The sequence below is a fragment of the Narcine bancroftii genome, chromosome 9, assembly GCF_036971445.1.
Source record: "Narcine bancroftii isolate sNarBan1 chromosome 9, sNarBan1.hap1, whole genome shotgun sequence".
Lineage (NCBI taxonomy): Eukaryota > Metazoa > Chordata > Chondrichthyes > Torpediniformes > Narcinidae > Narcine > Narcine bancroftii.
In genome coordinates this window covers 69234856-69306944 of record NC_091477.1, presented here as the reverse complement: position 1 = coordinate 69306944, position 72089 = coordinate 69234856, and the positions used below count along the sequence as shown (strand labels likewise).

Below are 72089 nucleotides of genomic sequence, written 5' to 3'. Positions count from 1 at the left end.
CTTCCTGATCAATACATATCACATATGCCAATAACAGAGCCTCACCTCCTGTACGGTAGATTCATCCAGTTGTATTGAGAACTTTTGTGATTTCAACTTCTCAATAAGTTGTTTTCAACATCTTGACTCACGTTGTCTATTCTGTGGCAGACAGTACTATTACTCAATGGCATTGCTCGGACCTCTTTGTCATCGTTTTGCAGAACTGTTTTGAGAAACAATGATATTGCAGGTTTAATCTCTTCTTCCCCAATTGTATGATTCTTCCCATGTTTTGCTATCAGGAGAGAAATTTCATGGCCAGCTTCAAGGGTACAATTCAGGGCTGGAGTTTGCACAGTGAATAATGAAGTGATTTTTGATCTATTTTCAAACTTCTCTTTCAGTGATTTTAAAATATTCCAATTTCAAATTGACATGGTTAGGATATTTTACCCTCAAATTAGTTTCAAAGCGACCTGTTTTCATTGGTTCATTTGTCAAAGTCTGTTGGCATAATAGGCAAAAAGGTGCACGTTCATCATGTACAGCAGGTATAAACCCAAACTTCGAGAACTCCACTGAACATTGATGAACCTTTTGCTAGCTTGGTCTGCTCATTTTGAAAATACAACAACGTGAGCTCCTTGAAACAGATTAATCAATATTTTATGTCTTAGAATTGAAAAATGTAATAAAAGTAATGATCGAATCAAAGGAAGAATACTAACCCTAAAAAAAATTTTTAAAACATACACTAGCATGGTTTCTGACATTTTTTCTTGCAGATAGTGTATCAAAACTGTGCTAGCCTCGTGCTTTACTTTCTGGGGTCCCTATTATTTTTTTGATATTTGGCATCCCCCTCAGACTGGCACATGGGACAGGACCCCCCCCCCCCCCCACCGCTGCTGTGTCCTCCCCAATTAATGCGTAAGGGCACAAAGATACATACAGATGCAGGTCTCATTCACTACTGAACCGAAACCGTAAAGGGGTATGGACGGAGACGTGATTGTTGATGTAATTTGGAATCCTCATCGCCAATGAGATAATCTGGAATGGACGATATAAGACCGGTCAGAAAAAATATAATTATAACGTTAACCAAGGTTAGCAACAGTTTGAAATAAGATAAACATCGGAAGAGCAAAAACACGTTATGAAAATAAAAAGAACAAGGTGATTTTACTTGGAAATTAGCATGATTGTGATCCACTGTCAGTGTTGCCAAGTCACATCTTTCACACCAACATAAAGAGTTTATTTTTCGAACTAACTTTTTAATTATTTCCCAAAATATTTCTATGCCCCACTAAAATATTCCCTCACCCCACCTTGAGAATCCACAGGACCATAAAGGCTCACAAAATAAGGGAGCATTCCTATATCCCTGCACGCAGCATCTTCCAGCTCCTCCTGTCGGAGGGAAAAATACCAAAGGATCAGAGCCAGAATCATCAGGTTGAGAAATAGCTTCATCCCATGGGCAGATGGACTGTTGAATGACTGGTATAACAACTCTCTATGACTGTACTATTTATTAATATTTATTTTAATATGTGTACCTATGTACTGTGTATGTTATTTGTAACGTGTTTTGCACTATTGCTGCTCTGAAGACAGGAGAACACTGTTTCGTCGGGTTGTACTGGTACAATTGGATGACAAATAAACTTGAACTTGAACTGGAATGGTTGTTGGAGGCCGAAGAAGTTTGTATCACCTACCAGCCTTTATCCTACCACTACTGCTGAACTACTATTTATTGGCAATCTTTCCTCTTCCCTCTCAATCCTGGAGCAGTATTGTGCCCGAAAATATGGCTTACATCTTTGACCACAAAGTTATTCCAGCTTTCTTTTTTTTTGCTCCAGGTCATTGTGTTTTTTACTTTGGAGCACTGAAGTATCTCTTCACTTGTGAAGCACCAAAATTGATTGTGCATTGTGAGTATTGATTTTCCAATTGCATTAGGGACTATGAGAGATCTTACTGTACGACAGATCCTTGTGCTTTATGGAGTGCTGAATTGGCACATTGAGTTGCTCGTGCATTGTTAAGCACTGACATTCCATATGCAATGAGGAACACTGAAATTCCTGGTGCACGTGAAGAACAGAAGTTGCAGGTAGGGATATTAAGTTCTTCACACTTCGGAGCACTAGAATTCATGGTGCTTGAATATTTTGAAAAGTATAGTAGAAAACCTAGTCCAAAAATCTATTTGTACAATTGTAACATTACCTTTTATTGCAATAGTAACTATTTGTCTACCCTTTTATGTCTTTTTGTTTCTCTTGTGGTAATTTAATTTATTGTTTGCAAGTGAATACTTGTGTAACAAGTTGAACTACTGTAGCTGCAGTAAGCAAGAAGACTATCACCACATTGTACATTCTGCTTATGTATATGGTGCAGTGGCACTTTGGTGGCACTACAACTCCCAAGGAGGCATCGAACCGGCCATGTGATGTCAGTGCGTGATGACGTCAGCGTGTGTCAGGCGCATGATTCTGGCTTTTAAAAGGTTGCGCCGGTGACGAAGAGTAAATCCATTTGATTCACGCTAGAAAAGCCTTGTGTGGTTATTTTGTTGTCCACTGCGATTCCATTGGCCACAATGGGAATAATCCATCATCTCATCTCAAAAAGTCCTGAAATATGTTAACTGTTGAATACTGAAACCTCAAATGAAGAGTGGGACACTGAAATTTTGAGTGTATTGCAGGATATTTAAACTCCTAATGCCTTGAAATGCTAAGTTTATTTTGTTATGAGATGGATAAAGCATTGTATAGTCATGGAATTCTGAGTGCAAGTTGAAGTTACAGGTTTGTTGTCATGTGCATGAAGATGCAGTGATGGGTTGTTTTTGCGAGCAGTCCAGCTAGACATCTCGTAGGTAGCACCACACAGTAAGACACAGTGCAAGTGTTCAGAGTTACAGAAAGTGATCAGATGGCGCAGAGCAGAGTCGGCAAAAATTGCCTTCTGAGTGTCAAGCATCTTCCAAAGCCTTGCCATGCTTCATTGCCAATTTCTGTAGGTTGCCCTGAAATTCCTGGTGCATTATGGTGCACTGAGATTCTTATGTATAATGATGTCATCAAGTGCTCTTTAAAAAAGCAACTTCCTCTAGGAGTTCTGAACAAGTGCAAGGTGGATTTCTCATGAGTGTTGAGGCACTGGCACTTTTTTGTGCATTATGGAATATTTAATACCCAAAACCTTGTGGAATTTTGAAATTCCTTATGCATTGTGAGGCATTAAAATTCCTCATGCATTCTGGAGCACTGAAATTCCTTGTGAAACTCTTTTGGCATTCCAAACTATTAATATTCCTCATGTGCAGTCTATTGACATTCTAGTCCCTTGTGAAGTCATACAAATCTTTTGCACAATGTGTTGCATTTAACTCCTGCTTAGTTGCAGAGTATTAAAAATGCTAATGTGAACTGAAACTGCATGGTGAAGTAGTAAAATTCCAAGTTCTGAAATCCCTACTAAACCACCTTGTGCATAGTGTGATACTCTGAGAAGTGTAATTCTTGGTGCACAGGAAAGTATGGAATTTCTGAGAGGATTGTTGAGTAGTCAAGTTCCCAATGCTTCTGGAGTACCAAAATTCTTCCTGTTTTGTGCATTGCCCTGGAGTTTTGGAGTTTCAAGCACTGGATAGTGATCTGAAATTCCTCACGCATCGTGAAATTTAAAGATGCCTGGGAATGCTGAAAAGTCAAGAGCACTGCGTTCTGAAATTCTTTGAACATTGCGGATTTTCCTTGTGTTTTGTTTAATAGAGTAGTCAATTGTGCCCAATGGGTTTTGGTACATGTATACTGTGTGTGTTCTGTAATGACTAAGTATCTGCTCCATTGTAAACCAAAGCACATGAGCATGATGCATACATTTGTGCATGGTGAATTGATGCCTTATTACACGGAGAAGTACTTGGGGCATATTTGATTAACATAGAAAATTACAACTCAAATTGTGGTGATATGATCAGACTATAGCCACTCTCCTACTGCAGGGGACAACCATTGTACCTGCAGGTAGGTAACCTGGGAGGCTGGCCCCACCTTGCCTACTGTCAATCACCAGCTCATATAAAGACGCGAGCTGGCCCTTTCCTAAACCAGTCGGGCTACACACATATCCATTGCCTTCTACTTTAAGCCGATTTAAAGCCTGTTGTACTTTCGCGTTTTGTGTTGTTTGCTGCACCACCCAAGTACAGGCCCTTTGGCCAACAAAGTTGTGCTAACCTATGTAAACTTACTCTACAACAATCTGTTGTAAAAGGGTAGACAAATATCGACTCTTTTGGGGGGGGGGAAAAAGTGATATTGCTTCAAATCTTTGTTTTGAGAATCACTACTCTAAGGCAATCAGTTTTCAATACTCCACAAGTTAGAAAGGATTTTCACTGCATTTTGAAACAATTTGATTTTTACTATTGAGCACAATTCTTTCACTGAAATCACTAATGAGAATGAATTAAACTTTATTGTCCACTCTGGAGATGCACCTAAATCCTTATTTGCTGCATACACACACACTGGTCATCTTTTGGTTCAAAGAAAATGCGTTGTTGTGCAGTTCATCTGTGAACACGAAGGTGACTTTGCAGCCCCAATCTGGAAGCACAAAGTCTAGCATAATGGGGGCATTGGAAGTCTATTGTTGTAATAACTGTGGACACATGGATACGTAAGATACACATACAAGCTACTGTAGTATAAATTTAAAACCCACAATAGGGCATGAGACAAAAAAAGAGACAATAAATACAAAAGGATAGATAAATAAATATTGAAAGATGCAAAAAAAAATTTAATCGGGCAGACTTTTATGAATGCAAGGGGTGTCGGAATTCCAAGTTCATTGTAGAGGTGAAATTCCACATGTATTGTTTTGTGAAAATTTTCAATCAACATGCAGTCAAAATGAAGAATAATCAAAAGGAAAAATATTGATAATATTAACAAAATAGTACAAATCTTGGTCCGCGTGCCGATGTTAAGGAAAGTGAGAAAATAAAAGAAAAGAGTCAACGTGATTCAATTATTACAAAGGAAGAAAAATTCCAATAATACAACAAAAATGCAATTTCAACATCCGTGTTGAACCAAAGGGAGAAAAAGAGAATAGAGAGATAATAGAGAGAACAAAATAAGAGGAACCCTCCTAACCCCCCAAAAAAACACGAAGAAAGAATAAAAAGTACGAAAAGAGAAAGAAGAAAACATTGACATCACCCCGGATAAACCCCACTCCCATCAAGGGACAAATAACCTGACTTAGGGGTTTTTGGTGCTGTGAGCACTGGGAGGCAGGGTGGGGGGGGGGGGTAAGAGACAGGGGGGGGGGGAGAATCCTTAAAGATTTACTCCAATGTACCTTGGGTATGAATTCCATATTCTGAAAAATACATCCTACCTGTTTCTGAGGTGAGAAGTGATTTTTTTTCTCTCCAGGAGAACACAATGATGCATTTCTCTCTTCCAGCGGGCTAAACCGAGTTGGGAATCAGATTTCCAAGGAACTGTTACGCATTTCCTGGCTACTGCTAAAGCGATCTTAACAAACTTTAATTGCTATTTCGACAGCCTCATTTTAGGTTTTACGTTTTCTAAATTTTCCAATAAAAATAATTCGGGTCCCTGAGGGTATCGAATTACAGTCATTTTTTTTCCAGGAGATTACGCAAATCTTCCCAGAAAGGTCTCACTTTAGGGCATGACCAGGTAGAATGCAAGAAAGAACCTATTTCTTCACCACATCGAAAACATTGGTCTGATATTTCTGATTTGAATTTGTGTAACTTTTGTGGAATAAGGTAGAGCTGATGTAAGAAGTTATATTGCACCAGCCGATACCTTACAGCAATTGTGTTAATCATGTTGTCTTGACAGATGTCGGAGCAGTGAAATGGATCAGTTTCTGTACCCAAATCTGATTCCTGCCTTTGTCTTGATTTATCAAGCCCTTGTCCACCTGTATTGTTGAGGTCAAAAATCCCTGGAGCACTGTTCCTTTGGATGCAGCGGCCACACACCAGCTTTACTTCATTGCCTGCCCAGAGCCAGACTTGCTTCCATTTGGATCTGCAAATTGCTTCCTGTCCTGTGGAGGGCGCTTGCTTACCACCAGGATGAAAAGTTTGAGGCACACGTTTTTCTCTTTCTCCCCCCCCCCACCCCCCCACCGCCCCTCCTTCCCTCCCATTGCCTTTTCCTCTGCTTGGATTATCTGTTGTTATTACGGACAACCAGAAGTGGTGGAGCCTGCACATGCAGGCCGTTTTGTCTGTGAGAGAGCTAGTGCCTGCCGTGTGAGTGTGCGGTTTAATTTTGCAGCTGTCCTATTTTTGCCTGGCTATTCTTGCGCCATTACCCCAGGCGTGCTCTATCTGAATCATCACAGGCCTTGGGAATCATGGGAAGCCAAAGCCACCACATTTTTTCTTTGACTGAATGAAAGAACATTATATTTTAGTATCTGCTATTTCGTTCCTATCTTCCATATGACTCTTTAATCCATCGGAGTGTGTGAAAGATAATGTTTTGGGGGAAATAACATGAGAGAGAAGATAGACTCCCTTGGACCAATATCTTCATTGCTTGCTGGATAAACGGATTATGCCAGCCATTTTTTGCTGCTGACAGCTTTTCTTATTAACCGATTTTTTTTTTAATCTGCTAAGGAAGAAATGCGGTTTTATGTCACAATAAAACGTTGGTCACATCTAATTCTGCCCTCAAACAAACAGATTTTTGAAAGCTTTCACTGAGGAATTTGAAATAACTTTAAAGAGGTTTTTTTTGGATGAAGTCTTTATCCAGCAACATATTTGGCTGAGCAGAGGAAAAAAAAACGCCATTCCTTCCCCCCACCCCTCCACCCCACCACACGTTGTTGTTTTTTTTCTGCTGATCTGTTGAAAATAAAGTTAATGTACAGGTAGGCTTCCTAAAGTGCATGACTATATCTGATTTACAGTTCAAACGCAAAGCTCCTGTGGCTGTGTGCTGCTTGAAAGAGCCACGGTGGCAGTAATTGCAAAGTTGGAGGTAACATTTGGAAAAGCGGGCTTTGGAAGTCACAGAAAGGACTGCTGTTAAAAAAACTGTAAGAGAAAGATTTCCTCTGCAAAATCGTTTATCGATACCTCTTTGTAACTTCAGAATGCACGAAGGAGATGTCAGTGCTTCATCTGCCAAATCTATGTGGATAATTTAGGCTGAGAGTTGAGTGTAGGAATAATGCAGATGTATAATTTTTTTTTAAAAATGTAGACATATAGCATGAGAACAGCCCATTTCAGCCCAGAGGTCTGTGCCACCCAATTTGCACCCATTGACCTAGATCCCTTACCGGTACTTTTTGAATGGTGGGAGGAAACTGGAGCCCCCAGGAAAAACCAAGCGGACACTGGGAGAACGTACAAACTCCTTACAGGCAGCACGGGAACCCCAATCTGGTCCTGATTGCTGGTGCTGTAAAGCCTTTGTGCCAACCATGCCGCCCTGTGTATACATGATATACAGTACAAACATGACATCACATACAACCTGAGATTCCCTCTCCTGCGGGCGCAGCAGAACCACCATTGATTGGTGGGGCAAATAAAGCTGCACACAGCGTACACATTAAACAAAGAAGGACTGGCAAACAGACAACAAATGTAAACAAACGGATTGTGCAATACAGAGAGAACAAAAAAGAAAAAGATTACAGATGGTGCAGGATTCGAACCCCTGACCCGATCACTGGCGTGGTAAAGGCGTTGTGCTAACTGCTACACCAAACGTGCTGTCCCAATGTGGAATTACAACCATTTGTGGCCTGGAGGTTGAGCACCAACACAATTGGATTGGGCAGTAATCCTTACTTCATTCAGTGAAAAGGGTTTCTGCTTCTCTCTCCTCGAGTGTGAGATGACCGGCTGGCTGCTGAGGGCAGGGACGCAAATACCAGTGGTGAAGGACTGAGATTGGAGGCCGTGAGTTTCACAACCTGGAGATGCCTCAAGTCACTTTTTGGACAAGAAATATTTTTGATAGGAGAGGCATAAAGTTTAAAAGGTTATTCTGGAAAAAGTACATAAAGAACAATAAATCAATAAATCTCCCAAGTCCACTGGCTCAGTCTGACTGCTGGACTGTTACATCTTTGGTATTGCACTGATAAGTGTTGCACCCCTGAAACTCTGATCTTGCCTTTAATAATAAGGGGTTGGTGAGAAGGAATGCTCGTCCAGTTCTTCCACAGTTAAAGAGGATGAACTGCATTGGTGTGTGGTACCTGAACCAAGAGAGGTGAATGAAAAGCTGGGGAAAAAAGATGCTTTCATCTCTAATGCTTTTGTGGCCACTTACAAGTTGAACAAGAAGCATAAAAAGCGTTTGGGATATGAAAAGACCATTGAACACAGAATCTCCCTGTTACGAATATTATGTTCATATTGCTCCCGTTGCAATTGAGAATTTAATTGCTGCCTCTTTGGACTGAAATGATAAAACTAAAATGAAGTAAAAGAAATATCTCCTGGGCAGACTTAATCTCATCCCTACAAGTGAGTTGTCTCCTCCTCCTCCGTAGCCAGCTATTAAGAATTGTGGGAAGGGAAGTGGCTGATTCTGTGCTGACCTTACGCCGCACGCATGAAAGAAAGTCGGGCTACGTAGTCCTGTGTTTAGATTTGTGTTTGCTGGAGTCCTTGTCAGAGAAAGAGTCTTCTGGGTCCACACCAGCCATCCTGTAGTAAAATCGGTAAGTCTGCAGACACTGTGGTTGAAGTGAAAATGCAACACTGGAGAAACTCAGCAGGTCAAACCGTGTTCTTTATATAGCAAAGATAAAGATACAAAACCAATGTTTTGAGCTTGAGCCCTTCATCAAGTTCTGGGAAAATGTTGGCAGGGAGGAGCCTCCATCCAGTGCCCATCATTAGTAAGCCTACACCCATTGCATATTATTCTTCCCACATTCCCTGTAACTCCCCCAGTTTCTGCCTCTCACCTGCACACAAAGGACATTTAGAGTGGCCAATGACCCTAGCAACATGCATGTAAAATGGGAGGAAACCGAAGCACAAGAGGAAATGCATGCAGTCACAGGGCTGTTAATGCTCCATATTGTCAGTGCCAAAAGTCAGGATTGAACTAGCTTCTCTGGTGCTGTGAGGTGAGGGTCAGGGTTACTGGGCCTTGTCCATTGAGTCCTGAGGAGCTTCCTTAATCCTGGGGCCTCACCCAGCAATAAAGGGAGGCTGTGAGAGGTCCCCAGAACATTTAGGGTCATGGCTGACCACTAACTCCGGCAACCGAGGCATGATCCACCCCTCTCCAATGTCCTGTTGCACTCATGTGTGACCACTCTTAAGTCATCTCCTTCCTTTGCATCCATCATGCCACAGCAGAGGGCTGAGGAAACTATTGGAAGGATTGTCAAGCAACAGGAAAGAAGACGTGTCTCTCTTAACGCTTGTCCTGTAGCATTTTGCATCATTTCTGGCATGTGAGATATTTGTGAAGCTTTGGCAGGTGCAGACTGCCCATCGGGAAATAACTTAAAACCAGTTAGATGACAGGTGAGATGCCAGTTCACTTTAGAATACTCCCAATCATCAGGCAATCCAGTACCCACTGATATTAAATGCATTATCCGAACACAAAAATAGATATTACCCCCACCCCTCACCTCTCACTTGGATTACTTCATATCGTTTTTAACTTGGTCAAAAAAAAATGATCTGTCATCTTTTCATTCTTTTCATCACTATTTTCTGTAATTTTTTTGGCACCACACGATTTTCTTTATTATTCCCACTGGTTTAATTTGCTTCACCTCGATATTGGAAACTGCTTGTTTCACTCTTTTCCTTGTGCATGAAATTAATCCTACAAACCCAAACATGTTATAATTTGCAATGCTCTTTTGCAAGATGTAGATTTTTTTTGCAAGTGCCCCGGTTATTTTCTTTATTTTAATTCTTCATTCCTGTGAAGTTTTAATCTCCGGTATTTTCTCCCTGATAACTACTGATAGTCATGGCTGGCTTGGTTGATGTAGGGTTACCGCAACGTCATTACAGTGCCAGCGATTGGGTCTGGGGTTCGAATCCAGCGCTGTCTGTAAGGAGTCCTCCCTGTGTCTGTGTGGGTTTTCCCGGGACCTCTGGTTTCCTTCCACTATTTGAAATGTACAGGGGGTTGTAGGTTAATCAGGTGTAATTGGGCTTGTGGGCCGAAATGGCCTGTTACTGTGCTGTATGTCTTTAAAAAAAATGTTTTTTAAATCTTAAATGTGATCATAATGAGCTCACTAATCCTGGGAGAGATCCCAGGCAGTGGGTGATGGTAGCCTGTTTGTTTGTACTTGGCAGTTCTGGGTTGTGGGTCTCCTCAGTGGGGGCCTGTAATATGCTGTCTCACAGAACAATCTCGCTACTGATATAGATTCAGCTTCTATAAAGCAGTCCCAGATTGGTCGTGCATTGTTAGAAGACAGATAATATTATGACAAAGCCTTAACCCCTTCTCTAGCCCAATAGCTCAGTCATCTTGTAAACCAGGGATCATGAGTTCATTCCTCGCTGGGGCTTCATTTCGGTGAGGGGCACTGGACAAATTTGTTTTCCTTACAGTAGACAAAATTAAAGAATTTCATGTACATTACATTCTAAATTACATATTATGTGTCAATAATGGAACCTTTACCTTTATACTGAAGACAATGGACTTTTCCCATGGTCTTCCACTAATTCTTGTATCTTACTTCCTCCTTGTCGAAGAATATTTGAGCCTAGAATATTCTCAGCATCTGAACCTCTACAACCTTCCAGGATAAAGTCACCTCACCACACGTAAAGAAATTTCTCCTCTTTCTGTCCTCAGTGACTTTTGGAACCCTGCCTTCTAATTCGGCACCCTTGGGTCCACCTCATCAAACTTTGGTTTGAGTGACATCTGGCTGCTCTTCCAGCCCACTTGAAACTGATTAGATACTCAGGAGGCATAACAGAGTAGATGCTGAGATTTTTTTTCACCAATCTTCTCCAGGATGGTCCCCTGAAATATGGACTCCCAGCAACATGAAGGATCTGATTTTCTCCACCTCCAGAAAATGCAAGAAGAAAACAAAGGTTGATTTTTGTACAGCACCTTCTGGATGTCCAAAAAGATGTTAATTGAAGTACTTTTAAAGTGTTCTGTGGTTGCAATGCAAGCTATATTTATAGCTTGTGCACAGTGTAGCCTCCTGCAGACTTAATGTGAGAATAAGCAGATAACCTGTTCTATTAGAGATGGTTGAAGGGGGCAGGGTAAGGAGATAAATTATGCCCTGGCACTATTTTGATGAACTCTCACCTTCTTTGAGCAGGTGTCACTTCCAAAACACATCTCCTGCTCACTGCTGTAATGGAAAAAAATTGCTTGCTTTTCTGACTGCCTCTCCTTAGAACAATGTACAGGGATGAGGACTTTGTTCTTACCAGGACTTCAACAAGGAGCCCAGGCCAAAAATAAATCAACGTGGGCTTTGTTTCTCATCTTGGCAATTTCACCGACTCCAGCTTCTTGCCATCACACTGTGAAACTGGGATTCTTCCAGAATATCTTGTGGGACAGAAGATGCTATGCATCAGCCCCTTGAACTCTGGAGAATCATTGACCCATGGCCCCTCGTGATGGAGAAGGGCTCACACTGAGGAGATGCACACGAGGAGCCTGATAAATTTCCCAACTATTCCCACCACCTCGCTCATTGGAGTATGAGAGTTTATTGTCACATACACAAGTACCAATGTACTTGCTGCAGTCACACAGGCATGCAAACTACACCAGCAACAATAGTATAATTACGTTACTGTAACATAATTTGTGGAAGAGTTTGTTTATTTGACATTGTTGTCTCACAACCTGGAAGGGAAGCAAATCCTTCTCGAACTTTGAGAAAGAGGCTAATCTTAGAGTTATACACCACAGGAACAGGCCCTTCAGCCCCACCATGTCCATGCTGACCATAGAACCACAGAACAACACAGAAACAGGCCTCTCTCGTCAATGTCAAACTATTATTCTGCCTGGTCCCTCCCATCCAGCCACCTTTCCAAATTTTTCTTCAGTGGTGAAATTAAGCCCACATTCACCACTACAGCTGGCAGAGGAGTGAGAATCTACTCCATATGAGCCTTCACCATTGCAAAAGGCCTGTGATTCTCCAGAGTTAGAGGGGTGATACACTGGATTTTCTCTCCCACAAGCTGTTCAGGAAGAATCCCACCGTTTTACAGTGCGATGGCAACTTCACCACTCTCTGCATGAAGAGCTTCCCCCTAAATATTCCTTTTGAACATTTCACCTTTCACCCTGAACCCAAATCTTGCCTTACCCAACCCAATAGGGAATAACCTGCTTGTTTTTACTTGATCTATACCCCTCATAATTTTATATAGCCACACTCTAGGGAATAAAGTTCTAAAGTGTTTAACCTTTTCCTTTCACTCAGTTCCTCAAGTCATAGTAAATCTTCTCTGCACTCTTTCAATCTTATTGATAGCTTTCCTGTCGTGTGGTGATACAACCACTGGACTGTCAGTGACTGCCTGCGTCTGTCCGCATAACTACCTGCCTACTGCAGGGGGCAACCCATTGCACCTGCAGGGAGGTAACCCAGGAGACTGGCTCCACCTACTCCCTGCCAATCACCGGCCCCACATAAAGAGTCATGCCGGCCTTTGGGCAGGAGAAGAGCACACGGAGCCAGAAGGGATACAGAACCTTGTGTGCAAGTTTTAAGCTAATTATAGCCTGTAGTAGAGCTTTTCGTTATTTGTGCTTGGTTTGTTCGCACTGCAGCACACCAAAACTGCAAATATGACCTCTTTACCCTTCTGCCCATCCATCATCCATACTAACCCCCTTTGGTCCTTGGTGATTCGTGTTTACTCCAGATTATTCTTCGCCCTTAAAGCATGTTATCCACAACCTTCTATTCTTATAATTAAAAAAATAAATTATCTGGAAATCCAGCTGAATTCAATTTTGCAGAGAGGGGAAAGGAAACAAAAACCTTTCTGAATCAGAATTTGGTTTTCTCATCTATTTTTTCCTGCTGCATTCTCATCAAGAATAAGCCTTGGCTCTACTCCCCCACCCCCAACGCCACCTTCCCCCCCCCCCACCCCCGGCTGCCCCAACCCCACCAATTTATTTTTATCCCTTTCAGTTTATGTATGAAACACAGAAAGTAAATTGAAAGCTTTCCGGAGGCATTCAGGGAGAGAAGAAAAGAAATCCTCTGAGTTTTATTACATATGAAGATTCTACAATAAAAATCAATTTCTGCCTCTTTATGCGGTTTGAATGACAAAGGGTCCAGCCATTCATGGGGCCTTTGTATGATGCAAAGTCTTTCAGTGGCATTGCAGAGAAAAAGACCCCAGTGTACTTTCTGACCTGCCAGCGTAGATTCTAATATGATACAGACCATCTGAGATAATGACAGCCACTTCATATTGTCTATGGAAAAAAAAGTTATCTCATATCACAGAGGTTAAAAGGATTTTTGTGGACAGCAGCTGAAATTGTATAGGTTTAGAAATTGCAAAAATTCTCTCTTCTCCGGTGAGAGAAAGAAAGAGCTCAAATTGGACAATTCTATTTGTTTCCTTATGGAGCTTTTTATTAAAAAAAATACAGACAATAACTGATGGGTTGTGAAGAAAAAGCGTTTTTTATTTTTCTTCCCATTATTGGAATGAGAGTCAGCAAGAAGCGCCTGATATCCTTCGATGGAAGTGAAATGGGTAGAGAGGAGGAGAGGGGCTGTGGTTGGCGGCGGAGACTGCAAAATGGGACCCGGGTTGGAGTGGAGCAAATGGATTTATGGTACTGGTCGGCCATGGTCTATAAATTGAGGAATGGGCCAAATTGCCCGATTCTTTGTCCGAAGAGGTAAGGGCTGACGCGCCAGTACTGTTTTCCAGATGAGATGATTAACCAAAGTCCAACCTTCATTGAATTCACTTAATATTTTGAAGAGCAGGATGGATTTCCCCAGTGACCAGAATAATTTTATTTTGATTAAAATGGAAAAAGTCCACTCTAAGCTTAGATGCATAGAGATCAACTCTGAGAGTGCTTGTGTTTTACTTTAGTCACGTGTGGACATCTCTAGCAAGGCCAGTGTTTATCCATTGTTGATTGCTCTTGAGAAGGTGGAGGTGGGTTGTGTGATTGGACAACTGGGGAGTTTGTGGTGAATGGTTCTGAGTAGCACGCTCCAGTGATTCGGTCCATAGCCAATAATGTGCCAAGGGAAGATAGTGTGACTTTTTAGGGATAATCCCAGGTGATGGGACGATCATGTGTCTTTTGCCCTGGCCCTGCTTGGGGGTGGAGATCCAAAGCTCGGGAAGTGCTGTGGAGGAATCTAGGCAGTGAAGCAGATGGTAGAATCACACAGCCAGTGACCTGTTTCCATCCAGACCTCTGTCACTGTCTGTGTGGAGGCTGCGTGCACTCCCTGTCTGTGTTTTCCCCCCATGTGCTTTGGTTTCCTCCCATATCTGAAGGATGGGCAGATTGCATGTTGTCCCCATGCGTTGGTGAGTGGAAGAATCTTGGAGATGTTGATGGGAATGTGGGAAGAATTGAATGAAATGAGTGCAGGGTAAATGCATAGAGATGGTTGTTGGTCAGTGCAGATTCAGTCGGCCAAAGGATTTGTTTCTGCACTGTTTCCCTTGAGAATTCTACAACTTCTTTAACACGTACCATTTCCTCGACTTAACATCATTACATTGAGACAATTGGTTCTTAGAATAAGTGAATTTTCCTCTGAATAGGAATTTGGTAAGATTAGTCCAGAAAAATGAAGAGGCAGCAGCGAATGTGTTGTGTGGGAAGGGAAAAGTTCAGTGGGTTCAAAGAGCAACGACAAAGGAAAGATCTTTATTAAATCACACGCAAAGGGATCGTAACATGGATAACACACACTAGTTCTCTCAATCACACAACACATTGAAACACTGCCGATACTAGCAACTGTGTACAGGCTTGTAGAATAACAAACAAGGATTACAATACACTACCTGCCATTCCCTGCCTAACATGGGCTCAGCTTCAATGCTATCTAACTGCCCTGATCCCTGTGTTGAACACCTTCCAAAAATTCCTCCAGTGTTGTCCACAGTTCGAGACCTGGAGTGGAACAAGGTTTGTCTCAGGACAGAAGAGCAAAAGAGGAAGAGCTACTCTGCATGGTGAATTCTATAGTTCAGTCAGCTAGAGGGTCCGGCCCAGGTATCACTAGGTGATTAAAGGACCAGGGGTGCATCAATGGGTGGGCGGAGTCCAACCTTAATGGACAGGTAATGCAACTTCTGACTAGGTTCCAGACAGAGAGGTCATGTGACCCTCCACAATCCACATTCCCGACAGAGGGGGTCACATGACCTTCCACAATCCACGTTCCCACCTTTCCAGACAGAGGGGTCACATGATCCTCCACAATGTACACAACCCTCCACAATCCATATTCCCACCAGGTTTCAGACAGAGAGGTCACATGACCCTCCACAATGCATATTCCCACCAGGTACCAGACGGAGAGGTCACATGACCCTCCACAATGCACATTCCCACCAGGTTCCAGACAGAGAGGTCACGTGACCTTCCACAATGCACATTCCCACTTGGTTCCAGACGGAGAGGTCACATGACCTTCCACAATGCACATTCCCACCAGGTACCAGACGGATAGGTCACATGACCCTCCACAATCCACATTTCCACCAGGTATCAGATGGAGAGGTCACATGACCATCCAGACCACTCGCCAATCATGACAAAACAAGTAAAAACCTTATTACCAAAAGAAATGAATACATTGTTAAAAAAGATGAATATATTTCTCCAGAAGGTTACAGTGCATGTGCCTGGTGAATAAACGGACAGGCATAACAGACAGGTGAAGGTGCTGATGGAGAAAATGAAAGTAGCCTACCAACACCCCCCATACTGAAAGGGTCATTGTTCTCCCCATGGAAAGTTGTGCTGTGGGAACTGGCCCCCTATCTCTTTGTTTTTGTCAGTCAATGACTCTCATATGTGGTCTTGCCAACTTGCAGCGCGTCTCACCAACAGTAGAACCAGTACCACCTTCAACAGTGAACAGGTAGTGCAAGGTCATCCGGCTTTCCCTTAATCCAAAGTCCCACAGGCTTTTCTTTGGCCAATGTTTCCACCATAGTGGCTATTCATCCAGTGCTTCAGGGCGTACCGGTGATTCTCGTAGGAACACCCTATTGCTGAGGTGTGGACTGTCGGCCGTCTCGTGCCAGGATACCGTTCCTGCTCACGTTCTCGCTGATTGCTTGGATCGGTGCTGACTAAGCTCGGTGCATCACATTGCCAAGGCGTGCTCCCTTTGTAGACTCACTAGGAGAGTCGGGGCTGTTTGCGTGTGGAATTGTATGGAGGGGGGGAAATAAACAGTTCCTGAAACACCTACCCCAGCAAGGATTATTGGAAGTGAGGTGGTTCAGTGGTGAGGGGAATGGAAGAACGACGTCATTACCAAAACATTTTGATTAAAGAGTCCACACGAGCAGCTCCTGTAGCTGACGATGAGCGGGGTCGTCATAGGTGGAAGACCCTCAGCTGCGTGTACCCGAGCTGTGATGCAGGTGCCATAGTCTGGTGTGGTGGTGCTGCATGTGTATTCGTGCTGTAGGGTCCCACAGTGCCGATCTGCGTAGGCTAGAAGAGGAGCAGCTTGAAGGGTAATCTTCTTCTGCACATTAACCGGTATATGTATGGATAGGGCCTGAGGTTTCTCGGAGGATGAGTGGCTCCAGCTGACTGGATCTCCCACTCCTCTTAACCGTGGTGGGATGTAGTGTCGCTGTCTTCCATGGCTGCTTGCTGCTCTTCCATCAGCTGGACCCATCTGTGAACCAGGCCTGCTGCTGGTCTGGATTGAGTGTGTTGATAGGCTGGTCCCAAGCTATCTGGGAGTGGTGTACTGCAGGGACCTCAGGAGGGGGGTGGGGGCCATCGCTTTTGAGGAGGGACATGATCTGCTTGTGCAGTCGGCTCACCCCCTCCGAGCTGGCCTCGGCACAGTCCGCGATGTAGCACTTCCACTTTTCTGTGGAGGACCACTGGGCATGGCCTTCTTTGCGGGTGGCATCGGCAGAGCTGACCCATGGCATGATTGGGGAGGTGAGGCCAGAGTGTGATGATCTCAGCTGCCATTTGGTGTTCAGCGAAGATGAGCAGCATGCAAACAGTGGGCACTCGAATGAGCTGTAGCATGAGGCAGCCTCAGGGAAGATCTCGGTCCAGAAGCTGAATGGGACTCTGTGACCATTCATCTTTTGCCAGAAAATCCCCTTAGCCATTATAGTGGGGGCAGCATCCTATGGTTCAAAGAGGACCCCTGTCTGGCAGAGGACTGGGGTGGTGCTCTGCCAATATTTTGCTGTGTTGAAAGTCATTTGATGATAGATTGTATTCTTGTTTGAGATTTGGTGCCTCCATACCAGACTGTGATGCAACCCGCCAGAATGCTCTCCACCTATTCTACACCTGTAGAAGTTTATGAGAGCCTTTGGTGACACACTGAACCGCCTCAGACACCTCACGGTATAGCTACTGGTGAGCCTTCTTTGTAATTGCCTCAATTTGGAGGCTCTAAGACAGATTCTTGGAGATGTTGACACCCAGGAACTTTGTTCTTGGCCCTCTCCACTACTGAGCCCTCAATGAGGACTGGGTTGCATTTCCCTGACTTCCTCCTGAAGTACACAATCGTCTCCTTGGTTTTGCTGATGTTGAGCTCAAGGTTGTCATCACTACACCATTCCACAAGCTGATCTATCTCCCTCCTGTATACTTCCTCATTCTTGTTTGTGATTCTGCCGAAAACTGTGGAGTCATCGGCAAACTTGTAGATAGCATTGGAAATGTGCCTGGCCACACAGTCATGGGTGTACAATGAGTAGAGCAGTGGGCTAAGCAAGCATCCTTGGGGTGCGCCTGTGTTGATGATCAGTGAGGAAATATTATTTCCAATTTGTACTGACCATGGTCTTCCAATGAGAAAATTAAGGATCCTGTTGTTGAAGAGGGTACAGAGGCCTAGAGTTTGTAGCTTCTTGGCCAGCACTGAGGAAGTAATGGTATTAAAGGCCTAGCCGTAGATGATGAAGACCAGCCATATGTATGAATTGCTGCTTTCGAGGTAATCCAGAGCTGAGTGGAGATGCAGCAATATTGTATCTGCCATGGAGAGATCTTGTAGCAATTTCTTTATTGCCCCTCCAGCACCTGGTACTGTCAGATGCTGACTCCCTTGGTGGTGGGGTGGGGGGGGGGGGGTTGGGGGAATGACAATCAGTGCCAATTTAGCAGCTTTGACTACAATGGATGCCTAGACTGCACTCGGGGAGGCTGTGACTAAAATGTGCCAGGTTGGGATGGTTCACTGCCTTTGGAGAGGCAGAGAGTAACCTTTCTGTGGGAATAATGGACCCTACTAACCCCTCAACTGAGACCTAAGGCCCTTTCCAACCTGCGGGATTACCGGAGATGATGATGTGGTTAGTCCTGGTGTCTATCAGTGCCATCCAGTGCTGGGAATTGCCCTTCTCCCAGTGTATGGCCACTGGGATATATGGCCTTGGGTCACCCAGGAGGGACAGGAGTCCTGAATGGACCAGGCCTCCATCCTATAAGAGGAGAGTGGAGGTTTGCCACCTCAAGGGAAATGTCTCCTGCTGCCAGATATGGGTTGGTGCCATGGCGGTTGGGGGGGGTGGGGGGCATCCACGGGCCACTGTGACAGTATATAGATATGTTTTGGGGAGATAAATTGGGGCAGGGTTTTTAGTGTAGGTCACATACAAACACTTTAAAATAAATCTTATTTAAAATACTGGAGCTCTGCTAATGCTGGATATGTTGGCCCCTGAGCCTTTGCAGAAGCTTTGAAGAGTGCTAAAGAAACTTGCTACCATCAGGGTTCTCCAGATGATAACCTCTTTCTTTCAGATCACCACTGAGTTCCTTTTTGTTTCTCTTATTTCAAGTGAAACATTGGACAGCCACTCCTCTCCTCTTGCATGAACCACAAAGGGCTGTGACCAGGCTGAACTAAGCACTCAAAATCTGTCTTCCAAATGGGGTTTTCCACAAGCTTGCCAGTTTGTCCTGCTCCAGTCAGTTGCTTCTGCTGACTGTAATACTGTAGAACTGATCTCTGTCTCTGTCTCTCTCGAGAAAGCCTGTTTGATTCTCTCTGCTTTTCAAAACCCTTCAAGAACAGCAAGTTCCACTCCAGACAGAATGCGGCTCTGACAAGTTCTTTCATCTGTTGCCTTTTTGTAAACAACAATCCATTAGTGAAGTCTCTTGGGCACTCTCCAAAGCTTGTGCAAAGGCTTTGAGGCCCTGACGTGACTAGCATTAGCAGAGCTCCAGTATTTTAAATAAGATCTGTTTTAAAGTGTTTGTATGTGACCTACACTAAACCATGCTCCAATTTATCTTCCAAAAACATATCTATATTCTGTCACACCACATCCCTCGAAATAAGTTATTGCGTGCCTCCGAACTGATCATCATATCTCTGCAGAGAATTGCTGATGTGGGGCTATGATTGAAGCGTCGTTTTTGCATCTCACAAGCTTCTTCATTTTAACATGTATAAAAAATCATTTTACGCAATATGAATCCAAGTTAACACCTCCTCATTGCATTAATTTTACTCTCTGTTCCCTCTCATTTGTAGCTTCCAGAGTTAATTGACCGGTGCAACGCTGGTAAGATGAAAGGAGTCGGGCCTTCTGATCTTGTGGGGGCCTAGATGATTCAAAACACTACATTGCAAATACTTGTTCGCTGACGGTTCCCCATTTCACTTGGTTCCCCACCTGCATTGGTTCCAGACCATTTGACAAAATATACATTTGGAAAGTTTTGAATGTTGGAAGTTTCATGACCTTTCCTGCCTTGCTTTTTTCTGCTGACATGAAGTGGAACGACATGTTTCATGGGCACTCTTAAAATTCAAACCTGGCAGGCGAACCAGCGCAGGATTGATCCACGTGGGACAGACAAAAGTGAAAAGGATGATTGCTTTTTCTGCTTTTTCTTTCAAATGGATGACGCCCCACAGGTATCGGCAAGCCATGGTCTCTGGAGTGACCTCCAACACTCAACTTCAATCACATAAACGTCAATGGCTGGATGATTGAGTGGCTCATCTCTTGGGAGTCAAAAAATGGGAACATCAAAACTGTTAATAGAATGCCCATCATTTGGCCCAATAGCAGCCCCCTTAGGATAAAGCAGAGGACACAACTGGCATTCTATTCACCACCCTAAACCAGAAATACTCCTACGACTTCGATGTGCACCATCTCTAAAATTGAATTTTGCCTAAATTACTTTCTTAGCATCTCCTAAACCAGAGCTTCTACAATCAGTGGGATCATAGGAAAATTGTCATTTCCAGATTTACCTCCAGCTATTCATTCCTTCTTCTTTGCTGGATCTAGATCCAGGGTATTCACCTTCAACAGTATCGTGAGTGTATTAAAAGCAGATGATTGCATTGGATTAAAAGACATCTTCTCAATATCCATTTTGGGTGGTCAATAACTATTTAGCCATTTCAGTGTCACCTGAAAAATGAACTGAACAAATGCGCCAGAACCTTTCATCAAGAATAACTACCAGCTTGTTGTTTTGAGTTGCTCAACCAGTCAGACCGTAAAAATCTTTAAAAATGCTTTATATAGTAATGTGTATAAATATATAATCATATAGTGGACAGAGTACCTTAGGTGAAAACAAAACGATCCTGTGACACTTCTCCTAAAACCAATTCTGAATACTAACATGACTTAGGATTTATTTTTCATTAATTTCTTTGGTTTCTACCTGCAACTCCAACACTGGACGCAGAGTGATTCTTAGACTTTATTTGTATTTCTTTTGGATCACCTGTCATGGAGAGCAGTTTGTTGTCCGACAAGACAGTTGCACTATCAAGTCTTCTGTTCATTTTGACGACAGGTGTAAATGGCATATAGTATCAGATTGCAATGTGAAGATGTGATGGTAATTTTGAGAAATAGTTCTATTGAAAATATTCAACAATAAATCAGTTTTAAGGACATTACTAGAAAAGCGTCAGTGAAGCCATCAGATGGTGTTTCACCAAAATGAATCGCGTGGTTTCGTCTCCAGGCATTATAAGCACGTGCGTTTATCTGAAATGCCAGAGGGAGGGGAAAGTGTGAGGGCACGGCAGACAGAGGAGGTCCATGGCAGGTATAGCAGCTGCTCCCCCCCCACCAATGCCCCGCTGTGTGAGTTCTTGAACGGTGGCTTGTGCCTCCCCCGTGGTTACCCGAATGCCTCCAATTAAATCTTTTCTGATGTCGACTCTGATCTAAGGTCTGCCCTGAGGGATTCAGGGGCCACCTCTGGTGGGGGAAGAGCAGAGTGGAGGGTGGTCTGGGCCAGAGTGGGTGGTGCATTGGAAGCTCCACCCTTATGGGGCTCCCTCCCCCCGCAATGCTTTTTCTGGAGAGCATACATGTTGGACATGGGGATCCCATGAATGCGCCATAATCCATGCCACCATGTGTTAGGGATATGTCTATTTCTCTGAATCATCAGCAGGGTGGCTTCACTGAGCTTTGTTTCAGCCCTGCAAGCTTGAGTGGGTGCTCTACTTTCCTGTTAGCCTGTGCTTCTCCCCATTCCCCTCTCGTACCTTCATTTCCCCTCCCCTTCCCCATTCTCCTTTCCCCACCATTTTGTTCAGGCACTCCTGAGGAAGGGCTGAGGCCTGAAACGCCAATGGCTTTTGTGGAGGCAGTGTGTTCCTTTGGGCTTCTCCAGCACTTTTATGCTCTGTACTATATCCCAGAGTCATGCCTCAGGCCCCTCATGCCGACCCACTCTAGTCCCACCTGCCTGTATTGGCCCTTATCCCTCTAAACCCATTCTATCCACGTATCCATCCAATTTTAAACATTGCAATACCTGATTCATCCACCTCCTCCAGCAGTCCTTTCCAGACATCCACCACCCTCTATGCCTCAGGTTCCTGTTAAGTCTCTCCCCCTTCCTTCCCTCTCCTACTAGAGATCTGCCCTCTCCCCATCACTTCTTAGCTTTTTTCTATTTTAACCTCCCAGCAGTATCCACCTCTGACCTCTTTCCTGCTCCACCCCCCTGCCCCTCCCTCCCTCCCTCCTCTCCTCTTCTCATGCCCTCCCCCTCCTATTTTATTTAGGCACCTGCCTCCTTTTTTCTCATAATTTGATGAAGGCCTCAGCCCGAAACGTTGTTTACTCTTTACTTCCTATGGATGCTGCATGAACCTCTGAGTTTCCCCAGCACATTTGCAATCTGCAGCAAGAACTCAGCAGGTCAAGCAGCATCAGTGGGAGATAAAGAACGGTGAGAACCAAAACATCTTGGTGAAGGGTTCCAGCTGGAACATCAACACTTCTTTTTCTCCTACTGCCACAATTCCAAATTCCAGTTCCATAAATTTGCCAAGTTACCTGACTGATTGGTTTTTACTACCATAAACAGATGGGCATGTCTCATGTTTCTGAGTTCCTCCAACAGATTATTTATTGGCTTGAAACTTATCAGTGATTGCCAATGGGAAATGGTTCTCTTGGGTTCTTTGAAATGCATTTTTCAGGTAGCTAGCAGGTGGTTGTGCAGTGGAACTACTGTTAATACTGTTTGTATGTGTGGGGCTGGCCTGCCCCTTGCTAATGGTACCTGGAGCTCCTCCCTCCGTGATTCCCCTAATAAAGGTGGCAACGCTCGGGTCAGAAACATGAGACATGCCCGTCTGTTTATGGTAGTAAAAGCCAATCAGTCAGGTAACTTCCAGTCTTTAGAGCTATTGATAGCACATCAATTTTATTACCATAATTTATTTTTGGAATGGACAAGTTACTGAGACTGGAGAGGCTGGAAATTCACCTGCATTCACCAGAAGCCTCTGACGTCCGAATTTTGGCTACGCTGCTTCATCGTGTTTCTGCAGGCCTCCACCGCGACCGTCCATTCCGATGCAGACAAGCTGCACTTATTGCTCTCACAAGTCAGACACCGCATTTACCTGATCGTCAGAAACTGGGAGACATTCACTAAAGCAATGGACATTCTGAAAGGCCAGTCCTTGGCCTAGGTGAATGAAGTCTACTCCAGGCACATCCTAAGCAGCCACCCGGGGAGTCGATCGATGATTACCTTCGGGTCCTGCTAGACTTAGGATGGGCCTGTGGCTGCAAGGCCGTGTCAGCTGAAGAGTATGTGGAGGAGCTGATCCGAGATGCCTGTGTAGCAGACATCAGATTTATTACATTTGCCAGTGACTGCTAGAACAGGGTGAGCTGAAGCTGCAGAAAGCCAGCGAACTAGCTAAAACCCTAGAAGTAGCCCTCCGCCACGCGGACTCTTTCTCGACTGATAACGCGGCTGCTGTGTGGAGTCTACAGGCTCATAATTAAATTGTGTACTAATAAACCCATTTTAAAATAAAACATTAAATTTGTTGCATAAATATATCAAGACATAATGGTTAAATCATGGAGCAGTCCCGTTCTTTTACACTGATCACACACACACCCTTGCTAATGGTTATGAAAAATTGTTTAACTGAAAACTTGAACTAACCAATGCAATTTGGAGCACAATTCCAAATTCCAGTTCCATAAATTTGCCAAGTTACCTGACTGATTGGTTTTTACTCCATAAACAGATGGGCATGTCTCATGTTTCTGACCCGAGCGTTGCCACCTTTATTAGGGGAATCACTGGGAGAGGAGCTACAGGAACCATTAGCAAGGGGCAGGCCAGCCCCACACATAAAAACAGTATTATCATTTCAATGATCAGATAAACACAAAATACAAAACTGTGATCAACTGGAATGTGCATCTCATCAGACATCACATTGTTTCTTTCTTTTTGCTCAACCTTTTAGGCGACTGAGAAGCTGGAACTGATATTAGTGAATTCGGGAGCAAAAAAAAGGCTCTTGATTAAAAAATCCTGGTGTTTCACGATGGCAAAGCATACACAGTAATCTGTTTATTGTGCAGATCAACACAAAATTCACAATCTGACATCCATAACCCCAAGATTAGCAGGATTTAGCCTGATGAACAATGATGTTAAACATGAAGCCTCCTCACGGAGCAAAACCTTTTTTTGATAGCTAAAGTATTTACTTGCAGATGAAATAGGCATCACAGAAACAATGCCAGAGCTTTGTGTCAAAGATTTTGTTGTACAATGAATGCAAACAGCTTCCTCTTCAACCTGGCTCTTCAGAAAATGTAAAATTTTGTTCTTCTCGCCACGGAGAAAAGACGATTTTAATCTGCAGTAAAAATAGTCACTGGATTAGAAGTTCAGACAAAAATCAGATAAAGTGTAGGGATTGGGTGATGTATTGGGTTAGATGTTTACCTTTTACCTCGATCATTGAAGTTAACCTGACCCAGATTAATAGGCAGAAGGTCTCCTGTCTCTGAAGATCCTACATAAATTAGTTCTAATCACTTCAATGAGAAAAAAAAACAGGCAAAACCTTATACTGCAAAATAATCTCGTCTGTCAGTTGTCAGTAAGGCTATTAAGGAAAAAGCGGCTGGTAATTGGATGGAGTAGAGCAGGGGTGAGCAACCTTTTATAAAAAACTCACATTCTACCTTAAGTAATTCCTATGCCAGAGGTGCTCTGTGATTAGTAAGGGATTGCTTAAGGTGATATGTGAATGGAAAGTAAAAAGTTTGAAAACCACTGTTTTAATCATCCCTAATTGGCTTGTTATGTGCATGGTTTCATTACTCCAAAGGAAATGGGCCAATGACAATTTTTCTCAAGGAAAGTATTTCAGGTTGAGCAGTGGTTCTCAACCTTCCTTTCCCACCCACATGGCACCGTAAGCAATCCCTTACTAATCATAGAGCATTTATGGCATAGGGATTACTCAAAGTGGAATATGAGTTTTTGAAAAATATCCTGGTGTAGAGAATAAGAATATATGTAGAGCTCATTGGTATGATGTGGATTTACATTGGTCATGAGAACATTCATGATTGACAACTGTCATAGAACTTTTACAAAGCTTTGTTGAACATTGAACACTAAATTTCCTGTGCTTTGTTGAGAATTGAGAGGATTCCAATTAAATCCACTAGGTCCATTATATTACCTAGGGACTAATGAACTAATTCCAATGTTACCATCAAACTACTGTGACACGGACCATCTCTGAACTCATCACTTCCAGTTATCTCCCTTGCACGGCCTCCAACTTCAATGTTTCACAGCCCTGCATTTCCAGATTCTACCTCCTTCCCAAGATCCACTCCAAATGTCCCAGAAGACTTATCTAATCTGCCTTCTCCTGCCTCACTGAACAGATATCCACTTATCTTGACTCTGTTTTGTCCCCTCTAGTCCAGTCCCTTCCCACCTACATCCGTGATAATTCACATGCTCTCTATCACTTCAACAACTTCCAGTTCCTTGAACTTGACTGCCCCAACTTTACCATGGTCATCCAATCACTATACACCTCTATCACCCATACCCATTGGCTCAAAACCCTTTGTTTCTTTCTTGTCAACAGACCCCCCTCCACCACCACCATTCTCCAGCTGCCAGAAATGGTCTTTACCCTCATTAACCTCTTCTTTGACACATCCCATTTTCTCCAAGTCAAAGCGGTAACCATGGGTACCTGCCCGAGCCCCAACTATGCCTGCCCTTTTGTTGGCTTTGTGGAACGTTTCATGCTACAAGCCTACACAGGTAAGGCTCCTCACCTTTTCCTCCACTTCATTGACAATTGCATTGATGCTTCCTCATGCACCCATGATGAGCTCATTGACTTTATCCACTTTGCTACCAACTTCCACCCAGACCTCAAATTCACTTGGTCCATCTCTTGCCACACTCTCCCCTTTCTCCACCTCTCTGTCTCCATCTCAGGAGACAAATTCTCAACTGACATAATCTACAAACCTACCAACTCACTCAGCTACCTCGAGTATATCTCTTCACACCCTTGGGTTATCCTCCAGACTGACGCAGTCTATGTTGAATGTGACATTTGTTTTATTCCATTCTTAAGGCCCTTTTTCAGCACTGTTCCAAAGTGATTACAAGTGAAGTTACTTTTAAAATTAATGTAGTCAGAAACTCAGTAGGTCAGGCTACATGTGTGGAAAGAGAAACACTATTAACATTTAGAATTGAAACCTCCCACCAAGACTGAAAAGGTGAGGGAATGGGGAGAGAATGTCTTTTATAAGATAGAGACCACAATTGTCTCGATGTCTACGGCTGTTGGTGCTGTCCCAGAGAGCAGGTCATGTGTGAGAGAGGGATACAAAGCTGGGAGATACATTTGCAGGAAATAGCAGCAGATCAGATAGCATCTGTGGGGAAGGAAAAACAAAGTCCGTGTTAAAGGACGATGACCGTTTCTCAGATCTAGCCAATATCAACACAAAGAAAGGATGGTTAGCTGACAATGTTGCATTCAATACAGAGGTCTCTAATGTGGCCAGAATGGGGCTGTTCCTTGAGATTATGTTGGTCTCTATTGGAAGAAGCTAAAGAGATCAGAATGGGTTGGGGATGGAGAACTAAAATGCCAGGAGACTAGAAGCTCTGAATCTGAACCGCTACAATAGCTTCTTCCTGCAGGCTGTGAGATTGATGAACAGTATCCTGTATCAAGTGCACTTTCCCAAAATATTTAAATAGTTAATATCTTTATGTATATATGTGATTATTATGTGCTCTGTATTGTGTATACGTATGCAACGTTGTCTGAAGAAATGCTGTTTCATCGGGTTGTCAATGTACAGTCAGGTGATATTGAACTTGAACTTGAGTCCTACACAGGAAAGAAAAAGTGGGGACAGTAATGTGTGATTGAGGAGATTTAGGCAGGATAGCATTGGAGCCTGTAGACTTGCAATGGACATTGAATGCACTTTCTCCTAATTAAATGGTAGCAGAGAAGTGAGAGATGGAAAGTGGGAGCAGCGTGGAAACTGGCAATGAATTTTTTGACAATGAAATTTTGTCAGTGAGCTGACTGACTGCATCACAGTCTTGTACGGGAACCACAATATCTCTGAGCAGAAAGCCCTGCAAAAGATAGTGGACACAGTCCAGGATATCAAAGGAAAAACTCTCTCCATGATTGAGAAAATCTACATGGAATGGTGTCGTCAAAGAGCAGCAGCAATCTTCACGGACATGCCCTGTTCTTGCAGCTGCCATCAGGAAAGAGGTATCGGTGCCACAAAACTTAAACCACCAGGTTCAGGAACAGTTGCTACTCCTCAGCCATCAGACTCCTCAATCAGAGAGTCATTTAAGGCATAGCCATTACTTGGAAATCAGATTCAGATTTAGGCATGGAGAGATAGCATGCTGAACTTCATAGCTGCATTCTACTTGAGAAGATACTTACAATTTATGTAATAAATATCAATATTTAAGAAAATATGGAGCCTATATTCACAATATGTTGGTCTGAAAATGTAATGGCTCCATTATTGCAATCAAGACTTTATGCTGTATTATTTGTTTTCTAACTGCCAAACTGCCAAAATGTTTGGCCTGGAAGTCAGCCTGAAGAAAACTGAGGTCCTCCATCAGCCAGCTCCCCACCATGACTACCAGCCCCCCCACATCTCCATCGGGCACACAAAACTCAAAACGGTCAACCAGTTTACCTATCTCGGCTGCACCATTTCATCAGATGCAAGGATCGACAATGAGATAGACAACAGACTCGCCAAGGCAAATAGCGCCTTTGGAAGACTACACAAAAGAGTCTGGAAAAACAACCAACTGAAAAACCTCACAAAGATAAGCGTATACAGAGCCGTTGTCATACCCACACTCCTGTTCGGCTCCGAATCATGGGTCCTCTACCGGCACCACCTACGGCTCCTAGAACGCTTCCACCAGCGTTGTCTCCGCTCCATCCTCAACATCCATTGGAGCGCTCACACCCCTAACGTCGAGGTACTCGAGATGGCAGAGGTCGACAGCATCGAGTCCACGCTGCTGAAGATCCAGCTGCGCTGGATGGGTCATGTCTCCAGAATGGAGGACCATCGCCTTCCCAAGATCGTATTATATGGCGAGCTCTCCACTGGCCACCGTGACAGAGGTGCACCAAAGAAAAGGTACAAGGACTGCCTAAAGAAATCTCTTGGTGCCTGCCACATTGACCACCGCCAGTGGGCTGATAACGCCTCAAACCGTGCATCTTGGCGCCTCACAGTTTGGCGGGCAGCAGCCTCCTTTGAAGAAGACCGCAGAGCCCACCTCACTGACAAAAGGCAAAGGAGGAAAAACCCAACACCCAACCCCAACCAACCAATTTTCCCTTGCAACCGCTGCAATCGTGTCTGCCTGTCCCGCATCGGACTGGTCAGCCACAAACGAGCCTGCAGCTGACGTGGACTTTTTTACCCCCTCCATAAATCTTCGTCCGCGAAGCCAAGCCAAAAAAAAAAAAAAAGAAAGATTTGTTTTCTAGACATTCTCCACACTTTATTTTTCTTAAATTCTTTTTTCCTTTTTTTGGTATATTCTGAGGTGGAGGGTGGGTGGAGTGTGGACGGAAGGGAATGGGGTGGGGGGGGGGCAGTGTTACATATATAGTTCACATGTATAATTTTTGTAGTTTTATTGAATATATATATGTTGATGTGGTTTTAAATTCTTAAATAAAATATTTTAAAAAAGAGTTATTTAAGAACTCTTCCTTTGCACATTAATTATTATTGAATACACTAGAACATGTAATAGCCCAAATATGCCTGGGATGGGACTGGTCAGTGCTTAGAGGGGAGCCCACTTAGGAACCAGGTGGTGTAGGTTTCTGTGAGGGGCACTGGACAAAGTGGGACTCTGTCTGCCTTACTGTGGACAAAAATGAAAGAATTTTATGTATGTTACATTCTAAATGTAGTATGATGTGATAATAATGGAACCTTCACCTTATTTCTGTATTGCACAGTTTGTTTGCATTTCCTTATTGTTTACATTCCTCTCTTTTGTATACGCATCTTGAGTACAGTTTGTATTTTTTGCATTATCAATAAGTGGAAATTCTACCTGGCCCGCAGGAAAAAGTAGCTCAGGGTTGTATATGAAGTCACTTTGACCCAGCAGTGCCAACCATCAGATGCAGGGTTGGAAAGAATGCAACCTGAGGTGATTTGGGGAGAGAAGATAGAATGGAATGGCTTATTGCACAGGACCTGGCTCATGGCTTGGTGCTGCGGTCTACCAGTTGCATTGCTGTGCTGTCCTTGTGGTAGAGCCAAAGAAATTTTCTTGGCAAACTTTGTTCCTCAGTCAATAAGACAGGCCAACATCTTTCCCAGTATCTTGCTTTTAAAGCTGACGTTCTCAGACCTTCACACATGTGCAGATTACAGGCCCAGTATCTGCCTCTCAGGAAATTCAGCTAGGCACTTCCCGCCATGAATTATACTCGCCCCATTTTCAATCTTTTTATTGAGTTTTATAGAACAAGCACACATTGTATAAAGAACGCGAGGTTACCAAATGTGAAGATTATAAGTACATTGCCAAAAAAAAAACAATAGCGATATACCCCTTCCCCATACAATGCTGTCAGAAAGACAAAAAAAAAAGAACTTTAACCCCTTACCAATAAAACCTGGAGTGTTTTGACATAAAACTAAAGGTAGGATAACTCTGCTGAATCTATAAAACATTACTAACTTAAGGAAAAACATTCAATGATCAAGACAAACAGATTTAATGAGCATGAAAATAGTCCATAAAAGGACTCCAAATTTTATGAAAATTAGTGCAGTATATAACGTGGAACACCTGTTATTTTCTAAATTAAGTCAAGACATGACATATCCACTGAGTACCAGTGGGTGGAACACGATCTTTCCATCTATGTAGGATAGCGCTTCCTGCCATAAGAGTTCTAAATCGTATGACTTGACAATCAGATGAAGAAAATAGCTCGTTAATATCATCTACCACCCCAAACAAAGCCATTAAAGGATTATGTCAAAGAGTTACAAATACTATTATTGACAAAACATAAAAAAATCTTCCTCCAATAAGGTTCAAGAGTTCAACAAGACCAGAACATATGCATCAAGGTTGCTTCCCCAACATTACATCTCTCACATTAGGGATTTAGATCATGAAATATACTGTTTTGGGCCCAGAGGACCCTAAATCCCAGCAGCATAGAAATTCACCAATACCAATGGTTACTTAAACAAAAGTTATTTTTAATTGTCTTTAAACATGAAAACAGGATCAAAGTTTAATTGTTGCTATTAACTTAAATTAACCTAATTTAATCCCCTTCTAATTCTAAGCTCATGTGTATGTAATGTGTGTATAAGTTCAGAAAAGTTCTTTGATTCACAGTCCAATCTCACTTCTCACTCTTCCAAATTCACTGGTATCAGGCAATTCTTATACTGTCCACAGAATTTAACATTTGTGAATTTCACCAGGTTTTGGTGCTTGAAAGGTAAATGGTTACTGCTCCGGAAGGTTATTTTTGGTTTTCAAAGGAGATTTGTTGCTCGTTGGACACAAACTGATTCATTCCGATCAGCCACTTCAGTATCTTGCTGACGAAACTTTCCCCATCAGTGTTTTCCAGATAATAACCTCTTTCTTTCAGGTCACCACAGAGTTCCTTTTAGTTTCCCTTATTTCAAGTGAAACATTATACAGCCAGCCATCTCCTCTTGTGTGAACCACAAGGGCTTTGACCAAGCTGAACTAAGAACTTACAACCATCTTCAAAATGTTTTTTTCCACAAGCTCACCAGCTTGTCCTGTTCCAGTCCCAGCTGGTGCTGCTGAACTGTAAAACTTTAGAACTGAATTCTCTCTCTCTCTCAGAGAAGAGCCTGTTTGATATTCTCTGCTTGCAAAACCACATGATCCTCCTAGAACAGCAAACTGCATTTAGACAGAATGCAGCACTGGACCCAATCTTCTGAGTTAATTCATTTGTTGCTTTCCAAAACAATAATCCATTACTCCACAGCATGTTGGACTCCACACCTACTTGTGAAGTCCTTATATGCATTCTTCAAAGTTTTTTCAAAGGCACCCGGAGCCTGGACTATCTGGTTTGAGCAGCGCTCTGGCATTTTCAATGAGATGTGTTGTGAAGTGTTTGTATCTTTCTGTGACCTACACTAAAAAATCTGCCACTATTTATCTCCTTGAAAACATCTATATACTATATAAAATATAACATCATCTGCCATAGTACCTTGTGCCATTTTCCACATTGGATCCCCACTCCTGATGCCACAGTTATTTAGATGCTTGCCTGGAGAGACAGTCAAGTTGTGGGTGTAGCCCCACCAAGTCTTTCCCTGTAGACACATCAGTTGGACCTCGGGCAGATCCCAGACCGGTGCTGGGAACACAGCTAATGGGTCTAATTTAGGAAAGCACACCATCTCTCTCGCATGTTTGCATTGACCCCAGACGGTGACCCATACCCAACCCCATCCCACACGTACCCAGACAACCCTTCATTTGACCTTCCTTCCACAACCAGGACACCAGTCACCAACCAAAAGCTCATTTATTCATTTAGCACTGGATAGGTTACCCTCATTTTCTGGCCCATCCCCATAGACAATGGCTAATGCTGCATCCCTCTACCCAGCCCTGCTATCCCCTAACCCCCCACTGCTGTCTCAACAGCTAACTCTGGTGATGATTTCCCTTCCCAATAGGGCAACATGATTGGTGTAGAAGTCAGTGCAACTCCTTTACAGCACCAACAATCAGGACCGGACTTGGGTTTGAATCCCATCCTGTTTGTAAGGAGTTTGTATGTTCTCCCTGTGTCTGTGTGGATTTTTTCCAGGGGCTCCATTTTCCTCCCACCCTTTGAAAACCGGGGCTGTAGGTTAACGGCATGTAAATTGGGTGGCACAAACACGTAGGGATGAATTGACCTGTTTCTATGCTATATGTCTAAATTTAAAATGTTAAAATCACAATCTTCTCTATACACTGGGCCTCCCTACCCAACCCACCCCAGGACATACCTTATATTGTATACATGGCCTGCCATGTCACATGAAGGAAGTCAAATTAATTGCATCAGACACCTTTGGGTTCAAAGGATGAAGATTGCAATTGTCATCATCTCAGCAGTTGGTTAATACATGATTTGATGGAAGTTCAGGGAACTATCTGAATATCATCTTGTCGCACTTTCTGGGAGCTTGTATCTACGCAAGCCACCTGTACTACCAATCAACCACAATCAGACAGAGAATCGTGATTAATAGGCTTTAATCACATTAAAATGTCAGCACAGCTTGCATGACACTGGTCCAGTTCCAAGGCAGGTACTGAGGGAGAGATTTGGGCATGACAGCCTTTATGGGGATACCTGGGAGGGAGGAGTCACAGGTTCAGGGGGTGGGCCAGCCCATACAGCACATACATACATCTATACATATAGTGGGAGCACCATACCATCCAGTATGACAAGCACTGTCTTGGCATTGAGCCTGTGAAAAAATGTTCATGAGTCCTTTCTTTGTTCCTGTCTCTTATTTATGATTTTTTTGAACAGATTTCATGGGATTTTACCATTATGAATAGTCTCCAATGTCCTGACATTGATCATTTACACAGAAAGAACCAAAACTTAAACTTCCATTTCTGTCCACGGCATTGCGGTATGTAAAGAGGTGAGACATACAGCGACACTGTGTCGATGTTGACTACGACGTAAAACATACGTGTGATGTACAGCGCCAATGCGTCGATGTCGACTGGTCACATTCATCAATTTTGTATCGTTAGTCCAGTTGGTCCCAGAATGCCTTGAGTGTAGTTTACACTGCAAGTGTTCCAGGAAAATTACTAGGGGTCTAGGAGGAAAAAAGTCAGAATTGGAATGGCGCCCCCATTCCAGTTCTGAGCTTTTTACACAGCATCCGTTCCGGGAAAATGGGAACGGCTGCATAAAAAAAACATAATTGACAACTCATCTTGTGTTTTATTGCCTCTTGTCTTTTTTGGATAGAGTGATCCATGAATCTTCTCTCATATCATTTTGACCCACCCTTCCCTCTCGCTCAAATTCCTCCTGCCAGCCTGCTGCCTTCTTGGCAAAGATTTCAGCTGCAGAAACAACAAAAGCGTCATTTGTTTGCTGACAGGTTTAAAAAAAAAGTTGGGAGAGATTTCCATTAGACCCAAGAATGATTCAGCAGGGTGTTCTACTCCAACTTTGAGGAGCTTGCAATGATAGTCAGGCTCTTCACGCAGCACTAATGGAGTGTTTAAAACATGATCTCACAAATAAATCAAAGGAAGAATTAGCTGGGGTTATCCTAGCACCTTGCCTGAGGCTCAAACTAATCCGAACCTGGGAGAAATTATAGTGGTTAAGCATTTAATGGCCAAAGTCAGTGTGATTATGGAGACATGCCCCACAGCTAACTGATGGTGCCGAGAAACTGCCTTGAAATGGAACTGGATCAGCCACTGAGGGTATAATCCTCCTTCTCTCTCCCTTTCTTGCTTTATTTCTCACAAACACACAAAGACAACATTAATTCACTGTGTAAATACTCCTTCCAGTGCTTTACAAGCTGTTCCTACACAAATCAATGAAAGTACTGTAGGTTCACTTGCATTTTTTTCTCAACGACCAAACCTGCACTTTGCAGATACACGCTTTTAATCTTAATCCCACTTTTTACAATCGGTGTCCTATTTAACTCAGTCCAGCTACCAAGTAGAATATTGTGGGGAAATCCAGTTCTTGCAAAGTGACAAACTTTTTTCGTAGACCATTTTAACAGGTTATGTCAGGGTCTTGGCAACAAACCTGCTTTTGAACGGCTTGAAGATGACAGAGTTCAAAAGGCTGTTCTCAGCACTTCAGGTTTAAGCAGTCTTTTAAAGCACTTGTTTGAGCTAAACCCTTCTTTTCCCTCTAGATATTACCAGCCAGCCACTGGGTTTGGTTCAGCTCTTATATTTCGGATTTATTGTCAGAGAAAATACATGACATCACATACAACTCTGAGATTCTTTTTCCTGCGGGCCAGGCAGAATTATCATTTATTGAAAAAAAATACTGGATGCAATATGCACATGTAAACAAATAAAGAAAGGTAAACAAACTGACTGTACAATATAAAGAGATAAAAGGGTGGGACGGATAGCGTAGTGGTTAGTGCAACACCATTACGGAGCCAGCGATCGGGGTTCAAATCCCATGCTGTCTGTGGGCTCCCACTGTCCAAAGCGTACAACCAGCTGTAGGTCAATTGAGTCTAATGGATGGCACAGGCTCGTGGGCCAAAGTGGCCTGTTTACCATGCTATGCCTAAATTTTAAATTTAAATTTAAAGTGCAAAAGTAAGAGTTCTTAAATGAGTCCCTGATTGAGTTTGTTGTCGAGGAGTCTGATGGTGGGGGGAGGGGGGGTGGGTAGCAGCTGTTCCAGAACCTTGTGGCACCTACACCTCTTTCCTTTTTTTTATTTAAAAAGAAAATAGAAACATAGTATACAATATAAAAATAGAGAAAGAAAATTTTTCATTAATATGCATCCCCCCTCCACCCTTACAACCAGCTCCCTTAAAGGGAGCAAAAAATTTAAAAAAAAATTATATATTAATTTTTAAAAATGTTAACAACATTTCAGAGTATATCTAAATGCATATATTTCAAATATGGAGACCACTTACTAACAAACGAAGAATAATTATCATGTAAATTATAAGTAATTTTTTCCATAACAATACATACTTACAATTCATTATGCCAATGTGCTATATTAATCTCAGTATCATCTTTCCAAGTACTAGCAACATATTTACACGCTACTGATAATACCAAACATACAAAAGCCATTTGAATTTTATCCAATCCCATTCCTCTTAACGAATATAAATTTCCCAACAAAAAATCGATGGATCTAACAGTAGTATAAAATTATATAATTTCTCCAAAACGACTTTAATTCCTTGCCAAAATGATTAAACTTTAACACAATTCCAGACAGCATGTAAAAAAGTTCCAATACATGAACCACATCTAAAACAAGAATCCGAATAACTAAACCCATTTTTTTTTAACTTTTCTGGGGTCAAATATAATTGATGTAAAAAATTATAATTAACCATTCCATTTCACATGTTGATCAATTTAATGACATTGTCTTGACACATACTCGCCCAATCTTCTTCAGGAAAAAAATACTAAATCACTCTCCCATTTAAGTTTAGATTTCTCCCAATCTGGCTTATCCATACTATCTTGAAACAAATTATACATAACTGAAATATAACCCTTTTTCGATATAGAGGAAATCAAAGATTCAAATCTCGACAAAGTAGGTAAAAGCATCTCTCTACCATAACCTTTAACAAAGTTCTAAGTTGATAACATGCAAACAAAGAATTTACAGGTATATCAAATATTTCCCTCAATTGATTAAAAGAAAGAAATTGCTCATCTACAAAACAATCTTGTATTGTATTCTTGTATCTTGTATTCTTTAGGATCCCAAATCTTTAAATGATTGTTAAACATTGAAAAAGGAATAAGCTGATTATTATACAGTGAAGTTAAAATAGATAATTTACCTTTCAACCCTAACACCCTATTTCTTTTAGCCAAATCTTTAATAAATGTTTCAATATTGGCATATCATATTGCTGTAGCAAATTCGAATTCCAATGAAATATAAATTCATGTATTTCAACCCTAGGAATACACGCCATCTCCACTTTAGCCCAGCTAGGAGGCTGATCTAAATCCATCAATCTACTAATGAACTTTAACTGGGCTGCTTCATAATAATTTTGAAAATGTTGTAGATGTAATCCACCCAATGTGTACTTCCATGTAAGTCTATGCAACGCCATTTGAGCTAATTTACCTTTCCATAAAAACTCTCTCACTGCTTTATTCAGATCTTGAAAAAAACTCTTAGAAAGTAAACAAGGTAGTGACTGGAATAAATATTGAATTTGAGGAAAAATATTCATTTTAATACAGTTAACCCGACTAATCAAAGTTAATGGAAGATCTTTCCACTCAATCAAATCTGCTTTAATCTGTCTTAATATAGGTCCATAATTTAATTGATATAATGATTGATAATTCATATCCATAATCACACCTAAATATTTTATTTTACTTGTCCACCTTAATTTTATAATTGTTTTAAATTCAGAATAATCTCCCACTCCAACTGTTAAAATTTCACTTTTATCCCAATTAACTTTATAACCTGATAATTCTCCAAATTTCAACAAACACTCTTGCAATTATTTCAATGTCCGATCCAGTTCCATCAAATATACCAACTCGTTAATTTTATATTCTTCATTTTTAACCCACATCCCTCTAATTTCTTCATTTTGTCTAATAGACTGAGCTAACAGTTCAATAACCAATGCAAATAAGGCTGGTGACAATGGGCAGCCCTGTCGAGTTGAACGAGTAAATTTAAATGGTAAAGAAATCTGTCCATTAGTCACCACCCTAGCAATCGGGTTCGTATATAAAGCCTTAACCCAACCAATAAAAAAGGCCTTATATTTTTTGGATTTCTATCCAGTAAAGGGTCGAGAACACAATTAAAATCACCACCAACTAAAACATTTTCATTAGCTTGAATTAACAATAAAAAAGCTTCTGAAATAAACCGCTCATCATCTATATTAGCAGCATAAAGATTCAACAAAGTCCACAATTCAGCAAAACTTTTACAATTCAACCTACATCTCTTTCCTGATGACAACAGCAAGAATAGAGTGTGTGCTAGGTGGTGTGGATCCTTGATGGTTTCTGCTGCTCTCTGATGGCTGTGTTCCCTGTACTTGTGATGTCCTGGGCTGTGTCCACTACCTTTTAGAGGGCTTTACAGTCAGGGGTATTGATATCCCCACACCACCCCACCATGATGGGACAGCATTAGTGCCGTGGTTTGTGGAGCCCTTTCCAGTGACACTAGTTCACTCCTGACCTCAGGAGTTGTCTGTTTGGTGTTTATATGTTCTTCGTGTGAGCACGTGAGTTCGTCCTGGAGCTCCAGCTCCTGCTACCTAGAAGTGCAGGTTGGTGGGTCAACTGTAACTTGCTTCTTGAGCAGTGGTTCTTAATCTTTTTCTTTCCACTCATCTACCATTTTAAGTATTCCCTATGCCACAGGTGGGATATGGGTGGAAAGAAAAAGTTTGAAAACCATTATTTTAATTGTACCTAGTTGACTCGTTATGTGCCTGGTTTCAGAACTCCAAAGGAAATGAGCCACTGACAATTTTTCTCAAGCAAAATATTTCAGTAACAATTGAGTCTAGAGCGGAGTAATCACAGAGTACTGATGGCATAGGGATTACTTAAAGTGGTATGTGAGTGGAAAGAAAAAGGTTGAGAACCACTGCTCTAGAGTATAGGTGAGGAGTAGAATTGGGGAGCCAGTGTGAGTGTCGGAGAATAAAGTGGGTGTGTGTAGGATTGGAGGGCACATTTGCAAACACTCTTACAGAGCCAGTGGCCCAGGTTCGAATTTGGTGCTCTCTATAAAGGGTTTGTACATTCTTCCTGTGTCTGTATGAGATTCCTCCAGGTGCTGTGGTTGCCTCCCAACCTCCAAAAAAAGCATATGGGGATTGTAGATCAATGGTATATTTAGACAGCATGAAGTTGTAGTCAGCTACTGTCCTGTATGCTTAAATTTAAAATAGAAAAAACAGTAAGTGGGCCAGTATAGACTTGATGGGATGAAGGGCTGGCTTTTGGATTGTTTTTTTTCAAATGACCATATTAGTCTAACAGGGATGGGAGAAGATCTCCACATTTTTTCTCTCCAAATGTTTACTGTTCTTTTCATTTTTCCATTCTAGTGATCTCTCTGCAGCTTGCAAACCTTTAGCAGGGTTATGGCTAAACTATGCCCAAATGAAAACAATCAGCAAACCCTGATTGTGAAGCACTTTGGGATGCCGTTACTTATCAAAACCACAGAGGAAATCGTATTGGGACCAGAAAATGGTGGGAACACTTGGAAAACCAGACTGTGTCCGTGGGGGCAGAAACAGCCATCATTTAAGATTGGAAATACAATTCTTTCTTATCTCCATCACAAAATGCGGTCCCCACAAGGATCCTGGTTCACCAGATTCAAGGAGATTTTCTTCCCCACTGATGCCAGACTCCTGAACAAACCTCATACCAGTAAAATGATGTTGCCGTGGCTCTGTTCTAATGGATCTCTCTCTCTCTCTCTGCACTTGTGTTGTGTTTTAACTGCTGTTCTACGTATGGGTTGACTAGCTGGGCTGCTTGTTAAATGAAATTTCTCACAGTTACTCAGCACATAGAACATTAAGCTTGTAACTTGACCATGAATAATTTTACTTCTCACTTTTTATACATGTTTATTGGGTTTTTTATAAATGGGAGAATAATTACATTTTGATGGCACCTTTACTACTATTGCTCCCCCTGCTCTGTTTATTGGACCTGACTCAATGCATTGGTTACTTCATTAGACTCCTGGAATAAGATCAATCTTATAGAATCATTTTTATCGGTTCAACCTCTTGGAACGATTTGTCCAAACACATGTCGAGGGATGATTCATGCAAATAGCTAGAAGCAGTGCAAAATGTGGATGGCTGGAGGAAGTCAATGCATCAGGCAGCATTTGTGGATAGAAATGGTCAGTCAACATTTCAGGTTAGAACACTTTTTCAACATTAAAATATAATGGAGTGATATCAAGTATATCAGGGTAGAAAGAAGCAAGGTAATAAGGTATTGGACAGAAGGTGGAAGGGACAGGTAGAGGGAGAGACCATTGGGTGGGGGGAATAGATAGAAGTGGATGAGGTGGAACTAGATCAGTGACTCTCAACCTTTTTCTTTTCACTCACATCCCACTTTAAGTATTCCCTATGCCATCGGTGCTCTGTGATTAGTAAGGGATTGCTTAAGGTGGGATGTGAGTGGGAAGGAAAGGTTGAGAATCACTGCTCTGGACTCAATTGTTATTGGAATATTTTGCTTGAGAAAAATAGTCATTGGTCCATTTCCTTTGGAGTTATGAGACCGTGCACATAACGAGTCAATGAGGGACAATTTAAAACAGTGGTTTTCAAACTTTTTCTTCCCACTCACATCCCACCTTAAGCAATCCCTTACTAATCACAGAGCACTGATGGCTTAGGGAATACTTAAAGGTGGGATGTGAGTGGAAAGAAAAAGGTTGAGAATCACTGAACTAGATAGAACTGGGGTTGAGAGTGTAAGAACAATAAGGGAAAGGATTCGTGGCTTAATGGCAAGTGTGGGAATGGTGTGGGGAGAGAAAGAATAAGCAACATTGGTACTGTTTACAGAATCAGAATTTATTGTCATGAACATGCCACAAAATTCATTGTTTTACTTTATTACTATACTCATGTCCACCTAACTGCATTCTCCGAGGAAGAAGATGACAGCAAGAGGTAGCAGTTTTTGAGCATGAGTTTATTTAACTGAATCTGGTCAATTTATAGTTCTAAGTTGATACTTGTTTTGCTATGGCTGATAACTCCTGCTGACCTTTAGAAGTATCCCTGCCAGCCTTCGGGGTAATCAAAGGTCACTGCGGGCTTGTAGATACCACTCTTGGACCTCTATTATCTCACTAATAAGCTGATTCAGATCTCGTTTCCCAAATTCGCAAGGAATATTAAAAAAAAGACAGTGTTTAAAAGGCTGATTTCAGCAGTGAACCTCATCCAGGAGAGAAACTTGTTCTCCACGACAGTCCGATCATCCAAGAGATATGGGAGTCAGGAAAAAAAACATTCAAAAATAAACTATTTGGAAGTATTCTGTGAATAATCTGTCACTCTGTTTGTTCCCCTCCCCTCCCCACTTCTGTGTTCAAAATAATATCTTAACACCTATGGTGTGGAGTTTCATTAAATGCATAGCAGGGTAGAAAGGATTACATTTATATAGCATCTTTCAAGAATCCAGGAGGTTGCAACATGTATTAGTCACAATGATCTATTGCCGCTTTCAGATGCATTCTCCGCCAAGAATCAAGACTTGGTCCTTGTGCTAAGACAGAAAACCCTGCATTCAGACACCAACAACAATGTGATAATGACTCAACCATTCCTTTCAGTAAAGTCAGTTTGGAAATACACAAGAAGTGAGTCTTTGATGCTTAGTCCAAGTCAATTTTACCCTGTTCTTTTTCAAAATATCACAGGGAGATCGAGGTCCATGAAGGAAATAGGCCGGTCTTCAGAAACTAATGCTGCACCACTCCCTCAGTACTAAGTTAAAGAGGAAAGTTTGCAGACACTGGCGTCAAGGGCAATAATTAAACATGGCTTGGGAAAATTCAGCAGATCGCACAGCACCCAGAGGTAGTGAAGGATAACCAAAGTTCTGAGCAGGGTCATTCATCATACCTGACGAAGACTGCCCTTTACTTCCTATGAATGCTGCGTGACCCGCTGGGTGTCTCCAGTACGCTTGTCAGTACTTGACTCGAGTTAAGTACTACGATTACATGCTCAAGTCTTCAGAAGACCTTCAGTTCCGTGTCCCCCTCCCATACTCACATGTCTGTCCGTGGCCACGTGTACTATCCCACCAAGACCATAAATTGGAGGAATAACACCTGATTTTCCATCTGGGCTCTCTCCAGCCGGTTGGCATTGTGACAGAGTATATAGAGGTGTTTGGGAGATAAATTGGGAAAGATTTGTTAAAGCAGGTCACACACAAATAATTTAAAACACAGAATTTTTGCAGGAGTTTTGCAGAGTGCTCACAGACTCATGATAGACTGCTTATTGCAAGAGACAACAATGTAGCAACATACAGTGGCAGTTTGTCTGGAAAAAAGTTTGCTGTCTGGAGAACATGTGATCTTTGCAGGCAGAGGCAGAACGAGCTTTGCTCTGAGTGTGGGAGGGAATGAGAGAGAGGAGAGACACAGACTTCAGATCCAGAGGGACAAGCTGGCAAGCTTTGAAAGACTCCCTGGTCAAAGGAGAGGATTGGCTATCTGGTATTTCCCTTGGAATAGGAGAAACAGAAAGGAACTCTGTGGTGATCTGAAAGAAAGAAAGCAAGATACCGGAGTGTCCTGGAACGAGAAAACTCTCTCTCTGAAAACCAACAAGAACCCTCCTGAGTGGTAACCACCACTTAACTGTCAGAAATAAAACTTCTCACACATGAGTCTCTTTAAAACTGATGACACGACAAGCTTTATTTACAAGTCTGCAGAGTTGGACTCAACTGGCTTCTCACCAGTTAAGCCCCGATACATACAGTGCATTGATTTTTATACCCTTATTGTTTGCCCTTCCCCTTCTTATTAATACTGTTTTAATTGGTTAGTATTGCAAAAGCATTCTGAGTATAACTGCATTTTTAATTATCACGTTCGTTACGTACGCTGCGAACTCTACATACACTAAATTCTGTTTCTCACCCTTCTTATCAATCTTTTGTCTCCTGCAAGTCTCTCACTATGACCATGAAAAGATATGTTTTAAAAAAAAACATATCCAGCTGAACCTTTTGTCCTTGGCTGCTAGTAAGCTCCCTGTCTGTTCTGGCTTCCCTTTTTATGATTAATCATCACATTTTAACTTAAGCCATTTTAACCTAAATTCTCTATATATAACAATCCACCCCTTTCTCTCTTTAAAATGTGTGTATTATATATATATGAATGGGGATTTTAACTTGGGGAAGAGAAACGTTTCATGATAAATTAATCTCGTGCTGAAGTAAAATTCTAACGGGGTCTCCCAGTCCCCCTGGTTGCATAGCCTGTTGGACCATGGAAATCACCAGGCTGCGTAGACAGGGAATAATACAGGGCAAAATAAGTAGGAGAAATAAAATACCTCCGATGACCCACAATAAGGTACGCCACCAGGTTCCTCCAAACCATTTGTCCATCCAATTTAATTTTGCAAAAGGATGCCAGGTTTGAACAGGTACATGGGACAAAGTACGAATATTATCAGCGATTTTTCGAATGGCTTGGCCATTATCATCAATCTGTAAGCAGCAGTTAGTCAAATTAAGCTTTCCACATACACCTCCTTCCGTGGCTAGGAGATAGTCTAGGGCCAGACGGTTCTGATATATAGCAGAGCGCATTTTCATTGGAATAGTACGCTGGTGTATGCAAAACCAGAGTCCATCAGGGCATGGTGGGCCTGAGTCACCCTTCCAACCGTTAAGAGGGAAAGGAGTGGTATTAGGAATCTGTATATAATGACCCATATTATTTCCTTCTTTTTCCACACAAGGGGTATATGGATGTTGGGTGGTATTTTCTGCCCAGCATTTCTCAGGAACTGAGGTATGGGAAATAAAATTACCCTCCTTTCTTCCCCAAATGTGGTCCTGAAACAGGACCACTGTGTTTCTGCATTTCTTACATTTCACACCTGATAAAGACATAGGCAAACTAAGAAAAATCAAAGAACATAACAATAACATTGTGAATCAAGTCTTTCTGCGAAATCGCAAAGTAAGAGGTTTTTCTCCAGGAACACGTCCAATCTGAGTTAGTATCAGGGTCCTGAGGCGCCTCTACAGGTCCCTTAAATCTGGATGCATGCTTGTTCGTGCTGCAGCCTCTGTAGTTAAGAGAACTTGGTATGGACCTTCCCACTGGGGCTGGAGTTTTTCAGTTTTCCAGGTCTTGATGAGAATCCAGTCTCCTGGTTCCACTTTGTGTAAAGAAAAGTCTAGAGGCGGTGTTTGTGCCAATAGTCCTCTCTTTCGTAAATCTGTAAGAGAGCGTGACAGTGCCTGTAAATAGTTCCTAACAAATATATCCCCTTCCCCCAAGGTGGGACACCCCTCAACTGTACTCCAGAAGGGAAGCCCAAACATCATTTCATAAGGGGACAACCCTACATCTTTTCGTGGGGCAGTACGAATTCTCAATAAAGCCAGGGGCAGACACTTTATCCAAGGCATTTTAGTTTCCACCATTAATTTTGTCAATTGCATTTTTAGGGTTCCATTCATACGTTCAACCCTCCCTGAGCTTTGTGGATGTCAAGGGGTATGCAATTTCCAAGAGATCTGTAATGCATTACAAATCAATTGCTGGATTTTTGAAGAAAAATGTGGACCCCTGTCTGAGTCTATAGAATCCATTATACCATATCTGGGGATTATCTGCTCTAGGAGGAGGCGAGCTACTGTAGAGGCTGTAGCATTTACTGTTGGGAAGGCTTCCACCCATCGGGTAAAGTGATCTATTATCACCAACAGATACTTCCATCTTTGGACTTGAGGTAACTCTGTGAAGTCGATCTGGATACGTTGAAAAGGGCGTATGGCTAATGGTTGACCTCCCATGGTCCCTGTCCTCATTACCTTCTTATTAATTTTTGTGCATAGGTGACAATTCTGCACCTCCTGTTGGGCCAAGGTGTAGATTCCCTTACACACATATTCTCGAAGCACTGTGTCACATAAGGCTTGGGTGCCCCAGTGGCTCTGATGATGCAGGTGTTTTAAAATATTGCGAGTTATTTCTTTATTTAGAACCATTCTTCCATCTGGTGTCTTCCATGTTCCATCAGGCAGCTGGCTTGCGCCCAGCTGAGCCATGTCCTTTTCTTCCTTAGCAGTGAAAATGGGAGCCTTCTTTATGCCTTGTCTTATTGGGATTAAGGTCAGCAAACGGACTTCTTGTTGCATGGCAGCCCTTTTGGCTTCTTCATCAGCCAGTCTGTTTCCAATTGCTGTCGGGGTATCTCCCCTCTGATGGCCTGGTATGTAGACCACTGCTATTTCCTGGGGTAATGTCAAGGCTTCTAAAGTCAGAGTAATCATCTGTTCGTGTGCCAATTCCTTTCCTCTTGATGTAATTAGACCACGCTCCTTCCAGATCTTACCAAAGGTATGCACTACCCCGTATGCGTATTTGGAATCAGTGTAAATCGTTCCAATTTTCTTTGCCAGTATTCTGAGGGCTCTCTGCAAGGCATATAGTTCACAGGATTGTGCTGACCAGCTTCTGGGTAGTCTCGTGGATTCTACTACTTTCCAAGTATTTCCTTCTATTATAGCATACCCACTTCTTCTCATTCCGTCAATACATCTGGCGGAGCCGTCAATGTAGAATTCATATCCTTCTCCCAGCGGAGTATCGCAAAGGTCTTCTCGGGTCTTGGTCTGAAGATCTGTCAACTCGACACAGTCGTGCTCCACCTCTCTCTCTGTTTCACTGCCGTATAAAAACTGAGCTGGGTTGCAGCTATTAATCTTTGCAAACTGTAGATCTTCTCCGACCATTAAAATGGTTTCATACTTTAATATGCGAGAATCAGTCAGCCATCAATGGGCAGTTTGTGTTAATAAAACACTCACAGAATGGGAGGTGTACACAGTCATCTTTCCTCCAAAAGTAAGTTTACGTGCTTCCTCTACCAACAGAGCAGCAGCCGCTACTCCCTGGATGCACGTCGGCCATCCGCGAGACACTGGGTCCATCATTTTGGAAAGGAAAGCCACTGGGTGTCGCTGACCGCCTTTTTCCTGTGTTAAAACTCCCACAGCTGTTCCTTGGTTATGAGTGACAAATAGCTGGAAGGGCTGTTTTAAAGAGGGCAGAGTGAATACTGGGGCTCGTGTCAGGCGATGCTTCAAGTCCTCAAACCATCCCTCCTCCTCCTGGGTCCATTTTAATGGATATTCATTTTCATTTGTCAGCTTTTCATACATAAACTTCACCAAAGCTGAGTAGTCCTCTATCCATAACCTACAGTAACCTAAGAGTCCCAGGAATTGTCTTATTTCCTTCTTATTACGGGGTAACGGTATTCTAGTGATTCCCGCAATCCGTTCAGGGGTAATCCGTTTCTGTCCTTTACTTATCTGGTGTCCCAGATATACCACAGTTCTCTCAACGAACTGTAACTTGTTCCTGGACACCCGTAGACCCTTTTTCCCCAGATAATTCAAGAGTCTAATTGTATCTCCCCTCATTTCTTGTTCCTTGGGTCCTGATAATAGTAAATCGTCCACATACTGCATTAGTTGGGAATCATCAGATTGTGGATAGTCCACCAGGATTTGTTCTAGCATTTGTCCAAACAGGTTCGGAGATTCAGTGAACCCTTGGGGCAATACAGTCCACCGAAGCTGTCTCCGTCTACCTGTCCATGGATTTTCCCATTCAAACGCAAACATATCTCTACTTTCCTCTTCTAATGGACACGTCCAGAAGGCATCCTTCAAGTCGATAACACTAAACCACTCATGGTCTGGGGGAATCCGACTCATAATAGTGTGAGAGATGGGAAAATTGATCTAAAATTATGAACATGGAAGAAACTAAAGTTCATCAGTAAAATGGCTGAAACCAGTTCAAACAGGATAAGTTTGGGGCTTAGGATGCAGGAAAGCAGAGTCAGCACGATTAACATAAGAATCTTCTATCCTTTGTGACAAGACCATAGGACTAAGATAAGGAATGGTAAGGTACAATAGAATGTAGGAAGTTGAGGTAGTCTGGATCAGATAAGGGTCTCCTAGCCCTGGACAGAAGTACCAAGTCATACATTTCTAATTAGCTAACCATACACAGATTTATACATATGAAATTAGCCAACCCTAGATAGAATGAGTCAACTCTGCATATCAAGAGACTGTAGCCCCGAGAATCAGGAAGGTGTGAATAAGGACAATGACATGAAGGGACACCGACAGGATAACCACCCCCCTGGTTCTCCAAGTATACTGAAATTGCACGTAGGCAGGCAGGATTGCCTAATGCCAAACCTCTCCAGCAGGAGGCAGAAGAATGTAAGGGGGAGGGTATTCCTACACTGAAATCAACTGTATAAAAGTTGGGTGAGCCCCAGTGTGTGTGTGTATTCCCAGGGTAAGGGGAAGCACCCAACTTTGCATTGTTGTAGTAATAAATGTTCTTTGTTCTCAATTTTTGTCTCGAGCAATTTCTTTAAAGGTACTTTAATTCCTAACAAATGGGGGCTCGTCCGGGATCACACTCCCTCCACTGACAGAGTACCCCGACGACGAGAGTAGGTGCACCCCGGCTGATTCAGCTGGACTCACGGGCGACGGGTGGCTGGTCAGTGGAAGAAGCGAGTGATATCCGAGAAGAGGCATTGAGAACAAACGGCGGAAGGACGCGCGCTAGAGCAGTACTGCCAGAACTCGGTAAGAGTATTTTACTTGTTCCTAAGTATGGGAATAGCGGGCAGTAGAGATGAGAGTCCTGACACAGGACGTGACCACCAGATAGCTACGTACAGCCCGCTTGGGATGATGTTATCTGAGTGGGGCACAGGAAAGACCCGCGGTAAAGACAAACTAGCGGGCAGTAGAGATGAGAGTCCTGACACAGGACGTGACCACCAGATAGCTACGTACAGCCCGCTTGGGATGATGTTATCTGAGTGGGGCACAGGAAAGACCCGCGGTAAAGACAAACTGACGACGGTCAGGTATTGTTGTAATGAATGGGTGGGATACCCGGTTAAAGGGAGCTCCGTGTACTGGCCAAAATTCGGATCCGAGGATGAATGGATGTGTGAAGTTTGAACTTATGGCTCTATCGAAACCAGCCAGACAATGTTGAGAGCAGGGAATATGCAGCCTGCTGGCTCAAGGGATCCATTGAACAGCTGGTTTTGAATGAGAAAGAATCCAGGGATAAGAGAGAGGAGGAACCTCTTGTCCCTGAATCACAGGGTTGGGATGTGTTACATTCCCTCCCTCCACCCTATGTTCCTCCTATGCCGGCTCCTATCTTTCCTTCCCCTCCTATGACCTACCCTTCTGCACCTTCCCCACCTCCCCCACCACTAGAGAAGAGAGAAGAGAGCAGGAGTGGTATGATAACTTGCTCACAAAGCACTCGATTACCACCTCTGTTGGCAGGAGAGAGAGGTAACTTTAATTCAGAACAGCGTGAGACTCTTCAGGAAGAAAGGGCAGAACCCTTTGATTCATTTCCCAGGGAGCAGGAACCCAGACCTAATAAGCCAGAAACCAATTGGATGAGACCACTGCGGGAAGTTCCCATGAGAGAGGGTCTCGGTTTCGTAAATGTGCCCCTGACCAGTACTGAAGTGTGTAACTTTAAGAAAGAACTGACCTCCCTGATAGAAGATCCCCAGGGATGTGCCGAACAGTTAGACCAATTTTTGGGACCAAATATATATACAATATGGGGGTCTCGACATAGAATCCCCAGCAGGGGAACAATTGGTACTAACAGGTTTTGTTACCAACTCAGCCCCAGACATTAAGAGAAAATTACAAAAGACAGAAAATTGGCATGAGCAGGGAATAACCCAGCTTCTACAGATCACACAAAAAGCATTTGTCCAGACATCTGAGGATAAGCAGAAAGCAAAGGCTAACATTTTGATGCAAGCAGTTAAAGGAATAGTAGATGAGTAACATGAAAAAAAAAGGCAGGGACTGTGTGCCAGCTCCTGAATGTTGGGAGAAGTGCAGGGAGTGGGAGAGTAGAGACCAGAGATAATTTCATAAATCACGACTTCCCACTTCAGTCACTGACCAATATTGATTAAAATTCATGCTAAAAATTAAATGTCATAAATGATCGTTTTTCAATACTGTAGAATTAGCGAATTTAACTACCAGTTAATTCCAATTTATGAAATAAATTGTATTTAAAAGTGATTTTGCACAGGGAGTACCTGAGAGTTGAGTGATGTTATAACATTTGCAGGGAGAAATGTTTGCGCAAATAGGGTGAGTTCTATACATCTTAACTTTAAGTGTATGTGAGATAAAGAAAGGATCTGATGTGTAAAGTGGCTGGATCAGCCAGTTGAAGGGGGAGTGTGCATGTCCCTTTAAGTGCACTGTGGCACTTGAAATTGAGGCTTCAGGCTCTTGTCTTGCAGTTAGAGGTATGGAGCCCTATCAACACATTTAATACATTTCTTCTACACATTCAGCAGTCAAGGTCCGTGAGTTTAAAGATCACCCACCTCTGGAGAATAAAGATACCTCTGGGGATTCCTATGGGGATTCCTATAAGTTTAATCATTCATTTCTCTGGTGCATTTTCCTCTGGAGTGAAATTAATGCCTCAGCACAATTTCTCTGTATTGCCGCTGTTATTTAATTCATGATAACTTTCCCCCATTCATCAGGTTTATATTTAAATCCGGTAGTGCGGAAGTTACATTGTAAATAATCACGGAGGTAAACCCTGCGCGACTGGATTCAGCTTAATGGAGAAATAAACCTGCGAACTGGTCTATGGTGCTGTGTGAGTATTGCAATAGGTGGAATATGATTTAAATTGGTGGCATAGTTCAGAACAATTGGGTGCATAAGAATAATAATATCATTGAGAACTCACAGATCTTGTACCAGATGCTATTCAGTACATCTTGACTTAAGGACTGGAAAAATTGGCATGTTAGAATGAGATTGGCATGGTACCAATATTTCTTGATTCAATAATGACTCCACAAGCTCCAGGATTCATGCAGCAGAACTTTTAAGTGGAATATAATAGAAACTAGCCTGTACTTAAATTATTGTGTGTGCAATCTTCATAAGAACATCTTTTAACTTTTTTTTGGTGCCTGTTTTACAGACTGTTTTAAATAAGGCCAGCTCCTGTGAGCTGTGGCACAAGGCATTTTACTTAAGGCAGAACTAAAGGTTGAATATGTTTCAAGTTCTCTTGCAGGGGCTCTTGTGCTGCAATGTCTGTTATGTACTCACTCTAACAAATTGGAGGGTTGTGCCCCATACAGACAAGCAGCTCCAACTGCATTTTAATAAGGTCTAACATATTCAAAACCCATGCAAATATGGTTTGTGTTTCATTTTACAATTTTTACACTAACACAAAGGAAAGTCAGATTGTTACAAAGTGCCGTAATTTAACATTTTTTTTCGTTTCTTTAATGGTTTATTCAGTTATTGTTGTATTTTACTTGTCTTTTGATTATTCAGTTATTGTTGTATTTTATTGCAGTTTTCAATGAGCTTTACATTTATTGTGTTTTATTCAGTTCTTATTGTATTTTATTGCTGTTTTCAATGAGCTTTACATTTATTGTTGTTTATTCAGTTATTGTTATATTTTATTGCTGCTTTCAATGGGTTTTACTTTCATTGTTGTTTTACTCATTTTTTGGAATATTGTTCGTTAATGTTTTAAGTCCCCCTGGAATAGGGGCAGCAGAGGTTACAATTGTGCTCCTTTAGAATGTAGACAGGGCATAGATTTAATGTATAGTCATAATGGGATATAAGGGATCCCAATACGGACCAGGGGAATTAAACAGCTTTAGTGGAGTACATCTAATTTGTATCATAGCCTACACAGGTATTAAAGACAGGAGTTTTGAAGCGATAGCACAAAGGACATGGTGGGACAAAGACAGACAGAATGGTAGTCAGCATTGTACATGTAACAGAGAGAGAGAGAGTTAATACATATGCTAATGTACACAGACAGGCTGCAACTCACAAGTTCAATGATATATATGCTAATGTTAGCAGACAAGCTGCAACACACAGTTAAATCACAAGAAACAATCCCCCCCCAGCTTGGTCTCTTTTCATCACCCCATGAAAGGGAGCACCAGTTTCCAACAACGTGAGCTGCTTGACACTTTAATATCAGGCTCCAAACAGCCTTCGGAGATCGGTGGCCCTAGGGTTCGGGGCTGAAGAGGACATCAGATACTAGCCACAATCAAACGGAACCGCCTGACTACTGCTACTCGTTCGCTGCTGAAGGCAGCGCTTCTCATAGACTGCGACTCGTTCGCTGCTGAAGGCAGCGCTTCTCATAGACTGCGACTCGTTCGCTGCTGAAGGCAGCGCTTCTCATAGACTGCGACTCGTTCGCTGCTGAAGGCAGCGCTTCTCATAGACTGCTACTCGTTCGCTGCTGAAGGCAGCGCCTCTCACAGACTTCGTCGGGACAACACTTACAAAGGTCGTGTGCTTCAAAGACACTGCTTCAATATTTCAACGTATGGGATGGACTAGACTCTTTACTGAGAACTGGAGCCTGATACTCCAAACCCTAATAAGCAGCTGGACTCACTCCCCTGACCTTCATGGTGCTCCCCTACCTAAAGACTTTACACAGACATTACAATTCGGTTATTGACCAGCTGGGTAAAACCACACCTTACACTTGAAAGATCAGTGTTACTGATCTAAAAGAAAAGTGAGGAAAGTGGGGGGGGGGGGGGGGGGGGGATCAGTCACACTGACACTAGTAACCAAAGATCAGTAACACTGATCATGGTGAAAGATCAGTATTACTGATCTAAAAGAAAAGTGAGGATTGTGAGAGATGGGAAAATTGATCTAAAATTATGAACATGGAAGAAACTAAAGTTCATCAGTAAAATGGCTGAAACCAGTTCAAACAGGATAAGTTTGGGGCTTAGGATGCAGGAAAGCAGAGTCAGCACGATTAACATAAGAATCTTCTATCCTTTGTGACAAGACCATAGGACTAAGATAAGGAATGGTAAGGTACAATAGAATGTAGGAAGTTGAGGTAGTCTGGATCAGATAAGGGTCTCCTAGCCCTGGACAGAAGTACCAAGTCATACATTTCTAATTAGCTAACCATACACAGATTTATACATATGAAATTAGCCAACCCTAGATAGAATGAGTCAACTCTGCATATCAAGAGACTGTAGCCCCGAGAATCAGGAAGGTGTGAATAAGGACAATGACATGAAGGGACACCGACAGGATAACCCCCCCCCTGGTTCTCCAAGTATACTGAAATTGCACGTAGGCAGGCAGGATTGCCTAATGCCAAACCTCTCCAGCAGGAGGCAGAAGAATGTAAGGGGGAGGGTATTCCTACACTGAAATCAACTGTATAAAAGTTGGGTGAGCCCCAGTGTGTGTGTGTATTCCCAGGGTAAGGGGAAGCACCCAACTTTGCATTGTTGTAGTAATAAATGTTCTTTGTTCTCAATTTTTGTCTCGAGCAATTTCTTTAAAGGTACTTTAATTCCTAACAATAGTATAGGGATTAGGCACCACTGGGTGGCGGGTCTGAACAATAGCATTCAAACTTCTTAGATCCTGAACTAGGCGATAGGATCCATCTGACTTTTTCACTGGGAGTATAGGGGTGTTATAAGGTGACATGCATTCTTCTAATAGTCCGTCTCGTATTAGAGTCTCAATTACCGGCTGTAGCCCTTTTTTCCCTTCCAAAGAAATAGGATACTGACGTTTCCTTACCGGCTGATGACCTGGTATTAATGTGACATGTAAAGGTGGGATGTCCAGACCTCCTCGATTTCCCTCCTTATACCAGACTCTCTCGTCAATCTGCCGTTCATCCTCTTCCTTTAAAGCACAGAGGTGGACTCGCACTTCTCCGTCCACAGGGAGAGCACCCAAACCTAGGAGAGCCTGTAAGTCCCTTCCTAGGAGGTTAAATCCAGCCGACGGTAACAACAAGAGGTCTTGTACCCCTTCTCTTTCTTCCAGTTTCACTGTTACTTGGGGAATTATTGATACCATTCTGGGAGCTCCTTCTATCCCAGAAATTGTCAAATTACTTTTTACAGGCTCAGTTCCGATTGGCACAGTTATTACACTACTTCGTTCCGCTCCTGTGTCCACCATAAACACCACCTCTTCTCCCTTGGGACTAATTTTTAGTTTTACCAGGGGTTCCCTCTTATACTTGGTCCCTAACATTTGGAACCCCTGACCCCCCTAATCTTCTTCCATAAGTTCGAGGGCACGCAATTCCCTCTTGTATCGGGGGCATTCCCTCTTAAAGTGTCCTTCCTCATTGCAGTAATAGCACTTAACGAACCTCCGGGGTCTTCCCTCTCTTGGATATCTTGGATTGTTTAGAGGAAGGTTTTGTTTTCTTTCCCCTCTGGATTCGGCATTCATCTGTCGGATTGTCTGTACCATAACCTTTGTCGCCCTCTTTTGATCTTCTTCTTCTCTCTGCACATATACTTTTTGCGCCTTTTTTAACAGGTCGCTTAGGGGTTTTTCGCTCCAGTCCTCCTCCTTTTCTAGTTTCTTTCTAATGTCCTGCCATGATTTGGAAACAAATTCAATTCGAATAAGCTGTTCACCCATTGGTGTACTAGGGTCCACACCCGCATACTGTTGGACATTCTTTCTCACCCTCTCCAAAAAATCAGTAGGGGACTCGTCTTTCCCCTGGTGGTTCCCAAATGCCTTGGTAAAATTGTGACCCTTTGGCACAGCCTCCCGTATCCCTTTAATTGTCCACTCTCTATATTGTCTCATACTTTCCAATCCCTCGGGTGTTCGTTTGTCCCACCTGGGTTCTTTTAAGGGATATTTTTGTTCATGGGGTCTGGGGTCCCCAGGTTGTTCATATTCCCACATGAGGAGGGCAGCCCGTCGAATCATCTGCCTCTCCTGGGGTGAGAATAATGTTCCCATTATTGCCTGCATCTCTTCCCACGTATATGTGTTTGGTCCCAGGAATTGGTCGAGCTGTTCAGCCAGTCCTATAGGATCTTCCAATAACTTTTTCATTTCTTTCTTAAATCCCCGCACCTCTGTACTAGTTAGGGGAACATTCACATATCCCGTTCCCCCTCCCGGTCCTCCCATAGGAACTTCCCTCAGGGGATTTAGGCTTATTGAAAACTTTGATGGTCCTGGACCAGTCTGGGATCTTGTCCAGGGTCTGTTTACCGGTGGAAGTTTAGGGTCCGACTCCCTTAATTCATCCTTTTTTTCCCGGCCCCTTTCGGGGCAATCAGATTCATCACCTTTCCCCTCCGGTAATGAGCTTTCCTCGGGCGCAGTAGGCACCGGGGGAATATAAGGAGGAGGAAGGTTGTCCAGAGGTTCCCACTTCTTTTCTCCCGCTACCCTCAATTTAAAACATTTTGTTAAGGATCCTGGCCAGGGAACCCAACAAAATGCATATGCTGACTCTTCTTGATTCACCTTTGATCTCGAATTTACATATATGTTTAATGCTTGTCTAACCCAATCCTCATCAGATCCAAATTTCGGCCACCAGACCGAGGAACCTTTAATATGTTGTTTCGACCAAAGGAGACAATATTGGATCATCTTTTTCTTGTTTTTGTCTTGATATCTTTTACTATCCCAATTTTCAAACATTCTCCCCAAAGGGCTGTCAAGGGGAACTCCCAGGAATTGTCCTGAATTTTCAGACGAGCCCTTAGATTTTGATCCTCCCATTTTCCCACCTAGATCTGTTTATCGTTGCTGAGGACCCTCTCGTTCTGGACCCTACTCCCTTCTTCTCAGACGCCTCGTCGGAGGTACTGTCCCTCCTTCGGTTACCGCTGAGGTTTCCCTGGGGTTGACCCCTCTCTTCTCGGCACTTCGTCGGAGGTGCTGTCCCTCCTTCGGTTACCGCCGAGGTTTCCCTGGGGTCTATCCTAGAGTCCCACGACAGGGTCCTCACGCCACGACAAAAGCTCTATACCTGATCTATTACGTTAGGTTTTTTTATCCAAACAGGTGTATCCCGTTACACCTGTTACCCAATCCCCACACCACAATCGTAAGTCGTCACTTACCGGTGTCTTCCCGGGGATTGAACCGTCACCCTTCTCCTCTCCGTCTTGTCGTGTCACCTTGTCCGGATACCACTCGCTCAAGCCGCCCGAAGCGACGAGCAAGGGACTAGGAGCCGCTGAACTCAGCGGGGTGCACCACCTCCGATGTCCCTCTTCTCGCCTCCCCTCACGGCCGGAGTGTAGATCCCGGACGAGCCCCCATTTGTCAGAAATAAAACTTCTCACACATGAGTCTCTTTAAAACTGATGACACGACAAGCTTTATTTACAAGTCTGCAGAGTTGGACTCAACTGGCTTCTCACCAGTTAAGCCCCGATACATACAGTGCATTGATTTTTATACCCTTATTGTTTGCCCTTCCCCTTCTTATTAATACTGTTTTAATTGGTTAGTATTGCAAAAGCATTCTGAGTATAACTGCATTTTTAATTATCACGTTCGTTACGTACGCTGCGAACTCTACATACACTAAATTCTGTTTCTCACCCTTCTTATCAATCTTTTGTCTCCTGCATGTCTCTCACTATGACCATGAAAAGATATGTTTTAAAAAAAAACATATCCAGCTGAACCTTTTGTCCTTGGCTGCTAGTAAGCTCCCTGTCTGTTCTGGCTTCCCTTTTTATGATTCTTTTCTTTGGCTTGGCTTCGCGGACGAAGATTTATGGAGGGGGTAAAAAGTCCACGTCAGCTGCAGGCTCGTTTGTGGCTGACCAGTCCGATGCGGGACAGGCAGACACGATTGCAGCGGTTGCAAGGGAAAATTGGTTGGTTGGGGTTGGGTGTTGGGTTTTTCCTCCTTTGCCTTTTGTCAGTGAGGTGGGCTCTGCGGTCTTCTTCAAAGGAGGCTGCTGCCCGCCAAACTGTGAGGCGCCAAGATGCACGGTTTGAGGCGTTATCAGCCCACTGGCGGTGGTCAATGTGGCAGGCACCAAGAGATTTCTTTAGGCAGTCCTTGAACCTTTTCTTTGGTGCACCTCTGTCACGGTGGCCAGTGGAGAGCTCGCCATATAATACGATCTTGGGAAGGCGATGGTCCTCCATTCTGGAGACGTGACCCATCCAGCGCAGCTGGATCTTCAGCAGCGTGGACTCGATGCTGTCGACCTCTGCCATCTCGAGTACCTCGACGTTAGGGGTGTGAGCGCTCCAATGGATGTTGAGGATGGAGCGGAGACAACGCTGGTGGAAGCGTTCTAGGAGCCGTAGGTGGTGCCGATAGAGGACCCATGATTCGGAGCCGAACAGGAGTGTGGGTATGACAACGGCTCTGTATACGCTTATCTTTGTGAGGTTTTTCAGTTGGTTGTTTTTCCAGACTCTTTTGTGTAGTCTTCCAAAGGCGCTATTTGCCTTGGCGAGTCTGTTGTCTATCTCATTGTCGATCCTTGCATCTGATGAAATGGTGCAGCCGAGATAGGTAAACTGGTTGACCGTTTTGAGTTTTGTGTGCCCGATGGAGATGTGGGGGGGCTGGTAGTCATGGTGGGGAGCTGGCTGATGGAGGACCTCAGTTTTCTTCAGGCTGACTTCCAGGCCAAACATTTTGGCAGTTTCCGCAAAGCAGGACGTCAAGCGCTGAAGAGCTGGCTCTGAATGGGCAACTAAAGCGGCATCATCTGCAAAGAGTAGTTCACGGACAAGTTTCTCTTGTGTCTTGGTGTGAGCTTGCAGGCGCCTCAGATTGAAGAGACTGCCATCCGTGCGGTACCGGATGTAAACAGCGTCTTCATTGTTGGGGTCTTTCATGGCTTGGTTCAGCATCATGCTGAAGAAGATTGAAAAGAGGGTTGGTGCGAGAACACAGCCTTGCTTCACGCCATTGTTAATGGAGAAGGGTTCAGAGTTAAGCCATTTTAACCTAAATTCTCTATATATAACATTAACCACCTGTTAAGCACCAAAGCCTGGTGAACTTTATTAATGCTAATTTCTGTGTACAGTACAAGAATTGCCTTCAACCAGTGAGATTGATCTGTGAACCAAAGAACTTTTCTGAACTTATATACACATTACACACATGTACACTTAGAATTAGAGGGAGGTTAAGTAGGTTAAGTAAGTCAATAGAGATAAGTTAAAGTTTGATTCTGTTTTCATATTCAAAGATAATAAAAAGCAACTTTTGTTTAAGTCACCCTTTGTCGTGGTGCTGTTGGGTTATGGGGTCCTCTGGATTTGTAACAGCATTAACATCAATTTCTCCAGTTTTTGCCAACCTGCTCTTTTATCCCCCTCCCTTCCCTTCCCCCTGCCTTCTTCCCCTCAGCTCTCCACCCCCTTCCCTCTCTATCTACCTGGCATTTCCTCCTCCCCCTGCTTGCTGCTGTGCCCTCCCTCCCTTCTCCATCCATTACCTCCTGCCTTTGCAACCATGTTCCACCTCCCCACTGCCCGTCCACCCTCCCCGCATCCCCACCACAGCTGGGGAAGGAGCCCACAGATGATTTGTGACAGAAGATATGAGAAGAGAAGAGAAAGATAGAAGGCAGAAACCATCAGATAGAGAGAAATAAAAAAATGAGTTCAGGAGTAGGCAAAAATGAGGTGGAATCAGTGGAAATGAATGAGGGTGGGAATCAATTAAAATTAGAAAAATTGAGGAATACCAGATTATATTCCTCTTGGCATGAAACCTCTTAGAATGGACACTGAGCTTTCTAACTTAAGAATATATGGTACAACTCCGATTATCCGAAATCAAATTCTCCAAAATCCTCATTTATCTAAATGTTTTTCAGAGCCGAACTGACCGAGGGCTGAGGACTCCCAGCAGAAGCAGGGTTTCGATGGGGGACAAGTCAGTGATTGGCAGCGGCCAGCATTTTCTTGGTGAGAATTAAACCTTAATGTAATGTTTTAAAAGCCTTCCCTTGTTGCTTGTTGATTAAACACTGTTGCAAGTGATTTCCTGTTGCTACTGGGCTGTTTTTATTAAAAATGACCCACTCACTGAAAAAAAAATTTATCCGAAATGGGCCCAGTCCTAACCATTTCAGATAATCGGGGTTGTACTGTATTGACACCCTAAAGCCTATCCACCACATAGAAAGTACAAGCAGGAGTCTAATCAAATATTCTCCACTTTTCTGAATGGGTTCAGGTCCAACAACTCAACCCCATCCAGGTCAAAACTATTCACTTGATTGGCATCCCATTGACAACATTGAATGTTCATTCTCTGGTACCAGTCCAATCATCATCTGTATACTATTCATAAGACGTCAGTTACGCTGTATTTTCCAAATTAAAGCAATAATAATATTTAAAAGATGCTCGACTGGGATATCTTAAGAGCACATAAAGTGTTGTGTGCACATATTTATTCCTTCTTTTTCTTGCATAACCAATTCTCTTGCAAATTTCAGTTAACAACAAGAAAGCTGCGGGCAGCCTTGCGAATAGCAGAAAGATGATCAGACATTATGGTGGTGGTGTAATGGTTGAAGTCACGGACTATCAACAAGTTGTGGACCACTTACACAGCCTCAAACCCCATTGAAACAGGTGACTTAAGTAAATAAATCAAGCTGAAATTATTTTTCTTTTCTCAGTGATGGTTACCATTCCATCTGGTGCAAGAAAAGAAATCTGCCATCCTAATTTTCCTTCATTGTGACCAGACTTGAGTCATCAGGCTCTTTTGCACAGCCACTGAACAGCAGAAAATTTCAGGAAAATTTAATGCAAATTCCATCCTATAATTTTTCCACTGGGATCCCTACATATTTTTACGGAGCGGCTGCAGTGTAAATTGACCACAGGCGTAATGAATATGATGTTCCTCCTCCGGCCAACTCCGCAACACAGGAAGGTTGTGTAAAAGTCCCCCTGTGTAAACGACCACATCAGGATACACTGGAGGGAAGTGTGCTAATTTTTTTTGGAATAATTCTGAAGCTTCTGTGTAAAAATGCCAATAGATGGAGTTATAGCTTTGTAGTATATGAAGTAAGACCCATTATCCCACTAAGTCCATGTCAACCTTAAAGCTTCATTTATACCAGTGGTTTTTAAACTTTTTCTTTCCACTCACATACCTCTTTAAGTATGCCATAGGTGCTCAGTGATTAGTAAGGGATTATTTAAGGTGGTATGTGCGTGGGAAGAAAACGTTTGAAAACACTGTTTTAATCATCCCTAATTGACTCGTTATGTGAATGGTTTCATAACTCCAAAGGAAATGGGCCAATGACAATTTTTCTCAAGCAAAATATTTCAGTAACGATTCTCAACCTTTCCTTCCCACTCACATACCACCTTAAGCAATCCCTTACTAATCACAGAGCCCCGATGGGATAGGGATTACTTAAAGTGGTATGTGAGTGGAAAGAAAAAGTTTGAAAACCACTGATCTTTACTAATCTTATTTTATTCCTCCTCATTTCCACCTGCACCCCCATAATGTGACCAATCATCCATGCTCAAGGGGCGATTTTGAGTGGCCAACTCACCGACCAACCCATGTGCCTTTTATGTTTGAAAATAAAAGCATAAATTGGTGGAAAGATTCAGCAGGTGAGGAATCCTTGGGAAGAGAAAATGAATTAACATTTCAGGTCAAAGACCTTCATCAGAATTGGGAAGGAAATGAAAAAAGCTCGTTAACTGCAGGGGATGTATTTTTTTTAAATTTCCACACATCTTTGTGATGTGGGAGGAAATAATGCTATTATATAAACATAACAATCCCACAGAATCAGGATCAATTTCAAGTTTATGTTTATTGCCATGTGGGCCAAGGTACAGTGAAAAGGTTTGTTTAGTGTGCTATCCAGCAAGTACAATCGTACATAAGTGCAGCGTTTTACTCTGATTTCTACATTCTAAGAATTTTTTTTTAAACTTGTAAGTGCCAAATGTTTCTAATTCTATGGTGCAATTGTTAGGACTGTTTATCATTTGTTATTTCAACAATGCACCAAGCCTTATAATGAACATTAAATCTATTCAGTAGAATAAACTGAATCAAAATGAAGATGGAAGTTTAATAAAAAATAAACATAATTCCTGCAAACTTAATCCAGTGGTGAAAGAGTTTGGGTTATGAAAACTGCAAGGTAAATTCAATAGATGTACAACCTGAGTTAGCAATTGATACTCAGCAAGATGGACAGGTAACCTTTAGTTACCTGCTATGAATTGAGGTCAGTTATTCATGTCCCACTCTAATGCCAAGGACACCTGTATTCTGCTTGCAGCGTTTCTGTCATTGTGCATAGCACAGCCTCCCTCAACACTCACCAGTTCTATGTGTATCTGAACAAAACGTAAATGAACACAGCTGAGACCCAGCCACACATGGGAATTGGGCAAACACAAAAGGCCACAGCTGCTAGAACCTTAAGCAAACAATTTAGGGCTTTTAGACTGCAGGCGTGTAAGGGCACAATGAGATTTACCGCTACATGGCCAGTCTAAAAAGAAAAGTGCAGAAATTTTCAGTCAATTCCTGAACTGCAATTGATCCTTCAGGACCTCTTCTACTTTTTGGGGGAAGCCTGCAGTCTAAATTGCACCTCATGAATTTGACATCCAGCTGATGACTTACGCCACATTGTTCCACGTAAAAGTACCAGGACCTAATGTGCACAGGAACTTAAGGCGTGCAGTGTAAACGACCACAGGTGAGTAATTATGTTAAAATTTCACAGATTTTTCCAACATTGCTGTCTAAAAAAAACACTAATGACATGCTGGTGGGCCACCACGCACAGCAAAGGCAGGATTCCTCTTTTCCTGTACCACCACCAGCTTCCACATGTAAATATCATCCTTGACCATTTCTGCCTGCCACTATGTGTTCCCACCACTGTACACAACTTCCATTTTCCTCCCCTCTTTTACCTTTCGCAGGGATCACTCTGTTCATGACTCCATCGTCCACTCCTCCCTTCCCATCAATTGCTGCCTTGAGACCTACCTCTGTGACTACAGGAGGTGCTCCACTTGCACCCACACCTCTTCCCTCACCACCATTTAGGACCCCAACAAGTCCTTCCAAGTGAATCAACACTTCACCTGTGAATCTACTGCACCCAGTGCACCCATTGTAGTCTGCTCTAAGTTGGAGAGACCGGACAGGGATCTTCCAGTAGCCACCCATTTCAATTCCCCACTCCATTTCCTTGCCAACGTGTTCTGATCGTGGTCTCATGCGCTGCTGGTCTGAGAGAACCTGCAAATTGGAGAACAAAACCTCATAATCCATCTGGACATCTTCTGGGCATTAACGTCAACATCTCCAGTTTCCATTAGCAACCCCCTTCCCCCATCTATCCCTTTGACTCTTTTATTCTGGATCTCTCTCTCTCTCTCTCTCTCTCTCTCTCTCTCTCTCTCTCTCTCTTTCCTTTTCCCTCTGTTCCTTTCTCCCTGCTCTGCATTAACAGAGCCAACCCTCTCCCATCTCCCCAAATCAATTCTCACCTTTCTTCTCTCGTGTCCTACTATCTATATCCAACTAGTATCTTTTGTCTGTTGGTCTGAACTCTTCCCCTGCCCACCAGCCTTTTAATTCAGGCATCTGCCTGCTTTTTACTCACAGCTAGAAGAAGGGCTCAGGGCAGAAACATCGGTAATATGTCTTTACCTCCTTATGGGGGCTGCCAGACCCGCTGACTCCCTCCAGCATTTCTGTGTTTTTATGGTTAATGTTGCAGTTAGTGTGATGGCATTACATCACCAGTGAATTGGGGTTGAATTCAACGTTCTCCCCTTGTCTGCGTGAGATTCTTCCGGCTGCTCCGATTTCCTCCCACCCTCCAAGAAAACACATGGGGTTTGCAGGTTAATTGGTGTATTTGGGGGGCATGAACCTGTGGCCCGAAGAGCCTGTTACTATGCTGTAAGTCTACGTTTTAAAAAATGTAAACAAAATTAAAATTTCTCAGTTTAAGGTCCTGGCCTGAAACATTGACCATCCTTTTATCGTTACAGATGTTGCCCGATCTGCTGTGTCTGCCCAGCTTCTCGTTGTTTGCACATAGAGAATTGAAGTGGTCTGGTTCACTTCCTTATCTTGCCATCCATGACTTGAAGGTTAACTCTGTGCCTTGATTCACAGAACACTACTTGATCTCTTCATTTTGGTTCATATTCCGCTGTTCATTCAGATTCATTCAATGTAACATAAAAGACTACATATGATGTTTGCTTACACCTTATGTATACCATGTGAAATTGAATGATTTCATATAAATGACATTGAGGCCAATTCTTTGGTGGAAAGTTCTACTCCAGAGGGATGGAATGGACTTTAACAGGACTTTAGCCGATGTTCTCCTGGGGAGGTTCACTGATATGGCTGAGGAAGATTTAAACTGGATTGGCAGAGGGATGAGGGCCAGCATATGGATGTAAGCAGGAAGATTGATCATAAAGGAGTGACTAGCAACAGTGAACCCAGATCTCTTCACCAAAGAGTTAGAGGAAACAGTCTTTTGGAAGGAGAAATTGAGAGTTGCTTGATAAGCAAGGGTATGTATGTTTGTCAGGGATATGAGGAAATGAGTTTCCAATTAGATGAATCAAGATCTTATTGAATGAAGAAGGCTCAAAGGGACTGACTCCTATTGCTAATTTGTCTGTTGTATCTCTGTGTGTATGTTCAATAGGCAGAGCGCTGTATTGCTTAGTGGATATAGTTACTCAAATATTGACTGAGGAAACAATGGAGTAATGGGAAAGGAGGAAGGAAGATTTCTGTGCTGGGAAGAATGTTCTTGATAAATTTGTTCTTGGCTATGTTTGGGAGAAGGCACAGCTCAATCAGGTGTTGGGGAATGAGATGGGATAATGTTAGAATGCCTGAGAAAGAGTGATTATTTTCTCATAAGATTTATATTAATAACAGAAAATGGGAAGGAATAATCTCAAATCAAACTTCTAAATTGGAATTTCAATGGCTTGAAGGTGACCTGGCACGGTAAAAAAGTGGAACCAAAGCTGGCAGGAATTGGACCAAGGAGACACTTCAGATATAGAATAAATATATTTTCTCACAAAGGTTGGCAACTAAACCCAAGGCTTCTTGAAGATCAGATAATGAGATGAACCAAGTATGAGAGGGCATTTAAGCCAAAACCAGGCTTTCTATTTACTCATCAAGTTCGATGACCTGAGAGGGAAGGTGAGGAAAAACATAAGCCTGGCAAAAAAAATTACTCAGTAATTCTTCAAAGGGCAGGTAAATGGTAAATAATGGTCAATGGTAAAGGGTGGGTGGTAGGTGAGATGCTATTTGGGATAAAGAAGGTGATGTGCTTACGGTGCAATACAATGATACACTAAGTATCTGTGTTTATTTATGAAGAGAATGCTGGCAAGCTATCAGTCGATTGTGCAGACAATGGATGGGGGTGAAAATTGATCGGTCAGGTGGACTGGAAAGGCAGGCTTTGTGACAATGGGAAGTCATTTGACAATTCACATTTTAGGTTGTCAAGGGAAGGTGGGGTGAAAGTTCTTTACGGGACTGGCGTAATCTTCCAGTGTACCATGGATACAGAGTGGGGATTGAAAAGTGCTCAGTATGACCCCCTTGTACAAGAAAGGTGTTCAAGTTTTGTTGTTGTTGGTTGAAGTTTGATGTGTGGGGGAGGAGGATTGGTAGAGACACGGTCTTGTACATATCTTTCTTTGGCTTGGCTTCGCGGACGAAGATTTATGGAGGGGGTAAAAAGTCCACGTCAGCTGCAGGCTCGTTTGTGGCTGACAAGTCCGATGCGGGACAGGCAGACACGATTGGCTATGTTTGGGAGAAGGCACAGCTCAATCAGGTGTTGGGGAATGAGATGGGATAATGTTAGAATGCCTGAGAAAGAGTGATTATTTTCTCATAAGATTTATATTAATAACAGAAAATGGGAAGGAATAATCTCAAATCAATCTTCAACATATAGTCATAGAGAAAATGAATATGTTTGAATGTGAACTGCCATTGTTGGTAGGACACTGTATATGGCTGTATAAGCTAGTGTGAAAATATGAATAAAATATTTAAAAAAAAGTAACTACCAGATAATCAGGATGATCACTTTTAATATTAGTGATGGGCAAAGTAAGTTTGCCGAAAAGCAGGATTGCAAAATTTTCAAATAACTCTGAACTGCTTTGCGACAGCAGATTTTGCAGATTTGTCAGTATCTTTCATGAAATGTAACTCTCTTGAGTGCTGAAGATGGAATAAATAGACACTTTCTGCTGTCTTGTGTTCACTTTGCGGTAAGGATGTAAGAAAATAGGAGCAGCAGTTGGCCACTTGAGCTGTCGAGGTGATCTGCCTCAAGCCTCAACTCCTGTTCCAGCTCCCCAAAAACCTTAATGAATTCCCCTCACAGTTCTGGCGACCAGAGTTCAATCCTGATTTTCTGTGCTGTCTGTATGGAATTTGAGTGCTCTCCCGGAGTCCGCATGAGTTTCCTCTGGGTGCTCTGGTTTCCTCCCATATTCCAAAGATGGGCAGCTTAGTAGGTTAATTGACTGCTGTACATTGTCCAGGTGACTGGTACAAACCCAGAATTTTCTATTTTAAGTTCTGGTCCTGCCATCTAATTGCTGGGCAGGTGCATTGGACCTACAAGCACCCCTTTCAGCCTCACAATATTCTGAGGTAGAAATGCATTCCTTCAAAATCATGTAATGTTGTACTGCTTCGTAATTATTTGCTTTTGGCTTGTTTGTTTCATGTACGTGCTCTTTTATGTGATGATGGATTCAAACACTCCAGGGGTTACAGCAGTTCTAGTGCTTCTTCCACCTGATAATTCCTCGCTAACATGAAAAGATAAGAAATAGGAGCAGGAGTAGACCATCCGGCCCATCGAGTCATGGCTGATCTGGCTATGGATCCATTCGCCTGTTCCCATGACCTTTAATTCTTTTTAAAAAAGAATGTGATCTGTCTTTAGTACATTAAATGAGGCAGCCTCCGCTACTTCCTTGGGTGGAGAATTCCACAGATTCACTGCTCTCTGGGAGAAACCTTAACTCTGTTTTATATCGACTCCCATGAAACTTGAAGTTGTGTTCCGGTGCTCCAGTGCCACCTACCAGCGGAAACAACTGATCAAGTGTTTTGGCTCAGTATCATCCATTCTTTTTCCCTGCTGATGCTGTTCAACTCACTGAGCTCCTCCAGCAGATTTTGGCCTCAGATTCGAGAATCTGTAGTCTCCTGTGTGTTTCCAGTGGAAACAACATCCCTGCTTTTAACTCATCTATTCCTTTCATAATTTTATGTGTCATAAAAGATCCCCCCTCATCCTGCTCAACTCCAATGAGTAGAGTTCCAGGCTACTCAATCCCTCCTCAGAAACCAACCCCTTCAACCTGAAGAACCTGCCTCCAAACATTTATATTCCTATATATCTCCTCCCCTGTATCGAGGGTGATGTATAACATTGGAAACCTTGGCAAATTTCCACAGATGTGATGTGTGCTGGCTGGTTGTATCACGAGCTGGTATGGGGGCACCAAAACCTCTGAACAGAAAGCCCTGCAAAAGATAATGGACACAGCCCAAGACGTCACTGGCAAAACACTCCCTACCATTGAGAACTACCTCGTGGAATGCTGATGCCTTCAGGAAAGAGGTCTTGGTGCCACAAAACTCACTCCACCAGGTCCAGGAACAGCTGCTCCCCCTCCACCATCAAACTCCTCCCGACAAACTCATTTGAGGACTCTTACTTTGCACCTTATTTATAGCCTAATGTTTATTTTTTTTCTGTTGTTTACATTTTTTTTTAATTACATTTCTCTCTTTGGTACATGTTTCTTTTCTTGAGTGGAGATTTTTGCACTACTGGTAAGTAGAAATGCTGCCTAGCCAACAGAAAAAGGAATCTCAAGGTTATATGTGATGTCATGTATGCACTCTGATAACAAATTTGAACTTTGACTTTGAACTATATATAACTTTGTGCCATGCATTTGCATAGTGTATTGTTAAATAAAGGTCCAATCTGTATTGAGTTAGCTGTAGAATTCGATTCAGTGGAAAGCTGATGACAGAATAAATGAGATGAAGAGAATTAAATTCGGGGATTTGATGCAATGTATTTGGCAGTCTTTACATTCTGATCTGGCAGTTAAAGGCACTCTATCTTGGGCATAAATGTTGCAGAGGGAGGGTTCTTATACAGTAATCACGTATCTGTCCCATTCAAGCAAGTGACAGAGCTTTGGCATAAAACATTACAATGTCATTTAAGGGCTTGGTTTCTATTTTGACACTATACTTGGGTTTGGCAGTGCAGGGAAATTCTCAGAAAGCATAATAATTTTACTCAGCTATTTCTTTTCCAGTTATGTAAATCATTTCCATTTATGTAAATTTATTGCCACGTTTACGTGAAGGGAATCAAATCCTAATGAAAAGCAGGTTAATACTTTTATGTTAACTAAAGAGCGATTCCTCATCATATATCTATTCATACTTAATTATTGGAGGTTGGCAGTTTACCAGGAGCAATTTTCAGAGTTGATGAATTCAAAGTCCAAAGCTATGGGACATATACCAAAATGTAATAAAGTCTATTTAGCAGGTGAAATGTTGTATCCAAAAGTAATTGCACAAAAAAAATTCATGTGGAAAAGCATGAAAAATGTCCACAGATTCTAGCACAGAAATATGCATGTAGAGTGATGTACCTACACTCATAAACCATCACGCAAGTAGGCTGAACACACACACACGTGCGCACACACGCATGCACGTGCACACACGCACACTCACAAAATACAGGCATGTCAACCTAGGTTCATGAAGCTATATCTTTTGAATTGAGAAGTGTTTATGCAGTTTGAGGGGCACAGGAGTAACATGAATGTTTTATTTCTTGCCTGGGCTGGGCTATGTAATGTTCAGGGCTGCTGGAATGTACTCTGCCACTTTATGTTTCATTCCGTATTTATCTTGGAAGAAAACAAGAAGCCGATAGATCTACCTAAAGCTAGAGTTTGGTGGCTGAAATTAACAAGAAAAGAAATTACATGCCTCAGCAATCAAGAGAGTCACAAGAAAGTTGGAAGCAGAAATGAGTCAGCGGGCATCAAAAAATGAGAGCAAACAGGTTTAAAGTGTTATTTAATCCTTCAATTGAGGTGGACAAGACAATATAACAAAATTGTTCATTTTTCAATCAATCTTTGATTCTAATACCATGTCTTGGTGGTGGATGACCTTGCCACAAGACTCAGGTGAAACTCTGCCATCCCTACTGTCCAAAGAGAGAGCAGGTGCATTGGATCTGCAAGCATCCTCCCAGCCACACACGGTTCTGACGTGGAAATGCTTTCCTTCAATATCACTCAATTAGAGTCTCAGAATTTGCTGCTTTCACAAAGACGCACCACAGTTGGTCATCAAGGGCCTCTCCAGCGAAAGAATGAGCATCCGATAAGTGAGCACCTCAGATGAATGAACTGCGGTGGCATATAGACTGGATCCTGAAGGTATGGAATAGGACTACAGGTAGCTAGTCTCTATTGAAGCAGAGAACTAACATTGCTCCATCAGATTCACAAGTGGACTATGCCCCAAGTTCAAAGTTCAGATTTATTGTCAGAGTGCATACCTGACACCACATGCAACCCTGAGATTCTTTTTCCTACATGCCAGACAGAATTTCTACTTATCAAGAAGACACATATGCAAAAGAGAGAAATGTAAACAAACTGACTGGGCAATGTAGAGAAAAATAATGAATATTCAGTAATAAATAACACTGGTCAACACATTTTTTTTTCAAAAGATTTGCTTCCTGAAAAACAAATTGGTGAAAACGCTGAACATAAAGATAATTTCAGAGTTGCTGTCTCACATAGGAAGTTGGAGAAACATTAAATTAACTTTTATTGAATTTAGCATGTTTAATCACATAACGATGCTGACACATTGTATTTGTTTTGCCGGTGCAACCCTCACACAAACTCTTGCTACATTCAGATGGGTGCGCCAATATTCCACGAGCCAGCCGTATGGGGTTAGCATGGACAGCTGTTTGATAATTGGCATGGATATGACGGTCCAAAGAGCCTGTTTCTGTGCTATGATTCGCCCTTCCTTTTGATGGCCTTCAAAATTCCATTGGCCATTAGCCAATGCTTCTTGTCCAGGAACATCATCAGTCTAAAGTTCTCATTGCTTCCTTCACTCCATTAGTGGTATCTTCACACTCTCCCTGAGTTTCTGATCCCCAGCTCTCCAACACTAGTGGCCATGTCCTTGGTAGAAATATTTTTAATACCTTAAGTATCCTTTTATAACTTCCTTATCTCTATATTCTAACTTGCTTTTCATTTCAACCCCTGAATTGCTTTTCAACACTTTTATTTTGTTAAAGAAGTTTCTTAAACATTGTTTGTTATTTTTGTCTGCCTGCCAATACCACTCATTTGCCGAAAAATTGCACCCATTGCAGATTTTTAAAAATTGCTTGAAGCCAATTTGCACACATTACTTCATGCTAGCAATCATTTTCTGCTCATTTGGCGACCTTAGAGGGAAATTGGCCTGGACTCTATTTTCCTTTGATAGGGTTGACATTTGCTTGCAGATGTTAGAACATAGAACATTACTGTACAGTCCGGCACTTCAGCCCATGACACTGTGTCAACCTGCTGTATGTAAGCTTATTCCACAGTACTCCTGACCTCACATACCTAAGAGCGTGGACACAGCATTGCTCCAATGTGATAAACTGCCTGGGTCCTAATACCGGTGGTCTGTACAGGCATTAAACAGCCTCTTAGAGGAGCACACGGTGTGTTTAATCCTGCAACCATGGGGTGGATGCCCAACATGGTTGCGCTGGTGCCTGGCAGTGGCCACGAGGGGTTGCAGACTCCAAGGATCAGCAGACCAGCGCAGGGCACCAGAAACAGAAAAAGCATTCTCTGTTGAGAAGGAGAAGCAGACAGGCTCAGTGGCTGAGGGACCCACACAGGCTGCGTGCAACTTGCGGTTGAAGGACCTGCATGGCCTGCAGGAGACTGGTTAATGAGAACCAGGATTTGAGAGGCTGCTGAGGCCAAGAAGGTCTCCTCAGGTGCCTTGGGCGATGAAGGCTTTCAGATCACGTTAGAGGTTCGGATCTGGAGCTTGGTCTGGCAATGAACAGGAGTCTGTGTGGTTGCAGAGGCTGCAGGAGCGCTGGAGAATCCATGGACACTGTGACTCTGAAGGGACCCCCTTTTGTTTCTCTTTCTCTCATTCTGTAAGCAGGAAGCAGGCAATTTCACGTCATGTTACATCCTGCACCATTACATGACAATAAAGGAATCCTGAATCTCAAAAAGGATAGAAATCAGCCATAATGGTTTGGTGGGGCAGAACACCATAATTCTGCTACTATGTATTATGATTTATGGTCTTGTGTTCCAAAGTGCAGTGAGAAAATTTGTGTTGTGATCAGTCCAGCTCGATATTCCATGTACAAAGTGAAGGGAGGGAAGTTCAGGGGAGACTTCAGGGGTAAGTTTTTTTACACAGGGTGTCTGGAATGCCTTGTAGGGGGTGCTGGTGGAGGCTGAAACAGTGCGGGAGTTTATAAGACTCTTAGACAGGCACATGGATGAAAGAAAAATAGAAGGTTATGGGGTAGGGTAGGTTTAGTACTTTTTTAAGGAATATATGGGTTGGCACAACATCAATGGCCAAAGGGCCTGTACTGCATTGTAATGCTCTATGTTCTAAACCAGTCAGACACAGTACAGAAGGGCAGAGTTGCTGATAGAGATTAGTTGGTACAGAACAAAGGCAACATTATTTTACTATTATGGGTTCATTCAAGAGTCTGATGGTAGCAAGAAAGAAACTGACCTTGAATTCTGGTGGAGAGGGGGCAGGGAAAGTATGTCCATGACATGTCAAATCGATCCAATGGGGGCAGAGGCTACTTGGGTGGAATGTTGGAGGTTTGAATCTGATAACGTCAAGTGAAGCAAGTTTGAAATATTTCACATTGCTGAGTGTCCTTAACTTAAGCAACTCTCCTTGAAGTGAGGGAGATTAAATTACTCCCTCCCAGCTCCCTCAGAAATACTTATTTCAACATTCAACAGCAGTACCCCTTCCTGCTACCTGGGTCATTTTGGTGTAACCTCAGTATCATATGGAGATACAGTGTCCAAATGAAAAAAAACATGGATGGCAGTTAATAGTCAGCTAAACAGCAGGCAATAAATAAAGAAACTTTCCATTTAGCTGTGAAAAGGTATCCTATTAAGTACACATAGCCACAGGCGAGTCTCTCTACTTCCCAGGCTTTTCTTGAAATTGCTCTGGCAGTTTCAGGTTCTGTGGAGTGCTATCCCGGACAATTACAAGGCCTCTATTCCAGCATCTGTGGTGATGGTAACCGTTGATAAGGTTTGAAGAGAATAATAGGATGGGAGGCAAGTGATAATGGGTTGTTGAATGGATGGAATGATGTATCATTGCTTAGTGCCTCCAGACAGACAGTGCAGGTAATTCAAGGTATTTTCTCTATCTCCCATCACATAAAAATATTCCGCATTTGTACTTTCAAGGGATGTCACTTTTGCTCTTAGTTAATAATAGGTTTTGTGATTCGGGCTTTTAGAGAGAGAGAGAGAGAGAGAGAGAGAGAGAGAGAGAGAGAGAGAGAGAGAGAGAGAGAGAGAGTGAGTGAGTTGTACTTTGAACGGGCTACAGTATGGTCAGAAAAATACAAGAAATCAGATTTGAAAGCTTCCATTTTCTATTTTATTTGTCTATAAATTAGATACATTTGATCAGAACAGATACATGTTTAAAACACTTAACCCATCTGTGAGATACACTGACTGGATCATTTTCCCAACAAGGAAAACATTTTCTTCTTTAACACACCCTTTGATGCCATCCTACAGTGCAATGAAGTAATTTTGAAATGTAATCACTCTTGTTGTTATTAGAAGCTGTGTAGCTTCACATTTATGTTAATCTAGATAATTTGCACACAGCAAGACTAAATAACTAGATATTCTGATTCTCAGTGTATTATGTGCTCCCAGATCATTTTCATTTGAGTGGGACTGTCACTTTAAGAGAACAAATCAAGCTGCAAGCCCTGCAAGCTTTGGAGATTGACTTCTGAAGAGAGAGGAAGGCCCTTGAACACAGGTGCTGAGACCAGGTGACCAATATATTAAAGAAACAGTACACTGTTTTATCAGGGGCCATTTTTAAGGAAGTAACATTTGAAGAAGCATCTTTTTGAAGGGATATTGTGCTGAAGTGGGCTCTTGTGGAAATAGACAATTTGTCTGATTTCTCTCTGTAACAAGAATAAGTATACCCCACAGTGGCTAAAGGAATGGTCATTTTTGAAGACTGGTTAGTGTGCCACACCGTGACCAAAAGGGAAGGTCATTATTTCAGCCACTCACAAAAGGGTTCTGGAAACTTTGTGAAATCCACTTGTTTTGTTTCTCCTTGAAAAGAAAAAAGGGGAGTTTTGACTACCACTCGTCTGAAAGGACATTTCCTTGGAAGCAACTCAACAAGGATTTTGTGAGTTTACAACAGTCTGTCACCCCAGTCTCTCACCTCATTTGTATATACTTCTTTACATCAATTTAAGAGTTTTTGTGTTAACACTGGATTTCTAAGTCTGGACTTTGAACTGACATTCCAGAATTGTGTCTGAACTGCAATAGTTTGGGATATTTACACACACACACACACACACACACACACACACACACACACACACACACACACACACACACATTCATAATTATATTTGCACATAGTTATGGGATAAGTTTAGATAAGTTGGATAATTTAAAAAAAATTGGCTGCACGGCTCTTGAATGTTGCGCATGCGCGTTGCCACGGTGGTTGAGGCTCGGCTGTCACCAGGGTCATGCAGAGTGATTGCCGGTTGGCGGAGCCATGGACTCGCAGCGGGAAGAGTTATAAAGAATAATCTCAACACTGGCAAGAAAGATGATGAAATACAGAATTTCATTGAAACATTGAATCACACTTTAAAAAATGTTCAGGTCAATACAGGCAAGGTGTTGTTAGACTTGGAAGAAGACTTTGGTGCTCTCCAGACTACCTTGGATGAAATAAAGGACAGAATGACAAGCAAGCTTGAACAAGGACAAGCATGCAAAAGTCAAGAACTTCAGGGAGCTCGCGCTGATGTATATTCAAAATGAACAGACCAAGCAAGCAAAAGCTTCGTCAATATTCAGTGGAGCTCTTGAAGTTTGGCTTTATACGCTGTACATGATGAATGTGCACTTTTTTGCCTATTATTCCAACAGATTTTGACAAATAAATCAATGAAAGCAAAAAGAAAAAAAAAAGTGGCTGATTTCTATTGTTGCTGTCTGAGTACGTAACAAAATTGGAGACTTGTTCAGGATCACACCAAATTGGGAGCTGAGTGATGGATTAATTTTCTATTTGATCATAATTTTTTGAGCCAATTCCAAAGGCTTGCGTGTGGAATGACAGCAGCGATGAACCTTTAGAAGTTTTTGGGATCACTCACCTTTGCTGATTTACAGGGGGCAAAAAAGAGCGAGTTGTTGACTATCACACAAATGTGGGAACTTGCGATGGTAAAACAATCAATAATAAAAAGTAGAGATCCAGAAAGTTAATGGTGACTATTCTGTAATAAAAGGGAAGCTTGGAGGGGAGAAGGTAAAACAATTTCTCCAGAGTGAATCCTGTGAGCAGAGGTCACCAGTAGAACAAACTGATTTGGAAAAATTTAGATTGGAGTTTGAGAGAAAACTTAGAATAGAGGATGCAGAGAGGCAAAGGAGAATTGAGGGAGAGGAAACCAAGAGACAGTTTGAGTTAGAAAATTTTCGATTAGAGAGTGAAGGAGAGAAGAGGAGTGAGGTAGGTCCACCTTCTGGTACTAGTGAAAGGTTTCTGACCAGGAGGGAGGTGAAGTTAGTTCCTCCTTTTAATGAGGCAGAGATTGACAAGTACTTTCAGCATTTTGAAAAAGTAGCTTAAAATTTAAAATGGCCAAAAGACCATTGGTCCCTCCTGTTGCAGAGTGTGATAAAAGGGAAAGCCAAGCAGGATTACTCTGCCCTTAACACCCGACAAGCAGCTCATTATGAGTCTATAATGGAAGCTGTGCTCAAGGCTTATGCATTGGTTCCAGAAGCCTATTGACAGAAACTTAGGAATTTGAGGAAATCGGGGAACCAGACCTATATAGATTTTGCCTGTGATAAAGCCATGTTCATTGACTGGTGGTGCACATCAAGAAATATAAATCTGGAATATGATGGGCTAAGAGAACTGGTGTTAGTCAATTAAATTAAGAGATGCATTCTGGATTACATAAAAGAGAGTGCAAATTTGGCAGGAAT

At 42.5% G+C, this 72089-nt stretch overlaps 1 long non-coding RNA gene across 1 annotated transcript; it reads right to left on the bottom strand.

The window, feature by feature from the left end:
• Positions 1-41362: 41362 nt before the first annotated feature.
• LOC138742242 (uncharacterized) lies at positions 41363-54354 on the bottom strand. The gene is made up of 2 exons (XR_011344015.1): positions 53729-54354; positions 41363-42931 (listed from the first exon to the last, which is right to left on the bottom strand). It is a non-coding gene; the product is annotated as an uncharacterized lncRNA (long non-coding RNA).
• Between the last annotated feature and the right edge of the window lie 17735 nt (positions 54355-72089).